Source organism: Scylla paramamosain, chromosome 4 (assembly GCF_035594125.1).
Source record: "Scylla paramamosain isolate STU-SP2022 chromosome 4, ASM3559412v1, whole genome shotgun sequence".
In the NCBI taxonomy this organism is placed as follows: Eukaryota; Metazoa; Arthropoda; class Malacostraca; order Decapoda; family Portunidae; genus Scylla; species Scylla paramamosain.
In genome coordinates, this window is record NC_087154.1 from 3237501 (window position 1) to 3297500 (window position 60000).

Sequence of the window (60000 nt, forward strand, 5' to 3'; positions counted from 1 at the left end):
GAGAGAGAGAGAGAGAGAGAGAGAGAGAGAGAGAGAGAGAGAGAGAGAGAGAGAGAGAGAGAGAGAGAGAGTTGATGATTGTTACTGTATTAATGAGTTTGTCTTTATGAAGAAGACAAATAAATATTGTTTAATGTAGATCAGATTTATTTTGTTTTATTTTTTCAATATAAAACTGAAACTCATGGGTTTTTAAAGGCAATGTAAATCATAGGTGTAGTCTCCCCTTCAGTCCAGTAACTTCGTTTTCTGTTTTTCCTTTCATCCGCCAGTTCTTCTTTCCACGAAGGAAACTAATAAGATCTCTTTTACTTTCCTGCTTCCTCTGCGTATGAACTTGAGTATCAGAACACCAAAATCATTTAGTAGTCTTTTTATGTCCACCAAGTCCATGTTCTCTAGTCAATAGTACACCTTGACACGTCCTCTCTCTCTCTCTCTCTCTCTCTCTCTCTCTCTCTCTCTCTCTCTCTCTCTCTCTCTCTCTCTTCCACCTCACAAACTCCTCATCCCTGTCCTCGCCACCTCGTTCCTCGCGTCACACAATGTTCCCCGATGGCTGTTGTTCTTGAAATGTGGGAGTGCGTTGTGGAGCGTACGTTGCTGGCGGTGGCGGTAGTCGTGGTGGGGAGAGGAGGGATGCTGCCCGAGCGAGGATGGAAGGGAGAGAGAGCTAACGTGTTTATGCGTGTATGCTTGTGTGTACATGTTTGTGGGTGCGATGTGCGATGTGGCAAGTGAGCTGTATGAAGATTGTCGTGATGAAATGCGACTGTACGTGTAGTGGGCTTACTAGGTGAGGTAAGAGAAGGCCAGGAGAAATTCGGCCATGCTGTGAACTCGAGTAGCGGTGATACGGAGCAAATGTACCTCAGGGATTAACGAGTGAACCGTGAAGGAGGAGGAGGACGACGAGGAAGTGTGATGGAGGTGGAGAAAGATGAGGTGCATGAATGTAGGGGAAGAAATGTGATGGAGAACAAGAACAGGTGACGCAGGAGAAGGAAGGATGAGATGTGTGAGTGCATGAATGTAAGAGAAGGAAAGTTTTGTGGGGGGAACAAATGTGATGGAGGTGAAGGATGACATGTGTGAATGACTGTGTAGGGGTAAGGAAGATTTTGTGGGGAATAAATGTGATGGAGAGGAAGGAAGTGTGATGGACTGGTGATTACTGTAGATTGTGTAGCGCAGTGCAGTACCATAAAAGGTGGCGATGGTGGTGATGGCGATGGTGGTGGTGGTGGTGGAGGTGGTGGTGCAAGACAGGGTATTCAAGAAAGCGAATAGCAGTTAGTCTGTCAGGTGTTTCTCCCTCCCTTCCATGCCATGTTCATTCCTTATATCTCGTATAACCTATTGTTTTATGAGGGGCTATGTATCCTTCATTCTTTTTCAGATAGATAGATAGATAGATAGATAGATAGATAGATAGATTTAATATACTACAAACTTGTTTAATGAAACATGTTGTGCAAATGACTGTTCGTCGATAATAGAAATATTAATGGCACTTATTCTAATGTTACAGAAAGATAATCTTAATCCTCGAATTTTGATGAGCCTGGCTGCTTGTTCGTTCCAAAACACTGTATGAGGAAAAATTTTAGAAGTGGTCGTTTGGTAGGCTCGTCCCTTCAACTCTTTATATAACAATGATCATCAGTGAGGGTTTAGGGTTTGGCTTGGCGGGCAAGCTATGTTATGATGGAACTCAAGTCTATAGCCAACGAAAAATTTAGCTTACTCTGAATGTGAAGACTAAATGGCACCGAACAACCTTCTCTCCTAATGACAGATGTCCGTTGATGTCTTTAGTAATACGATCCTTTATAGAACTGTGGGATGCTACCAAAATAAGCGTTTCAAACCAGCTATTGCTTATTTTGAGAAAGTCAAAATCTGTCACCCTTCTAGTTTCGAAGGCCTACTTATTTCCATGGTATCAATCCTGTTTATGACATTATCTTCACTATAAACACCTAAGATATGTATGAAAAGTAAGCTGAAAGTTGACGTAGAACTATTGATCCATGACAAATACCAGAATAACCCAACAAGTAGTGGAGTGCAGACTGACGCGTTACATCCGAATTAGTAGCGCTACTTTTTTTCTATTTTTTTTTTTACAACATACTTATAACTAGTTTTATATATATATATATATATATATATATATATATATATATATATATATATATATATATATATATATATATATATATATATATATATATATATATATATATATATATATATATATATATATATATATATATATATATATATACACAGCTACTCAAAAATCAAACACATACCCCTGAAACATCTTTGTTCTCTTTAGGCGTGCCAAAGCTATTCTATATTATGAGACGGAATCCAGAACAGTCATCCTTTTAGAATTGAAGGCCAGCTTATTTCCTTGACATCGGTTCTGTTTCTCACCATATAAGCATATCGAATATGTAGAAAAACTAATCTGAAGCGTATATAGAACCAGCAATGAATGACAAACATCAAATCAACACCAACAAACATTGGAGCTTACGAGTAGAATGACGTGTTAGAACGATCCAACCTAGCAGTGTTACCCTTTAAAGATCCTTGCTTTCTTTGGGTGCCCGTACTCGTTTTCTCTCCAATTTTAGGAAGGGTAACTTACTCTTATAACATATGTAGTTTGTAGAGCATAAGAGATAATGTTTTCAAGGCAGACATAAACTTGGGTTGAACGCTGCTGAGGACGAGGCGAGAAAAGGATGCAGTTTTGTATCACTAACATAATCTCTTGCTTGTCTGGTTCTTTCGGGAAGTATTTCCTACCCTTTTCCTACCACTTAAGTAATGGTGGTGGTAATAGTAATAGCAGCAGCAGCTGCTGCTACAGCACTAGTAGTAGTAGTAGCAGTACAGTTGCAGTAGTAATAGCAGTAGTAGTAGTATTAGTAGTAGCAGCAGCAGTAGACGGTATGTGTTGGTCTGTATAATCCGTACAAACTTTTTTTTGTATGTATGTGTCTATCCACGCAACGTTGCAAACAATCATTAAATACCTCTTTCTATGACTTAAAAACCGTGGAGAGGAGAGGGAGCGAGGCTCGGGAAAACCAGTTGCTCGTTCGGCACTTATCAGTCGCAGTTGCTTCAAAGGCGCTGAAAAAAAATTAAGTATATCTGTTTTCTGCTGTGATTTGCAATTTTTAAGTTTGATTTTAATAGCACGCTGAACATTGAGAAAATGAGGAGGATAGAGAAAAAGGAGAAGAAATGGATGTTCGTGGGTGAGTCACCATGAGTGGTCGAGCAGCGGGCAGCAAGCAGCAGACAGCAGGCAGGAATGGCGAGCGGTTGGCTGGCTTATCATTGACCGGCGAGTGTTAGAAGAGCTGCCTGGTGCAGGTGCCTGCGTTGTGGCGTGTGCAGGGATGTGTGGTGTCCCCATGAGTTGGTGGTGCCGGCTTGGTGGTGTGTGCGGTGTTCTGAGTCAGCTTTCATGTCCAGGTCAGCTACACGATGGCAAAGCTGCAGGTGTCAGGAAGCAGCATGGCGTTAAGTTATCCACAGCTGTCTTCGTGTTTGGTTGCCAACTCGGACGGTATCTTTTTTATTCAGGATATGATTTTATCATATTTAATTGAGTTTTTCGTTCACAGTTTCAGTATGTGTTTCCTCGTATCCAATGTAAACTGGTGGTGAGAAAATGTGGCCTCGCAAATAGCGTATTCCGCAGGATAGGAGTGTCGCAGGTTCTGACTAGATTATGTAAGATCAGTGTAGTAATTCTGATGTATAGTGTAGTTCATAGTGGACGGACAGTCAGGGTTGAAAAAATTCTCCATTGGTGCTAGTGATGGTGATGGTGTATCCTACCCGAGCAGTGGCGCAGCTAAGTATCTTTCAGTGGGTGCAGCTTGGGAGGCCAAAGATGAGTATGGGTAGGCAAGCGATGGTCTGAAATATTTTGATCCATGGTTACTAAACTGTAGCAGTGTAGGGAATTTGGATGGGAGACTGAATTACAATTTAATGGGTTGGGATGAAGGCGGCGGGGGTGGGTGCCCTTCCGTAGCTACAACACTGACCGGGAGTGTCGTGAATTCAATTCCTAGCTGCTGCTGTGTTGTTTGCCCCAAAGTAGATAATACTGCATAAGTTTAGGCAGTTATAGGTAACTTGTGGCAACTATACCTATCTTTCATCCTGCAGTAAATGCTCCTGCACAATCACCAACGGTAAACCTTCTGCACTCCAGGCCCATATAATTTTTCAGTAGTGGTATACGTCATCTCCAACCTAACCTGATGAAGGTTTTCGTTTTCTTGTGTCCTCCTCCTCCTTGCCCCCTTGCCCACACTGAAAACATGGGTGTGACTGCCCCCACACACCACCCTGCCGCACATTGTTCAAATCTAAACATTTTTAAGATAGTGAACGTGTTTTCTTTTAGAACTTAGAGCGATAAACTGACAATGATAGTAATGTTTGTAAGTGTTGACAAAAGATGATACAGGTGATGGTGATACTGGTGATGGTGGGGAAGTAGGGAGAGCATTCCATTCCATGTTTGCTTAAATTTTTTCACCATTCTCTCTAATTTATTTAAGTTTGCTCTCACATTATATAAAGATTTATTCCCCAGCATCTATACATGAATGAGGAAACTTTAAACTAGTATTAGATGTATCATAAATTTATTTGAAAGCTTGTATTGCTTGATTATGCCCTTTTCTTGTGTATTTGATATACTGTAGTGGGATGTCCATTAATGCATGAAATTTATATTGCAGAGAGGCATTGTACTCATGTTGGCGGGTCAATATGTGAGCTTCGTCCCAGGCTGAACTGAGTGCATCTCCTCTAATGCTGTGTAACTTGAGCAGCTTCCTATGATGGAGAGAACTACATTATCAGGTAATATTTGAAAAAAAAAAGAAAAAAAAAGTTATTTGCACAACAGAGAGAAAAGTTTGTAAAAAGAAATTGTGACTTATTATAGCATCATATAACTAAATACTATCTTCAGATTTTTATTTTTTTATGCAAGGCCAAGGGCAACAAAATAAAAAAAAAAAAAGCCCACTGAGGTGCTGGTCCTCAAACAGAGTTGAAAGTGGTAGTCAAAAAATTACAGGATAAATTATAGCATCATATAACTAAGTACTACCTTCAGATTTTTTTATGCAAGAAGGGCACTGGCCAAGGGCAACAAATTAAAATAAAAAAGCCCAGAGGTGGTAGTAAAAAAATTACAGGTTAAGTGGCTTGAAACCCCCTCTTGAAAGAGTTCAAGTCATAGGAAGGTGGAAATACAGAAGCAGGCAGGGAGTTCCAGAGTTTACCAGAGAATGGGATGAATGACTGAGAATACTGGTTAACTCTTGCATTACAGAGATGGACAGAATAGGGGTGAGAAAAAGAAGAAAGTCTTGTCCATCAAGGTGCAGGAGGAGGGGAGGCATGCAGTTAGCAATATGAGAAGAGCAGTTGGCATGAAAATAGTGGTAGAAGATAGCAAGAGATGCAACATAGTGGTGATGAGAAAGAGGCAGAAGACAGTCAATTAGAGGAGAAGAGTTAAGACGAAAAGCTTTGGATTCCAACCTGTCAGAAAGAGCAGTATGAGTGGAACCTCCCCCATACATGTGAAGCATACTCCATACATGGATGAATAAGACCCTTGTACAGAGTAGGCAGCTTGGGAGGATCAGAAAAAAAAAAACAGGTGGAGATGACTCAGAATGCCTAATTTCGTAGAAGCTGTTTTAGCTAGAGATGAGAAGTGAAGTTTCCAGTTTAGATTATAAATAAAGGATGGACCGAGGATGTGCAGTGAAGAGGGGAACAGTTGAGTGTTATTGAGGAAGAGGGGATATTTGTTTGGAAGGTTGTGTTGAATTCATAGATGGAGGAATTGAGTTTTTAAGGCATTGAACAATACTAAGTTTGCTCTTTCCCCATCAGGAATTTTAGAGAGATCAGAAGTCAGGCATTCTGTGACTTCCCTGCATGATAAGTAAAGGATGGACCGAGGATGTGCAGTGAAGAGGGGAACAGTTGAGTGTTACTGAGGAAGTAGATGAGTTGGAAGCAGTGAAGATCCATATGAAGGAGAGGCTGCCCCTGACCTCTGCAAGAAACACATCTAGGAGAAAATGGAATCTGAGAAGATTATAGAAATAGATGAGATAGCAGTGGTGCCATTAGGTTGAAATAAAGGAGGGGAAGATGAAACTGCAAAGTTATTGAAGATGTTTTTGGCTAGATGCCAGTTTTGGATTGAAAATGAGGATAGAGAAAGTAGGAGGGAACAGAAAAGGGGCTACTGTCAGTTGCACCAGACACCTGTGTTTCAGTGAGGAAAAGCAGTTGAGGTCTAGTAGAGGAGGGATGGTGGTGTACAGAGTGAAAATTAGATCTGAGGCTGTGAATGATGCAGAAGTTGGTGAAGAAAAAGTTGAAGGGGATGTCAAGACATTTAGGGTCAGTACCAGAAGAGCAGTCCTAATAATCCTAGAATTGGATTATTCTTTAAGGACAGTCAACTAATAGCTATTATGCTTGTCACTTGTCCACAGGTATGTACGACAGAACTGTCAAGGCTGACCAAAATTCACTCGTGGTTAGGTGGTCATCTAGACCTGAGTGAATTCTGCTTGACTGTCCTGTCATTGAAAATACACTTGTCCCAGCCTGGAAACACCCTCAAAGGTTTCAGAGTTCTTATGGATGAACATTTACTGTTGATTAGTTGAGCAGGACTCCATCTAGAGTGGTGCTGTTTAACTAAATCTGTGATGAGTATGAAACCCTGTGATGTCACTGATTGAACAACTGGTGCCATTCTGTGCTAAAGCCAGGTTGTGGGGCTTCTATGTTTAGGTCTTTCATTACATGTATTGCATGATTTAAAACTAAGATATAACAACTTTTGTTCTGTATTTCTAAAGATTAGTGTTTCACACTGGAAATGTATTAAGAAATGATGTAGTTGAATATATCTTCCATAGAGGCGGCAGGCCAGGCCTTGGGATAGCAAAAGGAAAAAGAATCTCCTTTTTGTTGAGGATAAGGATTTCAGAAATGAGTTGTAATAGCTATACCAAGATGTTAGTACAGAGGTAGTTAAATACTATAGTTTCGGATTTGGATAGCAATGGAGGGAAATAGAAAGCATTATTTATATATTGAATCTTGGAGGTAAACTAAGTTGTATGTTTTTTAATCATGTCAAAGAAGTCTGTCTAACAGGAAGGCAATGAAACTGACAGTTTTATATCCGAACCCATATTTATTTAACACAAGTTTTATCTTGCAGGACAGTGATGACTTACAACATGTGTAGCTACTGTGGATAACCTCACCCCACCCTCTACTTGAAGGCACTGTGATATCAATCTTGCAGGACAATGGTGACTTACATGTGTGGCTGCTGTGGATGATCTCGCCCCTACTGTGCACTCAAAGGCACAGTGTGGCAATCAAGAGGGGGTTACCAAATCAAATGCTCTTATAATATGGTACCTTATTGTGAATTATTTGCAGTTCGGTTTTTTATTTTTATTGTTCTAACAAGTAACTGCACACCCACTAGGGATCATAACATTAGGGAAGCTATAAAAAGCCAGTAGGTATAAATGTCTCCATTGTCATACTGTTGTTCACCTAATACTACTCAGCTTCACTCCATTTAGATTAATTTATTCCTAGTGTTTGTGTCCTATCAGGAACATGCTTTACTCCCTCTTAATTTCCTCTTCTCAGATTCCATTTTCTCCTAGATGCGTTTCTTGCAGAGGTCAGGGGCAGCCTCTCCTTCATATGGATCTTCACTGCTTCCAACTCCATCAGCATCATGAAAGCATCATGGAAACGGGAAAACTTTTAAGCCAAGACTGGTTAGCTGATTTAACTAGTTCTGTCATGAATGATCAAGTTAACTTTGAGCCAGGCTTGATTGTGTCATATCACTACACAACTAAATTTAGGGATGCAGAAATATATTCTCATTACAGCTTGTCAGTTTCAGATCAAAGTTTACATAGCTTGCAACTTCTGTTTGGCAGTTGTTAGCTACAATGTATTTTTTTAAATTGTCTTCACTAGTAGTAGATAGTCAGACTGAGGTTGTCTTAACCATTTTCATAAATGTCAAAGATTTTTAGGTAGGACTTTTAAAATACTGACAATATATAAGGAAGGATTTGTACACTTTTGAGACTGAGAATTTAGTGGTAGATAGTAAAACTGAGTACAATAGTGTAATTCTTTTGAACTGTGTAGAACCAGGGTTTTGAACTGTGTAGAACCAGGGTTTGAGTGGGAGGTTGGGGAGGAATTTGATGCCTTCCAATATCTTTCTTGTGCAAGTCACTTGCAGCAGACCTACTTGCATTGTGGTTGGTAACATAGGTAGGGTCTGTCCTTGTACGTTCCACATCTTGCATTTTTTATATATAAAGAATATTTAAAAAAAAAATTGTTAGAATCATTCCGAGTGGTGTGTCACTGATTCTACTAGGTTTAGTAATTTAGCTATCTGAGCACTTGTGAATGGTAACACTGCCACAGACTTTACATCCTTTTTTTTTACTAATCAGATTTTTTGGTCAGAACAGTGACTGAACACAAAGCTTTTAAATTACTTGTATCTAAAAAAGAATATAAAATCTGCATCATCCAGTGCTACGTCAGGAAGCTAATCATCAGTTTACCATAATTACAATGAAAAATACCCACAGTCACTTCCTTATCCATTCAAACTTTATCATCACTTCCTTATTATCCATTCAAACTTTATCAGTCTCCTTAATTCTTTCACTCCCTCTCACTAACAACATTCATTCCTTTCAAGTTTTAATTTAAAAGTTTACTTGTTTCATATACAGGACACATCTGGCTGGATCTTGCACTAACCTTGCTTTCCTGAATTCTTTCACTGCCTCTAACCAACATTCATTCCATCAGGTTTTTGGAAGTCTACTGTTTCATACACACATTCTGTATCTTGCACAAACCCAACAATCTTAAATGCACAAGCCCAACAATCTTAAATCTTTTTATCATGTAATGATGTGCATTATATGCTCTACAGATGCGGTTTTTACACAGGTGAACTGGTAATCTGCTACATTGTCCCTGAGATCTGACACCATGGAGAGTGTGTTGTGCCTCTGGAACTCTTGCATAACTTTCCCTCACACTGAGATGTGCACCACCACCTCTGAAAAGACACGACTAACTCAGCTCAACAATACAAAAGATTCTGGAGTAATTTTGTGGACTGATATCAATCAATAAAAGTTGCTTTTATTTTTTACCACTTTCCTTTCTGATCTCCGATATACTAAATGAGGCCTCTTCTTGTCATTTGTGGCATTACAGTGGTTTTGTGACCTGAGGATTTTGCATGCAGTAACAACAAACACAGCTTATTTGATACTACTGTCCCTACTTTTTATGGCACCATAATGCATATGAGAAGTGTTTCTTTAAATCTCAAACTCTTCTGGCAAGGGCCAAGGTGTTTTTGCTTGGCCAAGAACTATGTTCAAAAAGAGTTGACAAATGAAACAACATGCTTGGCAAATGCAACATGGTGCCATAAAAAGTATCAAAACAAGCTGTGCTTTTACTATCTTTGAAATAATTAATTTTAGTATATACAATCCTAGAAATACCGACAAGTTTATCAAGTAAAGATGTGAACAATCAGTAGCATTAACCCTGTAAATTCAGAAGTCATGCAATCCACTGTTCATTATCATTTTAGAGTGAAGCAAAAGTAATATGCTGTAGGAACAGGAGAATTTTAAGATGCAAGAACAGCTAGAGAAATTCATCTGAGAGAGAGAGAAAGGGAAATTAAAGAGTTAAATATACAGAGAGGAGAAAGGACACCAGCCATGAATATATATCATCGCAATACCTTCATGAAATGTTTTAACTGTTGGCAAACATTCCTTAGCTTTAATAATCCAATTCAAACCTTGAAAAGCTTCATCTTGGTTGTTCCATGCATCCTCTTGCAGCTCAGTGTTGAGTGGTGGACACATCTTGCTTCTCTTTTCTGTACACATTAATTTGTCTGTGGTAGATCCGTCAGCTACATGAGAATACATGTTTTAGAATGATATGCAATACAGTATACATAAATATGCAAGAAAAAATGTGACAAGGTATTAGCAATGCTCAATTTCTAAAGGAGGGAAATATTTTTGGAAGGATCATTTCAATGACTACATTTTAATATATGTACTAAATGTTTGGGAGGCAGATTAATTAGTAATGATATTCAGTTTTAGTGATCACTTTGGCCTGCATTCACAAGTCAGGATGACCCTTGTGTGATTAAGAAACAAACAAATGAAGGAAATGAGGTGGAAATTACTTTCATACACTTGTGTTGGAAGAAAGGAAGGATAATATCCTTCCTTTCTTCTGACACCACTGTTACTACGTATCATGTAGTAACAGTGAAGTTGAAAACAGCTATGATAATGTTAAATTAGGTATGCCTGTGACATGGGGTTATGTAAAGTATAAAGGGGGATATTATGAATTGATGGAAATAGCTTGTGAACAGACAGGTAAATATTTGAGAAGTGATTATGAGTGGCATGCATCTTATATACAAATAAGAGAGAAGAGACTTCTCAGTATGGAGAGGTGCCTTTGTGAGAGAATAGATGAAGTAGGAACATGAGATTTCTCAAATAAAATGTTTATATAGAATTTGTTGCATTTTTATCATGGCATTTTTTAAAGGAATTTCAACACATGAATGAGGCACCAATTGGTAATGCAAGGTAGGAAGCAGAACAAAAGCAAAACCATAGTACATATATAAAAAAAAAGATAAATGAACAACTTATATAGAATGGTATAGAGTGGTAGATGCAAAATACTGTTAAAGTGTAGAGGATATTTAAAAGTAATATACCTGAAAGAATTATGGAGCATGTCGGGTCACAAGGAATGAATGTTGTCTTTGTATGATCTTTTTGTGATGAGACCATGTCTCCATATCATGTAGTAGCAAATGCTGAAGATAAATATTTGCTAGAACATTCTGTTCCTATGATACATGAATTACACTGCCTTCATGTCATGTGTGGATGTCACTTGCCCATACTTACGAGTACACACAGGCAAGTTTACTACACCTCAGGCACAAGAAATGGATGATACCATAAAAATAAAAAAAATAATATTAATATTGATGCCTAAAGTGTCAAATACAGAATGAAACCACGAAGTTTGTAATGAACAGGAATATATTAAGCTCAATGTACAGTGCTATAGTAACTTATTCTATTCAAAACCAGGTTAGCAGCCATTATCCATTATCATCAGGTACATCTCTCTCTCTCTCTCTCTCTCTCTCTCTCTCTCTCTCTCTCTCTCTCTCTCTCTCTCTCTCTCTCTCTCTCTCTCAATACCGGCTCCCTCCATCTCTTCTCACATCTACTTTCACTGCCCCAACCATTCGTCACTGGCTTGTCGCTGTTTCACAAAATCATCAAAGACTGTTACACACGAAAACTGTAAAGATTGCTCACAGCTATTTTAGCCGAGAGCTGAAAGTAAATATTATTATTGATACGTACCTTCCACTGCAGTTTGTCGTCGGCCAGATGTCATCCCTCTCCACCAGCCAGCATGCCATAACTCATCCATGATCACCCACTACTGGCCTCCTGGAATCAGTTAATCAATGTAAAATTTTTCAAATAAAGTACCTTAACTTGCTCGAATATAACATCCTCTCAGATCACGCTTTCAACTGAACCGTTCTCTTAAATCAATATCAAAGAATACCGTCTTGCTAAGAGCAAAGCGTTTCATGAAGCAGCTCAATGCGTGTTTCAAGGCTCCAAACCACAGCCATGGCATCATCAGGTCTATATCGGGCTGTGACCACATCCGTATTCTGAAACCTTGTTCTTTCATCAAGATTATATTGCTTTAGAATAAGATGCCGAAATATCGAAGTCACGTTGCGTTTCATCACGATTATCGATGGCCATAGTCGAGTTCACCCAGGTCTTTGTCGTATGGTAATGTAGAATCCCTGCGTAACTATTTCTAAGGATATTTTCATGCTTGCGGTAAATCATGATAACTACTAGTAAAGCTGTTATAATTCGTGACAAGACTGAAAAATCTTAGGAAAATGATCATGGAGAGAGATTTTCAAAGCTTTTACTAGAATATGAATACAAATGACAAGGATAAAGACGAGTCCTCTGTGAATAAAGAACCAAATAAGGGCTAAATTACGGTAAGCCTGGGTGAATAATACTTATATATCAATGGACCTCTCTTCAGGACAATCACCAAGCCACTAATTAACTATTTATGCCTCTCGCCTTCAAGAAATTACTCTAAAATTCGTGTTATTCGGTAATTCTCAGGGCTTAATAATGATAATGAAAGAAAGCATATCAGCAGTCACGCCATTGCTCTGTTAAGCTTTAATAATTGCCGTCATTCACCCCACGCTCTATAACCATCTAAGCCCCCCCTCTCTCTCTCTCTCTCGCTTATCTTTCTTCATTCCCATTTCACTTTCCATCACCTATTTCTGTCTTTTCTTCTATGATCCTCTCTTCACACACATGTCGCTTCCCATTTTCTATTTCCATCGACTTGGTATTCACGTTCACCATCTCTTCGCTCTATTCTCCCCATTTTTCCTACTTGTTTCACTCTCTATGGCCCGAAGACGCAGTAAAACAATGCTGTCATTCAAGGCTACACATGAGTAGGGGAGGAGTTTAAATAAATACCTTCTCTCGTGGCAGGAGCAAAGGAATTGCCGGAGTTGGTAGAGTTGCTGGCCATACGCCCTCCGCTTTCATCGACTAGAAGGCGACTGAGGACCGGCGAGGGCTCGTCAAGGTTTGTCAGTCGGCCTACAGAGGCAGTGGTGAAATTATCAACCACTTTTAATTTTTTTGTGTGATACCTTACCTTGATACCGTGGAAACTCTTCACTTGATACCAGGAGACTCTGAAGAGATCTGAACTATTTATGCAGGTCAACTTGCATTATATACAAGAAGCGTTTTGGTAGAGTTCAGAAAGCGTGTGAAGCATCAAAACACGTAGTTCATGGCTTCGGACTTCAAGGATGAGGTTCATGTTCTCATGAACAATTTTCTAATGAATGATTGCTGTAATGATCATGGTCACCTCCCAGTCCAGCAGGCTCTAGACATCAATACGGTGCTAATATTATAAGCCATCATTATTATCATAGAACATTTTTTTTGTGTTAAAAGCCATCATTATTATCATAGAGATAAACGAGGTTAATCCTTGACTCATTAATCTTAACAACCCAAAAGGAGGATTCCAGTTTCCCTCATTACCATATTAAAATATAATATCAAATAGCGTGTGCAGGCGCCAGGGAAAAAAAAAACCTCGACAGAATGTAGAATGAAATATTATAACGTAAAATGCGAGTAACGGTGCTCAAACATGTTACCAATTTGTTCTCATAAATACTATTCAACTATTGCTTTCCTTATAGCTGCAGTCGGGAGAGCCACCTGTGCTTTCATACGGTATGGCTATTGAAGACTGCACTAAATAGTCTCTACCTGTTAACACAAGCACTGCTCCTCCAGCGGCAGTGATGTCTTGTGTGGTGTGGCGCTGCCTCTATACTAGTTACGCCACAGTGGAATGCTGTAATGAAGACTTGTGTAATCATGAAAGCCTTAGCGATGCGTGGTAGTGTGTTATGTTGTTATGAAAGGTATCAGTCATAGATTATACCGACGGCTTCAAGGAAAAAAAAAAAGAAGTTGTTGGGTCTTGAGGACCACACACAAACACTTGCACACATGTAAATGTATATCTTGCGTGTTATTTCTCGTGGCCGCAACACACACACACACACGAGTCAAAGGCCAGAGCACTGCATGGAGGAAAGGAGGTAGGATTACGTAGCATTAATCAGTCAGATGAAACAGCTTGTAATAATGTATTTGGTAATGACATAAAAGAATAGTACATGAACAGCTCGTAACACTAAACATACAACAAATAATATTGAGTCACGTATTAAACCTAATCAATAGTAATCAAAGACTGCGGCCAACACTTGTGCGTCTGCCTCGTCTCTTCTTCTTGGCTACAAAATATGCAATCATGGATACACGGGAAGAGACAAGCACACCGACTCACATGCAACACTCACCCCACACAGGAGGCTGCACTTTGATCTGAACCTCAGTTTTCAGCCTCAGTCACCATTAGCGAGACCAAACATTTTTATCTGAACCTTCATTAAGAACACACCGTTTCCTTAACTTTCTGCTTAAACAACACTGAAGCGTCTTTGCTTTCTCCTCTTACTCATATTCTTCATCTTTCAGCAAACGTCCACACAAACGTACCAGCGTTGTCTGTCTGCTTGGTTATTTTGGGGTGAATCTCCTTTCATCACTGGTACATTTCTTTATAATAATCTCAAAAACTAATAATTAACAGTGCAGTTTTCACTTATAATCTTTATCTCTCAACAAACGTTCATACAAACTTAGGAATGTTGTCTGCCTACTAAGTTAATTTTGCTTGAATCTCTTTCCCTAACTGATGGCACATTTAATTGTAATAATCTAAAAAAATAATGATAAACAATGAAATTTTCTCTCATACTGTTCATTCCTCAACAGGCGTCCACACACACTTAGGCATAAACGTTGCCTGCCTTCTCGGTTAATTTTACGTAAATCTTTCTTTCACTCTTGGCCCATTTCTTTGTTATGATCTAAAATTTAATGATTAACAGTAACATTCATAGTACATATGTTACGTAAAAAACACAATACCTTATTATAAAAATAACATTCTCATTAACAATTAAAATATATAATCTTAAAAAAAAAAAAAAAAAAAAAACAATCCGTGGAGCCGGTGAATACTAACACATTAAAACAGATACGCACTAACACTTTATCTGAATCACATGCATTAGTACATCCACAAGTGTTATGCTTTGCCATTAGGATAACAAAAATAAAGGATGATCTTAGACTCGTATGATCTGATCGCAAACACTCATGAACACATTATGGTTTTTACTGTCTTATTACCTACATCCTTTGGCCAGCCACTTATCATCTGGAAATATAACCTTGTACTGTATCTCCGTAATAATTGTATCCCTCCAATATACACTTCAGCATCTCCTTATCAGAGAGAGAGAGAGAGAGAGAGAGAGAGAGAGAGAGAGAGAGAGAGAGAGAGAGAGAGAGAGAAAAATTTACACACTAACGCTGTCTGACCAGCCGCTTACCATATAAAATACTTGTTTCTCATTCTCGTAGTAGTAAACTGTAACTGCCCATTACTTCTTACACACTCTATCAATCCACAATTATTTCCCGTCCTTTGCCTCACTAACGTAAACAAACCACCACAACACACACACACACACACACACACACCATCTCATCACATTCAACTCAGGAAGAATCTCTCGTAAGCAAATTTTCGCCGCATATCTTCTAGTCTTTAATTTGTACCTGATGAGACCTTAGTTCGGGTCTCCCTATATATATATTTTTTTTTTGTCTTGAAGCTTTTGTTTATTTATTTATTTTTTTTGCTGTCCTACTCACTGAAACGTCAGAGTGTGATGTATGTACAGTGAAGGGTTGGTTGTTTGTTCTAAGGTAAGATGTGTTGTTACGCGTGGCTTACCCTATACATAGTACACCTGACTTACACTACAGGCACGGTCAAGCTACCACATGAGCAAGGTACCCTGCATTCACACGCAGATACAAAAAACAGTAGTACGTCCCAGCGCGTTTTCTTCGTCAATTGGCTGATTTCCACGATGCAAGTTTCTTTCCATGCACGAATTTTTCTTGGTTATCAACCGAGTGTTTTTGAAATATTTCTGGTTTTAAATTCATGTACGTACATCTTTAAAAATAGTTGTACATTTCAGCGCGTTTTCTTCGTGAATTTACTGATTTCCACTACGTCAAATTCTTCTCAAAGAGAGATTTTTCTTCGTTATCACTTCATTGCCTTTTTTTAATCAATATTTTTTTTCTTGTGATTAATGTACATCGTAGTAGTTTTGTTAGTGAAATTACTCAGTTTCACAATGTTTTTATGTTTTTACTTTGTGTAAATTTCCTCTGAATCAGAGATTTTCGTCAACTGAGTGATTTTCAAATATTTTTAGAATCGTAATTTATGTATAAAGCTTAACAATATATCGTATTGCGTTTTCGTCTTATATACACCGAATTTCACAATGCTACTGTGGTTTTACAAATCTATGTTCATATCTTTTGAACCAAGGAACTGTCTATCGTCAATAGACTGGCTTTCAAATATTCCTAGATGCTCAATTCATTCACAGTTCTTCTGATCTCTCAGTATGGAATTCGTCACCAATCGACTGGTTTCCAAATATTTTTAGATGCTTCATTTAGTCCCAATTCGTCAGATCATATACTCTTTCTAGATGCTTAATTTCTTTACAATTCGTCACATCAAACACTCGTAATGACGAAGACGTGCTCTGCCTCCACCGTCACTTTCTGCCGCTCTCCTTCACTTTCTCGAAGTAGCCGAGGCACCACTTAGGCCAGAATCACTGGTAGTACAAATTATGACGCACACTTAATCTCAGTGTTCATCTTGTTTGTTTTCAGTAACTGTTTCTTGATCGCGAGTGTCCAGAATCTCTACAATCTAGCGAAACAATAAGAAGACGCGATTCCTCAGGGTTTCTATTACAGGGACTAGAGCTGTGAACAGATACGTGCCTTTTAGTGTGTCAGGAATTTCCATCTGACGCTACACATTTATGAAACTTAGAAAACATGTTTTTTTTTTTTTTCATGTATTCTGTCCACGATTTTGAAAGACCTGTCATTATTTACATGCCATCTTGAGTAAATGTTACGTATTGCATTGGTGTATAAAATATATGATTGCCTTTCTTGTTGAGCTTAGAGCCGAGAGCGAGCGATGTGCAAGATGACAGCCTGCGTGTCCGCCTGCTGCTGATCTACGCTGCCCTAGTGTCATACCGATGATATCAGTTGGAAGGGCAGGTCGGGGGACTGCAGGCCTCCCTCAGTCAGCCTGCTGTCAGCTCCGGGGGACGCGGGCGGAGCTGAGCGGCGGGAGACGCGGTCCAGGGACTGGCTGCTGCGGGCGGCGGCCAGGGGCGGCGTGGGAATGTCGTCTGGCTCCTGTTTTTGCGCGGAGCCTCGAGGCGCTGGCTCTTGTGTTGGTGGCTGGGACTGAGAGGCAGGAGGTGGGAGGAAGAATTAATAGCTGAGGCTATGCAAGTATAGAAAACTGGAACAAACTGGAAGTATTTAATATATCCAATGTGTGTGTCTTGTAATTTTACTCCATATGATCACACTTTGTGCTACATTAAAGATCACATATTGATAGAGTAATATGCAGCTTGTAAATGTACTATGAAGCGGATACGTAGTAACTAATATGCAACAAGTTATCACACACAGATTATTCATATGGGCTGCCGGAGATGACGACAACTATTGGGCAAGAAATAGGCGAGTGGCTTGAGGCTAGAATACTGGTGAGTGAGGGGAATACCTGCAGTTGTCAGGAGACGGGGTCCTTAGATGAGAAGGAGTACTGGGAGGTGGTGAAGGTGGACCCGAAGGTGTTGTTCATGGAGAGGTACGAAGGTCCATTCTCGTGCTCAGGCAGCTTCTTCCTCACCGGCTTGGAGGACGCGTCGCAGGAGAGCGCGAACTTGAGTTCCTTACTCATCTCTGTCCAAACGGAAGCCTGGGGATAGTAAATTGGTGAGTGATTGTGGATCATCTGCCTACTGTGGTGGTCCAGCGGGGAGTCAAGAGGGAAAAGAAGGGAGGCATTGCAGAGTGAAGGGAAGGAAGGCATTGAAGGGATAGGCAACCAATGGTGAGTCTCCCATTCCTCTGTTTTTTAATAATTAGGCTGATTTATCCATAAGACATGTACTCTTTTTAAAGTTTGTTGTTAAGCACTGTCACATTGCTTTGCTTTTAGTATGAGCAGTTTAGTGAGGCTTTCTTCAATTATCAGTATTGTTTTTTAGCGTCTGTAAAAAAAGGAATGCTCATGATAATGTTGTATTTCACGGCAAATACAAATATAGAAGACAAGCATAAATTTGAAAAGTTCATCATGATGTACACTTTTCAGGGAATTAAAGGAACTCTAAAGGTTTTGGGTTTTAGTCAAGTACAACGCACGCATGAACCACAATCTTTGAAAACGAAAAAAATCATAACCATCTGCTGCTAATTTCTACATGGGTACTTTTTACTTTAGATATATAATACAAAAGTACAAAGCTACTGACACCAAAGAAAAGGAGGTGAACACACACACTGGGAAGAACTACGGACAGGACAGTAACAGTGAATCCCAAGATCTCAATGACAGACAGAGGGTGAACCGGCTACACAACTGCCCGCCGCACTGCAGTCCACCTAGCAGACACTCACATGCTCCTCCGTGGCCAGCTTTCTTGACTTCCACACGAACTCACACACAGCGACCACCGAAGCGAGACCCATGCCGGCCAGCAGCACCACGAACACGCCGCCAACGTTGTTCAGGCCGAGCTCGTTAGCTTTTGAGGAACTCTTGGACTCGTCAGCCTGTGAGGGGCGCGGCGGCGACGAGAAGAGGCAAGAGTGAGAGGTGACGAGGTGGATCATTGTGTCACTATGTAATGCATCTAATGGTTATATGTGTGGTACATAAATAGTAGTGAGAGAGAGAGAGAGAGAGAGAGAGAGAGAGAGAGAGAGAGAGAGAGAGAGAGAGAGAGAGAGAGAGAGAGAGAGAGAGAGAGAGAGAGAGAGAGAGAGAGAGAGAGAGAGAGTGATGTTTGCTTTTTTGCTTTGTGTGTGTGTGTATATATATATATATATATATATATATATATATATATATATATATATATATATATATATATATATATATATATATATATATATATATATATATATATATATATATATATATATATATATATATATATATATATATATATATATATATATATATATATATATATATATCATATAAATGATTCTCAAGTTATTCATATTCACAAATAATTCTGTCTCACATAGCAATCCATAATGTTTGGGTTAAGACTATTTTTTGTTACTCAAAATATAATTTCAGAAATAATTAGCGGAAATTCTACATGTAGGAAAAAGCGATACAAGCAGGTGCAGCCAACAGCTGCTGCACTAGCCTGGGGCACTGCGGTGCCACAGCAAGGCGATACAGCATGCGAGGGAAGGCAAACACTATGATCTACTACCTCATGCAAACACCGATGTGTGATGGATACACATACACATGTGTCTAAAGCTTTGCTGTGTGTGTTGTGAGTCACCATAACACCAGAGACACCATAACAGAGAGAAAAACACAAACAAAAGCATGCATGTTTTATCTGACCAGGAATGGAATACATTTCCAAAGTTTGAATTGGCAACATCACATAGGCGGGCAGTGTTTGGTGGCACAAGACTACGTGATGCAACACAGCTGCTTCCCGAGGCGTCACGACAGTGGTGAGAGCGATGCGTCTCTCAGCAGTGCGAGGCAAGGTTGTGAAGGGTCACCGCCACTCACCAAGGAGTGCGAGACGCAGGGGCAAGGAAAACATGACACGGAATACTGGCTGTGCATGTTGTGGTTTGTCCTGCTAACCACTTTGTTAGAATTAACAGGTAGTTTCTTATTTGTTGACGTGGTTTGTGTTAGTTATCGACTCGAGTGTGTTCAGTGTTGTTACTTCTGTGAGCCTGTGTATCAGGGCATTGCACTGCAATAAAGTTACTTGTGATAAATTACTGACCTGTATCTAATGCCGTTTGTGACTTCACACTGAACAGTTATTGAATGCATTCCTGGCAATGGCTGGCCGAATGTCACCATATAGAAAATTTTTTTTAATAGTGATTCGCGCTTTCTTCACACTTTTCTTTTTAGCTTCGTTCTCGGAAATGGAATGTATGAAAAGAAAACATCGATATGTTGATTCAGGAACATGGAACCGTGTGATATGCTAAGCAAAAATGTGTTTATATATATATATATATATATATATATATATATATATATATATATATATATATATATATATATATATATATATATATATATATATATATATATATATATGAAAATAGTTTATCTTAATAACAATACTGTAATAAATAAAAGAGCAGAGTGCATAGAGTGAAGAGTGCAACATCAGTACTGAGCTGAACACTAATTTATGGAGAGGCAGTTAGTGGTTAGTGGTTAGTGGGTGGCTAGGGGCACAACTTGATACACTCTTAGGTGTATTAGTTGTCCTGGGGAGATTAGCACGAGGCTAGGCTCTGCTCCTCAGGTATGACTCTTGCGAGACTTTTTGCACCGTAGATTTGATGCATTGTCGCCTTACTGCAGATGAAACACAATGGAATAAGTGTGAGTGAGTGACGGACACAGAGCCTACCCTCGCCAAGAACAGAGGCATTACGGACACTTGTTTTGTTAGTATGGGATCCTTATCGCTGACTATGAGTGGTGACTTTACAGGTGTTGTCAGTGACAGACTAGTAACACGTCAAGGGGGCCACGCTTACTGAACGGACACACTTTCCCCCTCCCTTTTTCTGCTGCCACCACCGCTTCTTTAGTTCCTGCAGGATGCCTTCCTCCTGCAGGTTCAGGATCGCCTCGGAGATGGCGTTCGTGTAGGGCGAGCCTGTGTAAGGAATTGATCTATAGAAGGAGAACCTTGACTGGCTGTCACTGGGCTAAACTGACATAACCTGAAGAAATTCTTCCTACATCTGTCGCAGGTGCGAAGTGTCACGGCAGATATGGATGGACACGTGAAGTCGAAGCAATGTGGCTCATAAACAGCTTCACAGGAAGGCAAAACTAGCGCAATACAAGGGTGCACAGTCCAAGTCTGGAAAGCCTGGGCAGGTCCGTGGGGGTGGATGCTGAGAACTGGTCGAGCGGGATGCCAAACCCTCCGCTGCCAACGAATGACGCTCGTAAAACGTCCACCAGCGCTTAGTACTTCAAGGAATTAAACAGATGGATACCTTGGTGAAAGGCAAAACCCAAAACTTTTAGCGAAACACAAGACTCTTCCGTCAGTTAAACAGGAATATAAGCGAGAGGTGGTCATTTTAGGAGCGCCCCGCTATGGATGAGCGAGGGTGGAGAGTGTCACCAGTCATCATGCAGGCAGGCAGATGGTGTCACGTAAGATGCCATGATGAACACCACACTCTACTATGGATAGCACTGACGACGGAACCTCAGCTCCAGGCAATCCCTGGCAGACAATCATACGCGTCAAACACAATCTATCCGTGGAAAAAAAAATCGCAAACCAAGGAGCAGATGAGTGATGGAAGAAGACGAGTTCGTGTGTGTGTGTGTGTGTGTGTGTGTGTGTGTGTGTGTGTGTGTCTGCATGAGAGGCGAGAACTAGAGGCAGGAGCCGAGCGAGGGAACACCTGTGTGAAGGCTCGTGTTTACCTGGCAGGTGCCCCCGCCCCTCTTCTCTTTCCACCACCTGCGCTTGAGCTCGTGAAGGACTCCTCCCTCCTGCAGCTTGAGCACGGCGGCGTTGATCAGCGTGCGGTAGGGGGAGCCTGGCACGCATTTGGCACAGGGTTCAGAATGTGGACCAATTCTCCCATGAACACAGAAGCTTGACAGTAAGTAACCACCACCTTGTTCATAATCACATCAACTTGTCCAGCATTACTCTGAGCTATGGCATAAGAACAACCTAATCTAACCTGGCCGTGACGAGGCAAAGAAGTGTTAAAAAGTATTTATGTCTTAAGACATTCAACATCCAACCACACGCTCCTCTTTGTTGCTTCACTGCGCGTGGTGGATAATTAAAACATTGGATAGAGAAGACGGGAAGCGAGATAATCTGTGATAACACTATTTCCTGATCCTTCACACTGCTGCCACAGATCATCTCATTCGCCGCGTTCTCTACAGTGCAGTGGTGGCGCTACAGTCAAAAACGGTTAATAGTGGATACCTGAATTAAAGTTGGTTATTAATGAAGGCAAGAATAGATGCATGCTAATATTAATAAATATATTTATCAATGGACAATAGATAAGCGATTGATTTAACGTAATCACTTATGGAATACAATAATTTACATAATGGTGTGCAGATGTTTTGGTGAGGCAATGCGCCACGTTACCTGCCCGCGGCCCTCGATGATCACAAGAATAACTAATGTCTTCTCACTTATGTTTTGGACATTTATAAACATCAAGTAGTCCGTGATTTTGGCATCTGGTGTTGACTGTTCTTTAAAAAAAACACTACCATTAAGTATATCATAATGCAGCACATTCACAAAATTTAGTGGGATCTTGTGTGTGTGGGGGGGGTGGGGGGAGAGTGGGAGCAGAGAAAGTCAACACTGACGACGGCTTGCATCAAGGACCACGAGCGGGTTGTCTTGGTGGCGGAGGCGGAACACCCTCACGTATGGAATGCTGGTTATACCCTGAATTGTTGTGGCTCAACGTTTCAAGCCAGCAGAAGGGAATGCTTTGAAAAATCACACACACACACACACACACACACACACACACACACACACACACACACACACACACACACACACACACACACACACACACACACGCACACACACAGACACACACACACACACACACACACACACACACACACACACACACACACACACACACACACAAGCAGGTGGGGGTGCAAGCATCGTGTCATTGCCCATCAATACTGCACACTTTCTTCCCGCGTGACTCAAGTGACTCAAGAGAAGCAAAACTTATCATTTACGTCAACACATTTAATACAAAACCATCTGAGGATTGAAACAGTGACACGCTTTCCTGAAATTTCACATTGTTATGAAATTAAAGAAGAGAATCTTTCAAGAGACGTTAATATTATATAAAGAGACATAATATTCTAATAAATTATACTCTTCTGTCTATTCCCAGCTTCTCTCTATCTCTTTGTTGATTTCCCTCTGTGCTTTCACCTGCCATTCTATCAATCCTTTCCTAATTTTCGCACATTCTTCTTGTCCCCTGTCCATACCCTTCCTTCTCTCTCCCATTGTCCCTCTCTTGCTTTTCATCCATTCTTGTCCCCTGTTCATTCCCTTCCCTCTCCATCCTACGGTTCCTTTCCTGACTTTCATCCCTTCTCCCTGTCCCAAGTCCCACATTCCTTTCCCACTCTCCGTCTCTCTCCATCCCTTCTTGTCCACTGTCCTCCAGCCACGTTCCGTCTCTCTATCTCATTATTCCTCTTTTTCCCTCTGTCCTGTCTTCCATCCTCACTCCATCCTCTCTACCCACACTCCCCGCCCCTCTCTACGGCGCTCACCTGGCGGAAGGGCGATGCCGTAGCTCTTGGAGTCGAGCGGGCCGCCCACTTGGGTGAGATCACAGTACCGCTCCGTGATGTACTCGATGCTGGACGACTCCATCATGTAGGCGTACTGGCCATCGCCCTTCTGCACTCTCTTCACGCCTTCCTCGTTGGATTTGGTGTACACGGTTGGGTTCTGCGACTCCATGAAGCTGAACATGCGCTGGTACACGGGGAGCTTGGAGGTGCTGAGGGGAGAGAGGGGAAAATGAGGGAAGCATGTTTATATTCCTCCCCAATCTGACTCTATCATTCAATTTGATCCTATGAACATATTTTCTCCTCAAGACGGTGATCAGTCAATTATTCAGTCAATCCATCAAGACATTTTTCCTCTAAACTGACATACGCTCTCTCTCTCTCTCTCTCTCTCTCTCTCTCTTTCTCTATACCAACGAGTTATCTCTATAAGACAGCAAAAACTCCCACTTCTACAGTCTTTTACCCTATCCCTCCACTATACTCCCTCTCTTCCTCCCTCACCACGCACACGTCACTAAACACCCTCCTTCCCTCACCACGCACTCCGCCTCACCTGAAGAAGTTCCAGGTGGAGCCGCCGTAGAGAGAGCCGTACTTGATCTTGGTCTGCATGGCGAGGTCTTCTGCTGACTCGATCGGGGACTCCATGCGCTCCACGGTGAGGAAGGCGGCGAGGTTGGCGGTGTAGGAGGAGATCATGATAAGCGTGAAGAACCACCACATTCCCGCCACGATGCGCGTCGATACGGCCCTTGAGAGAGAGAGAGAGAGAGAGAGAGAGAGAGAGAGAGAGAGAGAGAGAGAGAGAGAGAGAGAGAGAGAGAGAGAGAGGAGAGAGAGAGAGAGAGAGAGAAACGATGGGTAGATGAGATAAGGAAAAAACATGGAAAGAATGTAATTAGTTTCAGTTCAGCGAGGGAAGGAGTGTTTGCTATGATAATGAACAGATGACAAGGTGCTGCCCCGTGTGTGACTTATCTCCATCTTAATGAAGAGCTTGGTGTGGAAATGTAAATTCAAACTGGATTATCTTGTTCTTCTTATCATGTCCATATAAAGTAATAACTGCAATGAATATTAGCATTTCAAACTATTAAAAAAACACACAAAAAAAACAAGGTTCCAATCATAACCGGTAATACTTCAGTAATACATGGTAAAAAAGCTTGTGATATCAACTTCATGAACCTCAGAATGGCAGATTAGGGCACTGTTGTTGTTTAGATTAGCTTTAAAGCTATTTACGTGTATATATATATATATATATATATATATATATATATATATATATATATATATATAATATATATATATATATATATATATTATATATATATATATATATAATTCAATTATTTTTTAATGTACACTGTTCTAATGCAATCTTATCTAATGTGATTTTACTCCATGATTTTTAAAATAATTAGGTGTATATAATAGTTATAATGTTATTCATAATATATTAAGATCTAATGTAATCTAATTCTCATCTACAATCCAATTAAATTTAACCTTATTCTCATCTACAAATTCCACATGCTCAGTGATGGAAAACATGTATAGGGGAAGTCAGTGTGACGTATGAATAACAGCACAGGCAACATAAATCTGAGGCAGAACATGTAGCCTCTCGTTCTGACGGGACAAGCTTCTCACAGTCAACATAATGCACTGAACACCTGATTGTAGCAGTAGCGGACAGTCTAAGTGCAACCATTCCAGTGTTGTGCTTGCTTCTCTGTGTGCTGCAAGATTTCTATACGTAAGGAAAAGGAAAATGAGAGAGAGAGAGAGAGAGAGAGAGAGAGAGAGAGAGAGAGAGAGAGAGAGAGAGAGAGAGAGAGAGAGAGAGAGAGAGAGAGAGAGAGAGAGAGAGAGAGAGAGAGAGAGAGAGAGAGAGAGAGAGAGAGAATGGGGGTGGGGGAGATATGGGATTTTCATCTATGCTGATCGTACTTGTAATACTTGCATGCATAAAAGGATAGCGAGGCTGAGACAAACCCGCCTCCTTACCAACTAGTCTCCTTACAGCATTACATCAAGATGCTGCTGAGTCGGTCCTTAAGAAAAAGGACTGCATGCATACTCGTACTTTGGCTACTAAAGGTTGATTTCCCTACAACATGCAACGAAAAAACCGTGCACTATACTTTTCTCATCAAGCAAGGGGAGACAACAGCTACATTGGCCTCTACGTTGAGATCTTGCAAAAGTTTGACGGCGATTCGCGGAGCGTAACCCGAAACAACGGTTGACACACCTTGGGTCGAGGAAGTGCTGGTGAAGGGAGCGTGGGGGCTGCGTGCCGTCATGACAGATAAACCCTTTGAATGCTTATGACGGTATGGCAATGGTCGCGTTATCTGAGTATCTCTTGATTTTACTGCGCACAAATCAAAGCAAAAACATCAAAGAAAATTGAGCTGTTGGATTACTTGTTTTCCTGCCAGTCGTGTCTTAAGAAGGCTTGTGTTGTTAAACGCTTTGTTCTTTAGGCAATAGTATTTTCAAAGGTCATGCAAATAATCTCTCGTGTTCTTATGAGTGTTTTTCTATTGATGATGCAGAATTCTTATTAGATAGTTACTAGAATCATGAAAACTCCCTATAACCCAAAAATAACTTTCAATATAGTTCGCGAATAGTAAGAGATAGGACAAAGAAATGTTACGATTACTGTCTGAATTATTCTCCTTGCACCACACCGTTGTATTTAACCTGAGAAATCGTAGTAGTCAAAGGCTCATGAATCACAATGGGCGCCTGCCCTTCGACTTTCAAAAGCTATTAAGCCAGCTTTGACTAATCTGCCACACATCTCACAGACATCACGACCGCAGTCTCGCACCTATTATATTGGATATGTAATTCAAAGTAAAAAAAAAAAAATTATATCTTGCGTGGATCTCTACAGAAATAATGACATCGTACAAGTGAAACTATATCTAACCCAAATTATTATTTATGTGAAATAAATAGTGAATTTGTTAAAAAAGGGACTGATATGCTCCATTTCCATCAGTCCTCTTTGTTTTTCTTTACTGCATTTAGTTCAACAGATATTTGCCATACATGACAGATCCCTGATGTCACTCTTACCTCTTTCAACAACGCAAGGTCACGTCATCTAGCAGTAGCCCTCCACCTCTCGCCCTCTCACCAGCATGTTAAGCGTGCCAAAGAAGGTCAAAGCCTTGACTTACAACCGACCCGCAAAGAAGATGCAGATTCTGAGCTTTCGGCCACCACGGGGACGGAGCGCTTTTTGAAGGGAATGCGTTACGAAGAAGTCAGGGAACAGTTCTTGTTGCGGTGAATGTCTTGTCAATAGAAAATTTTCGTTATAAAATCAGTAACAAGTGAGACTGCGTTCCTGTAATCGTAGTTGTCGTTTTGTTCCTTTACTAGCAAAGACAGGACGGGATAAGGAGATGAATCTGAACGCAATCTTACTTATTTTAAGATCGTTGTATTTATGAAACTAGATCTCTGTCAACAAGACAGCTTGAGACAATGTTTCAGTGATGCAAGCGAAACTCTGTCTAAGGTAAAAAGAGCTTGGCTTACTGAGGAGAGATGGATGTGGAAGCAAGCTGTCACTATCCGCTGCTGTACTCCCGCGGGTCTATACTGTACCTCCCTCGCGGAGCTCAAAAGGGCAAGGAGCAGCCGCAAAACGAGCACTTTGAGGCGTAGAAACATTTATGATAATGCACTGGAAGAATTAGATGTCATGCCTGCATATCTCTCGCCTGAAGCCGCCACTGCAGTATTGCCAAAAAAAGGCTTGCCAATCCTATATGAGAGATCTTAAACATAATAATCTTTAAGAATGACTATAGAGAAGCCAAGAGCACTAGACTGCACTACTGTTCTGCTTTGATCATAATGCTCCTTAGAGGGAACGTGAGAATTAGATGATGAGGCTTAGCAGTAGAGAGGAGAGACCATCTTGCTAGTCAAGCCAGAAGCCCAAGGCTGTGTAAGGCTTACTTGGGCTGCTGCTCAGTGCCTTGCTGTAGGATGCTGCCCATTGTAAACCACAGCGAATTGAAGAGACTATACTGATTTTCCAGTGTTTTGGTTCCGTCTTCTCGGCATGGAAAGGATGCGGTCCATTCATAGGGACTTAACCTGCGGAATAAGGCACACAATCGGACAGGAGGAACACCACGCCGAGGAGCGGGAGGAGGCGCAAGTGTCGCTCCTTTGAGGGGGTTCGCTCATCAAGAGTGGCAGGCTTTACCAACTCAAGCTGAAACTCGAAAACTAAACGCGAACCCTCTCCACTTTCCATTGGCATTCCGCGGGTGAAAAGTAAGCAAGGTCGAAGAGCAGCTCGTGTCATGTGAGAGCTGGAGTCTAGGGCTGTGTACTGCTTAGCCCGAAGACAGGGAGGGTCACAGAAGGCTATGACATGTGGAGTGAGACAGATGCGGACAGGATACATTGAAAGCCGGAGATACTGAATGGGTTGCTGTTCTGAATGTTGGACTACAACAGGACTTGACTGATCACACTGTGCTGACTCTCGATGCTGTGACTTGAGACAAACAATCACTTCCCCCCTTCAATTACTCACATTGTTAGATAATGAAAGCAACCGCCTGTGTAGGGAACATCACAAACAGACAACCTCAGATTTCAATAGTGTAGCACGACTATTCAAACACTCAGCACACACACCACACACACACACAGCTCATCTCCAGCACAGAGGAGGAGTAAGGAGGGAGGAACGGTGTGGTTTTGAATATGTACATCATTTTTCAAAATTGCCTTACTTCGGCAGTAGGTCTCCTCCCTGTTGCATCAGGGAACCGATGCAGAACCAGAGGCAGTTGAGGAGGGAAAAGTCATTGTCCAATTTTTCGGGGGAGGTGTCGCAGGGATGAGGGTTCGTCCACTCGTAAGGGGAGAACCTGTTGGGGTGTGGCAGGAAGAGCGTTCCTATCACGAGGCTCACCACTCTCAACTCTAATGAATAAAAAAAGGCTCAAGCAAACCTTCCCATTATTGAAGACTCCTGTCTGTCGAGAGTCACAAAGGACTGATCATTAATCTGACGGCTGGTGCACTGTCGGGTTGACTGTGGTGGCCCTAAGGCTCTGTTGGTTGTGGAACTGAGGTGACTCAAATGCCGAAAGGAATAATGCTCTGCTAAAACAGGAATACGGGAGGAGACTCACAATAAGCTGTCCCTCTGGCCAGCTGATGCTAAAATTCAAAGCTGGGATTTTCCGCATACTAAAACTACCGTCAGCTAGAAACTTTTAACTTCTCATGAGGCGACTTACACACAGCGCAGTCAGACTATACGCGCACCACTTACTGTTGATACTGGTGACATCGGTGACTGGCGGGAAAAGCTCTGAACTTCATTATTAATTGTTCCCTAGGTTATAAAAGAAAATATTTAGCAATATCAGACAAACAGGAACGAGTTTTCAATTTTACGTAGATCCGGTTTATCATGCAGCAGGTATTGATCTGACGTGAAATTTGATCACGTAGACAGACTCATTAAGATTCTCGCCATCCCTTTGTCTTAGTAGTAATGCATCTCATACCATAACATTTAATCTTATTGGAGGCTTCCTCGTCTTTTCTTTAGGCAATGCTGTGGTTCTTCCTTTTATCGACAGAAATGAAGGTTTATTAATTGATCTTATGTTTTGTCAAGTGTCCTTCGGTAAATATATAATAGTTTTTTTTTTGCTCAATTAAGCCGATATTCTAATAGTTGATGATCTAATTTTTCTATTGTAGTCTTTGTTTTATTTTTAGTCTTATGCAATTCCTCTTCTCTCTTTACATTTATTGTTATGCTGTTAGTATATTGCGTTGGTTATTTCAGTAATGTATTAGTATTATCAATTCAGTTAAAAGCGTAGTATTAGTATTGTTAATTGAGTCTGAAGCACAGTGTTTAGTATTATCAATTAACTTTCAGGCGCAGTGATGGCAGTCAGGCAGCAGCAGAGCAGAATACCGGTCGGTGTGAGGCGTGCCATCTGTGCCTACCTCTCCGGCAACTCAACCCGCTCGTCGCTCCCTTCCTCGTTTGCCGTTCCGGAGGATGCAGGGCCGCTTTTCCCCTGTCTCCGAGCCTCCAGCCTCTTGAAACACCTGTGCATGTGTGCTGTACAACTAACCCATTTTATTTAACCTTAACATGACCTCTGTCCGTCCTCCTAAAGCAGTTATATTTCTTACGCCATGTGTAAATGGTTGTTGGTGTGCATTGAGAAAATATTGCAGACACACACACACACACACACACACACACACACACACACACACACACACACACACACACTATATCTTTCCCTCACATACCTGATCTACCCATCTTCTCCCATAACATGAAAGAGAAGCATGTTCACATTCATACCTAATGCTTCTTCGCATCACACACAGAACACTTTTCTTTCTCACACCCACACCAGAGCGAGGCGCCTGACCTGGCCAGCACGAAGAGGAGAAGGGAGACGCCCAGGTAAGCCGTGGCCATGTAGAGCCACACGTCCAGCGAGAGTGGCGACAGGAAGCTGAACAGGTTGGGCGGCTTCTTGGTGGGTTTGCGGTACAGTATGGAGATGCCTGTGGGATATACAAAAACATAAGAACATAAACCATAAAAATGTATAACTTTATTTTGTCCTGGTGTGTATGGTTACGAGGGAAAACTGAACCAGAAGTGTGTATATAAGTTGGTCAACAAATGTAGTAGAAGTATCAGAGGAGACATAGGAGGGAGGGTTTGAGATGGTACGGCCACATACTGAGGAGGAAAGAGAATCACGCTGGAAAGGAGAGAATGGAAATGGAGGTAGGTGGGAGAAAAAAAAGACAAGAAAAATACGTGAAAAAAAAAAAATTGATAATATGATACAAAAAAAGTACAAAATAAAATAAAAATGAAAATAAAATCATAAAATGAACCAGTAAGTGCAAAAAATAACAAATAATAAAAAAAAAAAGAAATCTAAAAAGTTTTGAATCTTTCCTCTTCTCGGTAAACCTTCTCTATTTGACCTCAGCCCATTATGGAACCCTGCACTAACAAACAAAATAGCAAATCCAAAGCATGCATGAACAGAATAACACCACATATTAAAACACCCTGCATGATTGAAGTACACATTTCTGGACCGTTTTCTGTAATACGATTCTGTTAATTAAGCGATAGGTACCCGAGCTATTAATTATAACCTGAATACTTTCGCTGAAACAACAATATCATGTACACAATGACACTTTATTTTCACTTATTCAATGGAAGCGGGATAAATTTGCAGTGACTTTGTTTGAAGAAAAGAACACCTCATTACTGCAGCGGAAAAACAACAACAACAGAAACAATAACAACTGCATACACCAGCGTCGGATTATTTTTAAGCAGGCTCCTGTGCAGTTAAGAAGCAAAAAAAAAAAAAAAAAAAAAAAAAATAAGTCACGTTTTGGAAAATGGAAAAATCTCTTTAATGCGGTGGAAATGAGCCAAGTTGGTTGGTGCTGGGGATGATGATGGTGGGGTGGTGGTCGTGGTAGTGATGGTAGTGGTGATGGTGATTATGAAGATGGTGGTGGTAATGATAATGGTGGCTGTGGCAGTGATGGAGATGAAAACCGTGATGGGGATGAAAGTGACATAACCAATAACGATGATGATAATAGTGTTGGAGATGGATGACAATGATAGTGAAGATGATGAAGACAGTAATAATTGTGACGGTGATACAACAACGATGGTGATGATAGTGATAGTAACAACACCTCACCACACCACGACACAACCTGATTCCCACTCACCAAGGTTCATCCAGGGCATAGTAAAGTCCACCTCCTGCTCCCTCTCGTAGGTGATGGTCAGGTCGCCGATGGCCAGGTCAGCTTTCTGCAGGAGGAGGGACAAGTAACACCTGCTGTCGTGACACACAATGCTGCCCCTGCAATGCTTCTCCTCCTCCCCCCGAGAGAGTGAAGTGTAGGGCGGTGTTCATCTCTGGCCGCAATCAGCCACTACAGGAGGCCATCATGCACTTCACTGGTTTGGAATTATTACTGCTTTTGTGCATATTTTTAGATATACTTAGTGATCTCAATTTTTTTTTTTTTAATGCATACTACGACTACTACTGCTGCTATTATTACTACTGCTGCTGCTACTACTACTACTACTACTACTACTACTACTACTACTACTACTACTGTTGCTACTACTACTACTACTACTACTACTACTACTACTACTACTACTACTACTACTACTACTACTACTACTACTACTACAATTACTACTACGACAACTACCACCACTACTGCTATTGCTACCAAAACCACTACTACTACTACTGTTACTACTACTACTACTACTACTACTACTACTACTACTATTACTACTCCCACCACTACTACCACTACTACTACTACTACTACTACTACTACTACTGCTACTACTACTACTGCTGCTGCTGCTGCTAATACTACTACAACAGGACGTAATCATAAACATCACTGGTATATTAAACTATTCTCTAACTTTATGTATTGTTAAACGCAATTAATAATCTTCTGGTCTAGACACAAATGTTATATATTTTTGCCATAAGGGAGGCATGAAGTGTTTGCACGTGTTTTGAAATGTCTTCACACGCAATGCAAGAGGCTCAAACTCACCCGAAAGTCAAGGGTTTTAGACACAAGCCCAATTAATAGATACGTAGCACTAATTCTGTTATAGCGATGTCTTGTACTAGGTGAATAACTTGAAGCGTGGGTAAAAAGAGACAGAACATTTATATGGAGGTAAAAGAGTACGAACCATTAGACACACCCTGACCTAAACAGCTTTCTCCTCACTTGTTACGAATAGATAACTGAAGGTAAACTAATGTATGAATGAAAGCATGATTGACTATTCTTACATATTTGTGCCTTTAGTGGAGTTTTGAGTAGGTATTGGCCGGTGAAATATTGAAGTTTTAGGATGAATTAATGGGATTCTTATTCATGTAATTTTGTATATTGGTGAATAACATAAGTTATCAATAATATAAAAAGCACAAGAAATATGTAACACTACGAGAATCATTACCAAGTGTCGGCTGAGGGGCGCCAGTGGGTCGATGCAGTCCAGCCCGGGACACCCCAACCTTCTACCTTAGTTTCGCCTCTCTGTCCCTCCCTCCCTCCCTCCCTCGTGCGGCGCCTCACCTGGTCCAGCAGCTCGCCAATCATGCCGTTCCACCTGCCCAGCTTCTTGTCAAACTTGCCGTGCTGCGCGTCGTCCGCGATCTTGATGGTATAGGTTGAACCCCAAGATTTCTGAAATCTCGTGGATGAGGTCGACGCAAAACCCCTCGTAGCGGTCATTGCCGGTCATCTGCTCCGAAGGTCTCGCGTAGCATTGTGTAGGGCGCGGCCTGGCAGGGGATAGGGACCTTAACTCTCTGGCTGCTCGTGGCACAGTTTTGTAGTAACCTAAGATTATTGATAGACATTAAATAAGACATGTACTAAAGGATTTGAATTAATCTGTCTTCCGTAGGATTGTTTAGGGCTCGACCTGGCTGGGAGATGGGGACTTTGACTGCTAATGACGCAATTTTGACTTCATGTGAGTAGCCTTAGACAATTTATAGGCCTAAATTAAAACATAAGGTACTAGAAGATTTGAACTACTCTGTCCAGCGTAGCATTGTGAAGGGCTTGGCCTGGCGGGAGATGAAGACCAACTCTTGAATGCTAATGTCATAATTTTGACTTCATATGAGTAACCTTTGACAGTTTATAGAAATATAATAAAATAGCAGGCGCCAGAAGATTTGAATTGTTCCTTTCATGATTACTTAAACTGTCAGTCGCATATTTTGAAGTGATAAACCTGCAACATAACTTTTGAACATTTGTGAGAGTCCGTCATTCTACTTATATGTATAGTCATAATGATGCTGCTCACTATATGCGTCGGGACTTCCTGGTGAACTGATCGGATTAGTATTTAGAGCAATACTTCTTTCCGACCAGGAGAAAAGTCCTATCTATTGAAGCAAGGAAAAAGTAATGTGTTTTTTTTTTTCAGTGATTCTCTCTCTCTCTCTCTCTCTCTCTCTCTCTCTCTCTCTCTCTCTCTCTCTCTCTCTCTCTCTCTCTCTCTCTCTCTCTCTCTCTCTCTATTATCCATAGCTTCCTTGGTTTCGTACAACACTGAAATATTCCACACACCAAGATACTGGTGATGACAAGTGTCTTGTTCTGCAGACTCTCCACGATGCCTTGTTGCACCTCGCTGTACGTTCGTGTGTAGTTGGGCACCGTTCGCGGGATCCCACCTAAAGACACACAGATGAAGGACAGGATCTTAGCCATCTCATACCGTGGTGTTCTGGATTTAATTAGGCTTTCCTTTAATGCTATCACATTTTGTTATATATTCCTTAATAAATGGAATGTCCCAGCCAAATTTTCTTCCCCAGCCTTTCTGTAATTGGTGTTTCTTATCTGCATTCTTCATCACTCCAGGATCTCTTTAGGAATGTTTCTACATGCCACAGAGATGGTTAGTCGGGTTCTTCCTTGTCATTATTTCAAGATACTACTCGAATTTTGGTTAACCTTTTCTTACTGTACTCTTTTAGGACTGTCACTTTCAATGTACCTTTTTTTTGTACGTTTTGTTTCTCTAGGTCAGCACCAGTCTTACATAACAAAAAAATAGTGTCATTAAAATCATGCAAAAACACTTGAAAACCCCAGTAACTTTCTCTAGAGCCTGATAAGATACAGGAATGTTTGGAAATGCAGTCCAAAATATCAAGGGAAGAGAGAGACCTTAGAAATGCAACAATCTTCAGAGCAGGATGAAGAGAGAATATTAAGGAAATTATTTTAAGCACAGTAAATCTCTAAGAAATAAAACGAAAGGTATATGAATAGTGTAGGAAATGGGGAGAATAAAATAAAGGAATTGGCAAACAAGAATTGCGTGGAAAAGACGAAGGGGAGGAAGAAGACTATTTGAAAAAAAAAAAAACTAAATGAAAAGATAAAAAGGAAGAGAAAAAAAGAAAAAAAGAACAAGAAACTAAGGAACCGATAAAACCTGGATCAAAAGAATGAAGGAAAGGGATAAAAGAAAACAAAATGAAAATTATAAGAATGAATTATGAAAGGACAAAGGGAAGGGAAAAGCAATTAACTGAAACTATATCAACTTGACGAAAAGGAGGAGGAGGAGGAAAGAAAAGAAAGAAGAGACTAAGGAAATGATAAAAAAAAATAATGGAAAAGAGGAAGGTAAAATGAAAAAAAAAGTTAGATAAAAAAATAGATGAAAAGAGGAGGAAGAAGAAAGAGAGAAGGCAGTAAAATAAATCGATGAGTTAAAATTAAACGGAAAAGTGAGTTAAAAAACAGCAACAATAAAGGAACCAGAAAAATATCACTAGAAACACTACACATCCTGGTCTAAAAACAAAGGACCGCAATCCTCAGGCGAGACCGATGACAAAAGAGAGAGAGAGAGAGAGAGGGAGAGAGAGAGAGAGAGAGAGAGAGGAGGAGAGAGAGAGAGAGAGAGAGAGAGAGAGAGAGAGAGAGAGAGGAAGCACAGGGACACGGCGAACACAACAGTACCAGTAGTTGTATTCACGATGATGTGATTATGTTTCCATTCTGGCCAATTCTTCCCGCAGCGGAAAAACAAATGCAGTTTATAGGCGGAGATGTCTTCCTACAATATAAGCTACTCTCTCCTCTCTCTCTCTCCTCTCTCTCTCTCTCTCTCTCTCTCCTCTCCTCTCTCTCTCACCTCTCTCTCTCTCTCTCTCCTCCCTTCTCCTCGTGTGTTTAGTTCAGAATAGCCACTAGACATGAGGCAGGCCAAACACACACACACACACACACACACACACACACACACACACACTACCTTCTCGCTCCATCAATCCACCGCCGATTTCGGAACTCAGAGGGGGAAAACACCCACCCACACCCCACCTACACACACAAACACACGTACTTCCCGACGCGAGTGAGTCCATCCTTGGTCAGCTCCACGATGTCGAGCGTCACGTCCTCTCCTGAAGCCTTCCGTGTCGAACTTGATGAGTCCCGTCAAGCCGTTCACTTGTACCTGAAGGGAGGACGAGGCGGAAGTGTTATGGAAGCGAGCTGGGAGAGACAGAGGAGCAGGGGGGAGTGGGCGGAGCGGGAGTGTTACAGAGGTAAACAGTGAGGAGGACACAGGAGCGTAGAGGAGAAAAACTAGCAAAAGTGCTATAAAGGCGAGTAGGCAGGGAGGGACAGAGAAACGCAAAGGAGAAACAAACAGAAGTGTTATAGAGGCGATTAGAGAGGAAACACAGCAGCACAATAGGAGGAAATTCAGCAGCGGATCTTTACAAAGGTGCTGGTTGAGTACCCTGCCAAATTTTAAGTAACGGAGAAACAAGAAACTGTGGATCCTTTTGGGTCTAACGAAGGGTGTCTGTGAGTACAATATCTAATGTATAAGGGAAATAGGAAGGAAATTAAGAAGGCTAGAGTTATTTCTTATACTTTTGGTATCTATTTTTTATTCCTTTAGTAAACAATGGATTAGCATAAAAGGTAAAATAAACATGGATGCCAGAGAGAGAGAGAGAGAGAGAGAGGAAGAGAGAGAGAGAGAGAGAGAGAGAGAGAGAGAGAGAGAGAGAGAGAAAAGACAAGAGAGACTAGAGACCAAGGAGGAGAGAACAACACGTGTCTTGTGCGTGAGAGAGAGAGAAAAAAAAGTGAGAGAGAGATAAGAGGGAAAAAAATAAAGCTGTGTAAAAGGTGTGAAAGGGAAGGCAGGAGGGAACAGGAATGGAGGAGGAAGGCACGTGCTGTGTGTTAGAGGAAACAGTTGCGAGGGAGGAAACAGGTGCGTGAGGCTCATGAAAAGTTTGTTTGACGCGCATTGCCACGTATATATACAGTCTTTTTTTGTAAATGGACTGCGTATGCTGAGAGAGAGAGAGAGAGAGAGAGAGAGAGAGAGAGAGAGAGAGAGAGAGAGAGAGAGGGAGAGAGAGAGAGAGAGAGAGGAGAGAGAGAGAGAGAGAGAGAGAGAGAGAAAGCAGAAACACATGCATACAAACAAACCAGCCGACCAACAGACTGCCAGCCACACAGACAGACAGACAGACAGACAGACACAGACAAAAAAGCAAAAACCGAGATAGAAATGATTAAAGAAACAGACAGACAGACAGAGAAACAGACAAGGACCATCACAGTGAACCGAATCTCAGTGGACTTTTTTAAATTAGATTTTTGTTACCCTTGCCCGGTGTCCCTCTTACATGAAAAAAAAAAAAAGAGGGAGAGAAAAGAAGAAATATCAAAAGACAATATGAACAAAAAATTACATAGACACAAGCATAACCCAGTAATGAAAGAAATTAACGCGAAATACTATTACTTCATTGGAATATTGCATTATCAACCATCATGAATATTTTGATTGAAAGACTACTGGCAATAGACAGCAACGACCCAATAATTGTTTGTGGATTAATTCAGGATATATTGGTGGAAAATAGGTAGATATGCTTTATACAGGCACTGCCACTTGTAGGCTTGATGTCTTCTTGCATCTTCCCTTACTTCCTTATATTTTTATTATCACACAGACTTTACCACAAATCAATACTGGACTTTTCAATTTTTGGCCTCGAGTCTGCTGGGGGTGACAGGAGCAGCAAGGCAGGCAGGCACACGGAGTACCAGGCAGGGATGAACCAACACACACACACACACACACACACACACACACAGACTGTATTCGTATACTCACCCACTTCATGTAATTAACGAGGGAGTTCCCGTGCACCCAGGCGTTGTCCCCGTCACAATCAAGGGGCGTTACGTCGATGTGCCTGGAGCGGTCGAGGTCGTCCAGGGCCTTGGCGAAGAGGCGAACCGCGTCGTACATGAGCGCCACCTCCGTCTGCGAAGGAGAGAGCAAGGAGAGGAGGAGGCTGAGTCAGCAAGTAAGTCTGAGGAGGCGAGGCGCGAGACGAGACACGACTAATTACACTGCAAGCTGTGTTGTTCATTAGGTGAGGAGCTTGAGAGATTGGTTGGTGAATGAGACTTTCTGCAATGACACACAGATAGATAGATAGATAGATATATAGACAGATATTTTTATTGATCACACACACTCACACACACACACACACACACACACACACACACACACACACACAGATTACTCCGTGTAAATTATCACTGTTACACAAACACTAGCAACTAACACTTAATAAGGATTTTATAATCCTAACGCCATCCCAAGCACAACTCGATGCTTCCGAAATATTCTTCCTAATTACTCACTACCTTCTGGACTGGTTTCATGGACAGCCAAGTCACAACATAGATTACGAAGACCTGAGGCTCAGTTCGCTACTTCTGACATGCCGTGGTAGATGCTATGACAATTTTCAGTGTTTTCATGATTCTAGTGACAGTTTAACAAATATCCAGCACCTTTTCTTCTGCAACCTCTCTCATTTTCATGTGGTGTCAACATTCCTCACTAGTCTTTCCCATAAGCCTCGGTCTTCTGCCTCCCCTTCACTCAACCCTCTCTCTATCAGATCATCTCCTTTGCAGTCCTTCCATTTCTTCTTGCCTGCCTTTTCTTCTTCCATCTACTTTCACGTCTACCATTCTTCGCCAACATAGATACCCCTCACCGTATATAGAAAACGCACTCATGAGAACTCGACTAATCATCTCCGCGGCCTCTGAAAACAGTCCCGAGAAGAGAATAAAGCAGTAAAGCGTACGGTCTTTCCCAGCAAGCCATTAACGGACCAGGGCTGCAACTCTCCCCTAAGCCTTTAAAACAACGAAAAACTAAAGCGTGTATATAATAATTCTCACCCAGGCGCGAGTGAAATGCACTCACTTCATATCCATTAACTTTTTGGCACTATGTACTGCACAATTTCACATTCCTCCTCCGAAACAGTACGCTAGCTGAGGCCAAAGGAGATGAGCGAGCCGGTTTCTTCGTTAACACTTGAAGGGGAAGAGAAAGGGAGGCCCCAGCAAGACTCATGCATGTATTCACAAGGTCTTGGCGGCATAAACACGTCTGGCGGCGCTGGTGAAGAGGAGCAAGGCGGGTTCTCTACGGGAGGCCTCGTCAGCTTTATTATTATGGAAATCAAAGCGACGTTAGGTGCCTTGGGAGCTGTGTGTGTGTGTGTGTGTGTGTGTGTGTGTGTGTGTGTGTGTGTGTTAGTCTGTGTATGTATGTGGATGAGGGACTCCTTCTGTGTGTGTGTGTGTGTGTGTGTGTGTGTGTGTAAGAAAGGTATTGCAAGATTTCTAAATAGGATAAATAAAGTGCAGACAAAATGAAAAGGCTGATATACATATAACTCTAGTGTGCTAAAGGATAAGATTGTTTTGGGAATCTCTCTCTCTCTCTCTCTCTCTCTCTCTCGCTGTGGGTGACGGGAGCACTAGTCTAATAAACGTTACCATGCATGTGTTCATCACTTGGTAATCAAATATAACATAAACGTAAACCCAAAACATTACTTAGGAGTACAACAACACCTATTAGAGTTTGCAATACTATCACTGAAGCATCAGAATACAGCGCTGCTTCCACTTCACTTATGCAATGCTGTCAATAAGGAGTCTTTTTAGTATAGTTCACATAATGTCTTTTCTTTACAACACAATACCAAAACATAATAAACAGGAAGGCTAATAAACTGTATGATAAAATAGAGCTCTTTTAAATGTGACGACACGAATACAAAATAAGCAAGAGAGGTAATGAGAAGTATAAGAAAACGAACCTCTTTTAAGTGTCTCAGTACCAGTACAAAACAAACAGGCAAGACAATGAATAGGAGGACAAAACAAAGCTCTTTTAAGTGTATCAATACCAGTACAAAACAAACACGAGATATAACGAAAAGGAGACAAAACTTAGCTCTCTTAAGTGTATCAATACCAGTACAAAACAAACACGAGAGATAATGAAAAGGAGACAAAACAAAGCTCTTTTAAGTGTCTCGCCACTGCATATCCTGAGAAGCAGGCCGGAGGCCCTGTCATCACCACGCCCTCTGTTTGCCAACACTTCGCGGGGCTTCCCACTCCGAGACTCACAACTTGGAGGCGGAAACTGTCACCGGCAGAAGGGAAGAGTCGTTGCAGCATGGGATTCTTGTTTACCTAGGCGTCTTTACGTGTAGGAAGGTGGGAGGACACACTGAGGTGAGACTTGTCAACCAGAGCGATGGGTTACGACAGCTGCTTGTGAAATTTTGTCTCACTCTGTACAATTAATGCTAATGGTGCGGGGGGTTCTTTCTTTCTTATCCCATTTTTTTTTTGCCTAAAAAAGACTTGTTAAGGGATAAAGAAGCTTAGTTGAATCGCCACTCTTCTAAAAGTGAACTCTTTTAAATAATAATACTTTCTATACATTTACATCTGTAGGAGAGTGATCAAGCGCTGAAAAAAAGGCTCTTTTAATCGACAGCTAAAAATGACACGCATTAATTCTTAAGCCTCTGTACAAGTAATGCATATGTGGCGAGGCGCTCACTCTTCTTTCTACTTCAACGCCTGAAGGGGACTGGTTAAGCGTAAACAGAAGCCTCGTTTAATCACCATTTCTCCAGAAGTGACTCGCATTAATTCTCAGAGCTCTGGTGGATTCGTCTTCATATTCCCGCGATGGCATTGTGCATATCATCTTAACTCACGCATGATAAGGAATAATGAAGACTGTGTTTTTAGGATCCTTTATTAACCAGCAGTTCTGAATCTCACGTTCTCTCCCGTTTTTCTTCAAACGATGCAAAATAAAATAATAAAAAATGTATCTTATTCTGCTTCACACACACATATATATATATATATATATATATATATATATATATATATATATATATATATATATATATATATATATATATATATATATATATATATATATATATATATATATATATATATATGTATTTTTTTTTGTCTCAAGGTTCAGGGAAATGTAAGAAATAATTTTAGTTTATTATTGTATCTGGAGTTTCCTCTTTCACATAATGAGATAACTAATATGGAAAAAAATAAATAACATGGAAACGTAAGAAAAATTAAGAAATAAAAAAATAATAACTAAAATGAGAGAGAGAGAAAAAAAAAGAAGCGTTACATCTACAATGAAATAAGTCCTTTTCACATAGCACGACACAAACACTACTTATGCTATTAATGATCATTAGCAAGTTTTACACACACACACACACACACACACACACACACACACATGCACTGTACACTACTGATACTTTGTTCAGATTTTTATTTATTCATTCATTTACTTGTCTATTAATTTATTTACTTATTTAACGGAATTATTATTATTATTTTTTTAAGAAAGGAATATATCTTCATGGATTTATTAGGGACTGCATCTATTTTCTAGGTGATGACATCAAATTCTAAGTGTTTTGAGATAATCTTGAGCAATTTCAGGGACACTTTGGTCTCTGACTGATCTGCAAAACAAACGTTCACTTTCTTACCTTCAAGAATGTCAAGTTACTCTTCTGCAATAAAAGAAACAAAATCCTATTTAGCATTCAGTCATATCAAATTTTGGTTACTTGTCAAAAAATATGATTATATATTAATTCATGCATTTATATTCACTAAGATTTCTTTTTCTTTTTCACAAGTAAGATTTATTTCCAGGTACTTTAGCATATACTAAAATTAAGCATTTCTTGTAAAGACTAAATGAAAAAAAGATGTACAAGCAACGTAAATTTATAATAGGAGTAAAGAAAGAGACATCCATCAGAGAAAAATAAATATAGAAAAGAGAAAGTGGAAACAAAATAAAAATTATCAATTTCTATTCAATATAATCTAATTTGCTGTATATGAAGTTATCTTAGTTTTCTTCGTCCATCATTATGACTCTTACACAGTCTATCTTTTACTCAAACACACACACACACACACACACACACACACACACACAAACAAGAATTCAATAGTAGTAGTAGTAGTAGTAGTAGTAGTAGTAGTAGTAGTAGTAGTAGTAGTAGTAGTAGTAGTAATAATAATAATAATGATAATAATAATAATAATAATAATAATAATAATAATAATAATAATAACATCTATGCATAACTCGTCCAGCTTCTCATAAACTAAAGCAAACTGTTGGTACAAACTTGACAAACTTTCCTGTCCCAGCGCAGCGCCTCGTGGTGAGGGAGGCAACAAGTGGTCACCAGCGAAGTCAAGACAACACACACACACTCTGTTCCACATCAGTCCACACGCCTGCCACGTCTCGCCTCGCAGTCAACAGTGATAAAAAGCAGCCAAGTATTGAATGGAGTTCGTTGCCACCAGAATTAACAAGTCATTCACACACATCTCATCGATTCTCCAGAGATCCTCGTCCTTCGTCACGTCTCGCTACTTTTTTGTAAGGTTACTAAAATCATTCTTTTCATCCTCGCCTCGCTCTTGATATTATCAAACTTTTCGCCTCGAACCGTCGCATTAATCTACTACTACATCAATTACCGAAATTACTTGTTCGTTTTCAAAGGGGATAAGTTTAAATAAATATAAACATTTTTCTCCCTTCCATTGTCTCTTCCTGGTTCGCTCTCTCTTCCCAGGAGCAGGTGCGTTTGTTGACATGAGAAAAATGAGTGTGCCACCATTACCCTAAATGTTTACGATGTCGCTAACACAGGAAATTGAGACTCGCTCCTACGTGACGCGGTGGAGTGGCCCGGCTCTGAGGAAGGCGTGGAGGAGGGAGAGAGGAGGAGAGGGATAGAGGGCGGAAAGCTCAAGGAAGGGAATGAAGTGCGTGAGGAAATTAAATTTTTGTGCAGTAATGTGCAAGGCGTTCCAGAAATACTCTTCATAAATCAGAGAGTAAATCCCTGAGGCATTAACAAAGATAAGCTGCAGAGTGATCCAGTTCTTTAATAGCACGACGTAATGTTAGAGCTGCAATTATGTTAAAGCCCTTGCACCTCAGACATTATTCTGATATACTCCACGGAAAGCACATGAACAATGCACAATTACTGAAGTACAGTTATCGTCAGTAGTCGAGTAACAAACACACTTAGTTTCACTGTATTAGCGTTATCCCTCGATCTGAAGTTTTATTTTGTTCTGGTAAGAGTCTATCTAGTGTAAGGAGAATGTCAGCAGATCAAAGGAGCTAAGATTAAGAATGAGGGACGATGCAAAACAAATCACGATGAAAGTGATTAAAGAAAGTTATTTTTACTTCTGAGCTCGATTATAGGTTTTATGAAAATTTCAAAACATTTATTGTACACAAAATTGTGGCAAAAAGAAACCATAATGTATTGTGTTAATGTTCATTTGAATTAACACAACCAATAAAGACCGTTTGATTCTAAACTCATATTACGTTTATCAGAAATCTATCGAAAAATCTGGGAATTAACTCCATAAACACTCAACGTATACTGCTAAGAAATATAATAATGTATCACGTTTATGCACATTCAGATTAACACAACTCGTAAGCATCATTAGATTCTGAACTCATATTAAAGACAGGCTATTAAAAATGCACCGATAATTTGGGATTCAACTCAACAAACACCCCACATATAATGGTAAGAAAATATCTTGCATATATTCCTGATTCAGGATGTGAGGAACAATTGTTTGGAGAGTTTTTGACTTTATGAAAGTTAGTTTATTGTTATTCATAATGGAGGAATATAAATAACATAAAAAAAAACAGACTAAAAGAAAAGCACTTAAGTAGGGAAGGAACTGTTTAGAATTCAGTGGTTCCCAAACTTTTCTGATCTTTATCCACTTTTCACATATAATCTTCATTCATGGCCCCCTCTCTCCCTCAATCCACATCTCGTGACTACAGTGACTGTCTGCAGTCCTGCATTTATTTAGGTCCATTGTGAAAAAAAATCCTCCGGCAATATCTGTAATTTCCTTCATTCCATCTCATATTTTTCCGACTAGCTGTTCTAGTTTGGCGGGCCTTGGGATTTTTATGTGTACATAGCCTCAGCTTATAGCCCCCGAGTGGGCCATGACCCCAGTTTGGGAACCACTGGTTTAGATCATGGTGTGTGTGTGTGTGTGTGTGTGTGTGTGTGTGTGTGTGTGTGTGTGTGTGTGTGTGTGTGTGTGTGTGTGTGTGTGTGTGCACTTGCTGTTCCCTAACTCTCTCTCTCTCTCTCTCTCTCTCTCTCTCTCTCTCTCTCTCTCTCTCTCTCTCTCTCTCTCTCTCTCTCATATCCATATCAATAAACACGTACATAATCATATTCTGCCAGTGAATCCTGCACAAAATACGAGACCAGTGACCAGCACCACCCACACCACAAGGCGACACACTCCTGCATCCAGTGTAAGAGAGACACTGATCCAGGACAACAACATATATATAAAGAAAAGATCCACTGGTATAAGATAAAAGGCACACTGATATAAAGAAAAGGCACACTTGAACCTCGACGCTGCGATGACACCCACAACACTTACACACTAGGGGTCACACGCCGGGAACTCACCACAACATCAAGGTAAGTGTTCTGTGTATCAAACGATTATCTTTCGAGGTCATAGAAATTTTACCAAACCTTACTTAGAACTGTTTCTTTGACATTACAATTATTATCCTTGTTTTATGATTTAGTTATAGTAATGAGGCAAATTTCTAGCTAGGAAAATACTGAAACAAGGATTATGGCGTCATTTTTTAATCTATGAAACTTCCATCAGTGAGTGCAAAAGGAAGGCGTTGGCAACAAGGATTATAGAGATCTTTTTAACCAGTGATACCTCCTAGATAGATCAGTGGAGTGTAACGGGAAGGGCACGGCTGTGAGCTGAAGACTTCCTTTTTAACTTGTAATATTTCGTAGTGTGGGTCAGTGGCGTGCAACAGTGAGGACGCGGCTGTGAACTGAAGGCAGACAAGAACACTTAATTGTGGATGTATTCTGGGAGCGACTGCCGGCGAGCTGCAGGGAAACGGCCTCGCCAAACAGCCGCTCAACAAAGAGTGAGCGTCAATCTTGTAATTACCCAAGATAATTGGAATCAAGTGGCGCGGTAATTAGCAGGCATTAGCTTGTCGATGAGCAGCTAATTATGATCAGTGTATTCCTGGCCTCGTTTGCGAAAGATTACTGACATTTGCGACACAACACAACACCGATACACAGATAAGTAACAATACTACTACTTTTACTACTACTACTACTACTACTACTACTACTACTACTACTACTACTACTACTCTTGCTTCTAATATCACTATCGTTAACCCTTATAACTTCTATCAAAACAAAACAGTAACAGCAATAAACAATACCACCAAAGCCATAAAAAATACATCATTAAGGCAGCTATTCTTTCGCCAACACGCAACACACTGCCAGTATTCGTAATCACAGGTAATGCTACTCTTGCTGAGCCGCTTCCCTCAACACACCCATGCTGGACTACCGACGGACGAGGCACTTCAGCTTCACACACCGACACAATAGAACCCTTCATCTTCATTAGCCTAAATGCATCGCTTCAAATTCAATCGTGTAGTCAAAGCCGAGTGAATACTTATGTAGAGGTTTGCTATGATTTGTTCCTTGTTTGTGTTCACTGTGACTGTATATCATCCTAACTCTTTAACTTCTAATCAGACAATGTAGTTTATCATAATCTCATAAAGGCTAAAATGTCTGCTATAGCTTGTTCTTCCTTCGTGTTCATTTGACCTTCATACGATCCTGACCTATCTAGTTTTCTTTTATTCTTACTTTAAATTAGATAGTGTAGTTTGTCACAGTTTTATAAGGATCAACATGTCTACTGCTCTTTCGTTTTACCTTCGTATTCATTAATTTTGATCAGGGGAGTACTATCCTCCTTTCGGCTGCTCCCATTAGGGGATTAACCTTCTCCAGCTCACTCGGTCTTGTACATTTCACATTCACACCCATTTCAAACATGTCTCCTTTCACTAGATCCATGAAACCTTCTTTTCGGTTTTCTTCTCTTTCTCCTGCCAGACAGACTCATCTCCAGCTTTCTCCTACCCGATGTACTATCCTACTTTTTTTTTTAATGAAGATTAGACACATTAATTCATCACAATAGTATCCAACAGATCTATTCTTCATTAATCTTTCGTATTCCCTTGACTAACATGCTCCCTGTTTTAGTCTTTCTCTTGTATTTGATAAGACAAATTAATTTATTGCAGCCTTGTATCAACATCTATATTGTTTAATCTTTCCTTTGACCAACATAACTCCTTGTCTCAGCAACACACCACACAAAGAAGCAAGCGTGTCTCCCTGACCCACACCCAACCAGTCCTCGCCCTCAGTCTTACCTCTAGAGAAGTGGTGGGGGCGTCGACGGTGCGGCCGTAACGCAGCTCCCCAAAGACCCAGTCCTGGATGACGCGCTGCACCAAGGGGTTGTCTGGGTCCACGAGTCTCAGGCAGGTGATGTTGGTGCCCCCGTGGCGGAAGTCCTCCAGCTCTACCGTATGTAAGTCCTGCCAGGGAGGGATGTGAGGGAGGGAGGGAGGGAGGGAGAGGAGGAAAGAAGGAAGGGATAAAGGAAAAGATGAAGGAAAGGAAGGAGGTAAGGAGGCATTAATGGAGGGTAAAAAGGGGTAGCAAAGAGAGAGGTAGGGAGGGAGGGAGGGAGGAAAGAAGAGAAATAGATAAGGAAGGAAGAAGGTAGGTAGGTAAGGATAGAGGGAGGAAGGGAGGGAGGGTGGGAGGTAGGGAAGGGAGAAAGAAGCCGTCAGTACACGAGTTAATTAAGGTTTCAGTGATGGGGCGCGTCAGGCAAAGGTGTAATTTAGGATATTCAGGTGCCAGGTGGCGAGTAATGGAAGTCTTCATGGTAAGGCTGAAAGGCGCATGTTGATTAGAACGAAGCTTTGAAAATGAAACTGAATGCAGGTTTCTGATGCTGCTTTTAGTCTTCATCATGTTTAACGCATGAATACACTTATCTTTAAAGTATAATATTGTGCTAACTTGTACGGTACAGTGTTTTCTAACTTGCCATTTTAAGAACTTAAGTATTTCTGGGTAATATAAATTGCTTAATTGAGTGACTGATTTAAAGCACCACAACAACGTGATCATACTTTCTTTTATTGATGAAGACAAACCCGTTGAGATTTCACATGCTAAAAGTTCTAAGTAACGCCAAGGACAAAGTTACGAGCGCAGTTAGAGGCAGCAGGACTGACCAGGGAGGTGATGAAGTAATTGTGGTAGGAGGTCATCATGCCGATCTGCTGCGCCTGCTTGAGCACCGTGAAGATCTTGTCCCGCTCCACGTCCAACACCACGTAGGTCACGCCGGCTTTCTTGGCGTCCTTCAGCATAGGCCTGCCCGGAGGGAAGGCACAGGGTGTAACTTCTACTCCCAAGTACAAGGCATGAAAACAAAATTAATCATCATTATTCTTCAAGTGCGTGGGAAATAATTACTGTAATTACTGTATCGGTGTTGCCTGGCGCACCTCACCTGCCTGTATCGTTCCGGTGACGCAAGCCTTGGGTACTTGGATAATTTATACTGACTCTTCTAATACTTAGCGGAGGGAGTTTAAATTTTACACTTAAAAAAAAAAAAGTAATTTATTCATGGCTCTGCCGCTCCTCGCCTGTGTGTATAAGGTGGGTGGAAATAACGGTATTAGTCTTCTTGCCAACTTTCCCGCCCACACTGCCTTCCCGCCCACACCACATTTCCGCCGCCCACGCAGGGAAGGAAGGAAGGCAGGAAACTTGCATCAACAAAGTCAATAAATGCAAGTTCAGTGTGGCAAAGGACTCGCCCAACAAGGAAACACTTCGTCCTGCAGCAATAAGGGGAACATTATTTTGCACATTTATTATCGAGGGTAAATTTTCCGAGCAATGCAATTAACGCAGGCGGGAATCAGAGCGTGCAGGCGGCGTGCTGCCGCCACGCGAGTGTTTGCTGAACATGTTGACCGCACGTGCCGCCTCATAACAACCACACTCATTTTCCCTCGGTCTACTTTTCCTTGGCCTCAATGCGCCTCTTAAACACTTGGGCTCCGCTGCATGCTTTCCCCTTAAGGCAAAAACAACAACGCCAGGTAGGACTTGAACTTTCCTGTGGTGAGGCAGGTGAGCGGGAGGGGGAGGCCAGGTGCGAGCCTCACCTGTAGTCGTCGGTGACCGGTAGTTGTCTGAGGGTGATGTGCCATGTCTCGTTCTTGAGCAGCTCCTGCACGCGCACCAGGCCGTCGTTGTTCTCGTAGATCACGTAAAACTTGCGCCACCGGAGAGTCATCAGCACGTCCATGTACGCCTGGGGGAGGATGCTGGGCTGTATAGACACACACACACTACAATATATATATATATATATATATATATATATATATATATATATATATATATATATATATATATATATATATATATATATATATATATATATATATATATATATATATATATATATAATTAATTTAGTTTTTCAATTTGGATTCTTTCCTAGCGGCAGGAAAAACGTGTCCCGTCAGGTGTGCGAGGCCCCGCCCGGATGTTGCACCATAATTAAATACCCAGGTGAGCCGTGGCTCGGAAATAAGCACTAGCGGAGAGCAGCCGGATACACCGAACCTGGAGTAACGGTGCCGGGCTGGGAAAAATAGACCGTGTGGTATTGTGAAGTTTGTTTAATATTCTGAGCTTGAGTAGACTGGTGAAGCAATTATCGTGCGGACTGTGTTCATTCACGCGAAGAAGTGAGTGCGCCTCATGAATTGTTTTCTTGATATCAGATGTTAATGGAAGCACTGGCTTTGTAAACACAAAGTTGAACAAAGAACTGTGTATTGGAAAATATAAATTCAAGACAGAAATGGAGCCATCGCCCTGAGCAGAGCCGGTACATCCCGCGCCAGGCAGCGCAGTGGCATTCACTGTTAGGCAATTACCATTATATTATGATCTGATCACCGCCTCTTAAATTATGAACATTATTCCAGACGGTAAGTGTCTCACAGTGTTACAGTGCATCATATTTCACAACTATCTTGAGGATCATGTGTTGGGCTCATGATCGATAGCCTTTACATTCTCAATGACAGCTTAAGAGCTCATGTCAAAGTCCAATCTTTGTGTTGGTCTGAGATCTTTCACACACCATGACACATCCTCATCAAGAGTCTCTGTTCTCTCATTAGTGTAAAATCTTTAAGGTCGTGAGCGTGGCGCGGATCTTTGCCTGCTAAGTGATGGTCGAGCACGAAAATCACTCAGATAGCAAGCAGTGGGACATTACTGTGGTGTAGAAAACAACAACAACACGTTTTAAACGCTTAATCGGAAAAAAAAGTAACTGTTTACACCCGAAAGAAAGGAGAGGGAATGATAAGTATGGTGATTCAAATCTGCTGAATGATGAAGGACACAGCGGGTTCCTAGGAATAACTTGGCTTAATATTCACACACACATACATAAACACACACACACACACACACACACACACACACACACACACACACACACACACACACACACACACAAAGAAAAAAAGGAAACCAAATTTTCTAGTAACATTTTCCAGAAATAAGTGATAGTCTGACGCAACATGAACAGTGTTAAACCCAAAGAACACAGATGATGCGGCCCACACCTTGCCCACACAACACACTTGCGGCACGCGTCACCCTTGCACCGTGGAGCCTCACCTTGGACAGTGTGGAGGGATGCGGGTACAGGTTGACAGAGTAGGCGTCACGGGTCAGTCTGAAGTCCCACCTGTTCTCTATGTGCGGCACCTCGAGAGCGTCACAGATGGACTGCACATGGGCCGAGGTCTGGCCAGACTGGGGCCCGAAGATTGCCGCCACGCCAGACTTGAGCAGGGAGCAAACTGCAGCGAGGGGCGGCCCAGGTTAGTGATTTTGAAAATAGACATAAAGCCAAAAGTTATTGGTAATTATCTTCTGAAGCATTTGCGTGATGATGCTTGTGACTCTTGGGGACATGGCTGTCTCATGTTCAAAAAGGAAAGGAGTGAAAATTATATAAGTTGACAGATAAAGGTGGGCGAGCTGACCTTTCCTGGAGCCCCTGAAGGAGTCGTTGGGAGGAATCACTTCGATCTGGGCGGAGAGGCGCGCGTGGGCCAGCAGCGTGCGGTCACTGTTGATGGCGTCCACGGCGTACCTGAAGGCCACCTCTTGCCGTTCGTCCTGAGGGTCGAATAGCCCACCTGCAAGGAGAGACAGAGCGTGGCGTGAGATGTTGCGTGAACCTTCAAGCGCACATGTGATTAAGTAATATACACAGCGTCACTAGCCTTATTCATATCAACTAAATGTGAACTAAGTATTCCCTGTCTCAATGCAACGGAAAGGAATGGATGACCTGTTCCAAAAGACATTCGTTCCTTGCTCTACAACTCAAGTCAAACTTTATTGACTCTATTAAATGCTCAAAGCAAACGTTCAGTAAGCTATGGATAGTGCTGTGGATTCCTACGATTTATGTTTAGTATATATTCTGCACACTTGACGGGAGAGCGCCACTGAGTCCCCATAACTGGCGCTCGGCTCAGGCTCTTATTCTCCAACGTTTCCGCGTCTTATCTCGACAACGCTTACCAGTTTCTAGTGGAAGTTATTGCTGTTACAAGGGTATTGCCAGGATCATTACAGTAAAAACAAGAATCCTGCATTATCGGTGGAGAAAACACCGATATGAATCCTACTGATAATTTGTGTGTCCTCTGAAAATAGTCGTGATAAAAAAACCCAGAGCATTAAAGAATACGATCATTCATCTAACATCCAATAACTATTCAGCGACAAGACGTAGCCTGAACTACAGCTCCACTTAACCCTTTCATAAACCTTTAAAAACAAATACAAACCAGCACATAAAAGCGAAAACGTAATGTCTTCCTTGTATTTCCAAATATAATTGTATATATTATGTTTACTCGTGTTATGTACCAGATAAGAGAAGAGAACACAAGCGAGGAGAGAATATGTGCATCCTTTCCCTCTCCAACACACAGTCAGAAAGCCTCACATGTACGTATTCCTGTGCTTAATATACGTGCCTGGCTGCTGCGTGCATATAAACGAGAGAGCGATGCAAGGCGCGGTATTGGGTGTTTCCTAATGCCACGCTACTTGCATATACTATACACAGCAGCCTTTATCATAATGCAAAAGGCTTGGTATTGGTATCTTATCTATATGTTATTATGTTCCTATTCCAAAGGCTGTAATTTTCTTTTTATTGTTTTGTCTGTTGCTGCATTCTCTTAACATCACGTCACTTTACTATATACAGTAGCCTCTATCATAATGCGGAAGGCTACGATTAGTCTCATATCATCCTGTTACGTAGCCAATAACGTCTCCTTTATTGGGCATCTTCTATTCTTTTGTCTTTCCTGTCTGTCACCCTGTTTTTATATTCTGATCCTTATTTAATTTTCCTTCCTTTTATCTGTTTTAATCAGATTTTCCTCTTCGGTCACCAAAGTGATCTATTTTTTTCTTATTTTCTCCACTCGCTAAATGAATTTCTTCACAATCCTACAGTAAAGATCTCCAACCTGCTCTTATTTTGTCTCCTTCTCATACTAGTTCGCCACGTTCTCCTGGTACTTGTCAAGTTAATGGATACTCATTATTTCCACAGTCACAACATTTCCGCAGCGACTCCTAATTAAAAACAACCTTGCTCTTCCCGGAAAGCAAAGGTATATTTATAGAATGTTCCTAGTCGAGAACTGATGGATTTACCATTTATGTGGGAACTGCTGATACTGGCTGTTGTCACCTGCCCGCCGACACCAGACAGAACGTTGCGTCACTATGAAGGACATACACTTTTTCTTTTTCACAGCAATGTCCAGCTGGAGTATTACGAGGCCGCGGCATCTCCACAGTGCATTCTAAATGTCTCCACGTCTTATTTTGACTAATTTTAACATGCAATAGAGGAAGTTGCTTTGGAATTTTCAAGTGTCTTCATTGATGGCTTAAAAAAGTATTCTATTATCGACTGGAAATAACATCCATGAGAACTCGACTAACAGTATGTGAAAATTTATGTGATGTGAGACTAAAGCGTTTCAGAATACGAGCCGTGATATTGAGTTTAACGTGGGGGCTGATGATGTGCCTAAATCAATAATGCCTCCTCAATTTTTCTGCTCTTTCGTGATTACAAAACCGGCAACGGACTACAAAAACTACAGTATATCAAATGAACTCTTAATTGATGCGTAATTCAATGATACACCCTCATAATAAGCAGACTGCCAAGGGTACCAAAAATGTTTATTGAAAGGGCGTGTAATGGATGTTTTATTAATAATAAAGCAGTTTTAAAAGGGAATGTTTTGATCTTAAGGTGTTTTGATACTTTCCTTTAATAAGAATCATGCAAAGTATAAAGTGTGAAAACAGCAAACTATATTATAATAATCTTGTTCCTTATAAATTTTTCTAAGTATGATAAACACTATTAATGTCATTATATAGTAATAGAATACTACTGAGGCTCCTTCACCAATTCTGCCACACGCTTTATTTGTATTATTTTATTTCAGATATCCTCGCAGAGAAGTGTCAGTACCACCGCCTCGTCTCAGTTCCAGGCAAGATGAAACATTATTAACATTACGCCAACTGCATTACCCTGGCTGTCTTTGATCTTTATTTTATTTTCATAGTTAGCATTTTCAGTTTTCAAGTTGTGTTACATTTTTCCTCCGCCGCTGCTGCTGATGTCAGAGGTAGATGAATGGAATAGATTCAGCTAAATAGGAAACTTTGAGAGTTTTAAAAAGTTTGGCAAATTTATGAATGGGGATGATACATGAAAACTATTAGGCATGTTTTACAAAGTGACTGCCTCGTATAATCCTGGTGGCTTCTTGTAGCTTCCCTTATTTTCTTATTTTTATTTATTTTTATTTTTTTTCATGTTCCAGCTACGCGTGTTCTTACTCGTATTTTCCAACTATATTCCCACCACCCACGTACTGTACATTAATATCTCCCAAGTAAAGCTAATTTCAATCTCCTACGCACGTTCCTATATTCTAACTATATTCCAAACTCTTACATACACCTTTATCACCCACGGACATACATTCCTCTCTCCACTGCTGCTGCAAGTGTCCTATCTTCCTATCACCCAAGGGAGGGTTGCCTCAGCTCACAACTGCCCTCCGTGACGCATGAGGCCTGTCACTGGTGCCCCATTACTGCTCCCACAATATACTGTACCCATTATCCTCCCCCAGTATAACGTATTGCAACTATTAACGCCGCTATCAATCTCACCTTCGCGGAAACGTTGATCTTGGCACGTCTTCCTCACGCCACACTTATGCCTCGTCGCTCTTACTTAACTTACAGCACGTGCGATTGAGCGATATTACGGTGGCCACAAGGGAACACAAAGGAAGGGCGAGTGGTAGCGGGTGGTTGGTTATTATGACGGTGCTCGTGATTAAAAGTGTTAAGAATGTATTATAATAGTGGTGGTGGTGGTGGTAGTAGTAGTAGTAGTAGTAGTAGATGTATATTGTTGGGTCTTATAAGGTTGTTTATGATGAGGATCGTATGTAGAGTGTCTAAAGTAAGGTAAGGAGTGTAGGATTGTCTAAAACCGATGGAAAGTCAAGGTTAGATGTTATTAGTCACGCGCACACACACACACACACAAACACACACACATAAGTATATCCGTTAAATATTTGTAATCATTTTATACATTACAGTAAACCCAAACGTATTAATTAAACACCATGATGAAAGAGAAAAAACAAATATAAGAAAACACAACCTAACACTGCCACCTACCTATCCACCCACACGCATTCATGCACACACACACACACCCACCCACCCATATCGATCAACCCATCTACACACACACATCCATATACATATATACTCGTAAAACCCTCTCATACACCAACCCACCCATCCACACAGACACCCACCGACACACACACACACACATACACACACACACACACACACACACACACACACACACTTGCAGGTTCCTCCTAATTTGCTTTCCTAGTCACGCCGCCGCCTCGGTATCTCGCAGCCACAACCTGCTTCACCTTCCGAATGTAAGGAATGGCGGTTCTTAGAGAATACTTGCTTCCCCCACACACACACACTCTCTCTCTCTCTCTCTCTCTCTCTCTCTCTCTCTCTCTCTCTCTTTCTCTCTCTCTCTCTCTCTTTCACTCTCTCTCTCTTTCTTCGTAGTTTTTGATTTTTTACTTATTTTTTGACGTTTTTTTATTAATTTATCTGTGTGTTTGCCTGTCTGTCTATCTATCTGTCTATATTTATGTCCTTCTATCTGTCTGTCTATCTACTCTCTGATTTCATTATAATTTATTTTGGTGACAATTATATAATTTAATTTGTTATATAAATATTTTTTTTTCTTCCTGGCAAGGAAATAACAATATATATTCGGATAAATAAATCTGAATCATAATTGTTACTCTCTCTCTCTCTCTCTCTCTCTCTCTCTCTGAAAGGTAATTGCACACAACACAACTTCCAAGCAAACTTCCAACGCGGCCTTAAGTCTTGAAACGATTTTTTCTTCACCTTTCCTTTCCTTGTTTGTGGAAGACTAGGGCGTAAACAAGAATGGAAAGAAGAGGCGCTGGGATGGAATGGGAGGGGAGGAGGAGAGTATCGAAAGGAAAAACGGGTAACTAGAGGGAGGAAAATAACAGAAGGGAAAAGAAGAGTGGAAAGATCCTATTAAAGTGTTTGTGGAAGACTAGAAGTAAATAAACAAGAGGGAAAAGAAGAATGTGCAGATGGAGGAAAAGAAGAGGACAGTAAAGAGATAAGTGGGTAACTGGAAGGAGGGTAGCAATAGAAAGAAAAGAAAGGAAAAGGAGAAAAGAACTGAATAAACTGCTTTCACTTTTTATTTGTCATTCAGTCCAGCACGATTTTGTGGTCTTTGATATTTCGTTCTGTTCTGCGGGCCCAAGAGATGCTGTGGTAAGTGTTTTGTTTCGTAATTTTGCGCAGTTTTCTCTTTGTGTTTGTTTCCTTGGCTTCTTTCTTCGTTATTTTTGTTTTTTATCTTGGCCGTGTCCAGATGCATTTGTCGCTTTCTTATTTTTTTTAATCATCGTTTACTGTTTGTTTTCTATTTTTTCTGCATGACCGGCTCTCTCTCTCTCTCTCTCTCTCTCTCTCTCTCTCTCTCTCTCTCTCTCTTTCTCTCTCTCTCTCTCTCTCTCTCTCTCTCTCTCTCTCTCTCTCTCTTTCCTATTTCTTCTTCCCACATCTCCTTTCTCTTATTATTTTTATTTTGACGTTCTTATTGTTATTGTTCTCCTTTGTCAATCAATCTTTTTTTCTTGTTCTCTCTCCGGGTCTTCTTGATTTTCTTCCTTGACTTTCACGTTTGTCTCAAATTACACATTTTTCTAGTCGCTTATATCACGCTACAATTTTCCACTTTCATTCTCTTCCTCAAAGTTCTTGACATGTCAGTCCTTCTTCTTCCTTTTTCTTCTCGTCCTCCTCCTCCTCCTCCTCCTCCACAACCACCACCACCACCACCTCCTTCTCCTCCTCCTCATCCTCCTCCCTGCTTCTCTCCTTTCTACACTAATGTCACTGGTGTCTCAATATCTTTTCTCCTTATGCCATTGACAGAAGCAAAGAAAGAATGAGAGAGAGAGAGAGAGAGAGAGAGAGAGAGAGAGAGAGAGAGAGAGAGAGAGAGAGAGAGAGAGAGAGAGAGAGAGAGAGAGCCTGAGCCTGCGAGCCCCCTTGACTCACTGGAACACCGCAGGGACGTTGCGACACTAGTGGCGTTCCATAAGGTTCAGGTACAGAAGGTGCCACAGCTGGCTGGATTACGTCAGCCTCCAAGGCTGACGAAAACGGTCCACACAAGTGGTGACACAGTGAGGTGCCGCGTTAGCATGCCAGCCAACAACACCAAAGAACATTTGTGGGGCGAGTGTCGGGAATGTGGAACTGTTTTACCGCAGTCGTCCCTCACGTCTGGGAAATGAACACACCGTGTTAAACTGGCAGCCCACAAGTGGAGAGGCTCGCAGACCACCCCACTGACGCTAGTCATGCAGTACAGAGCAAACAGTTTATCAGTATGTCGTTGTGCAGTGGACACTGAAACGTGTAAAGTACAACGGTATGTGTATATACATATATAAGCTGTAGTCAAGTTAACTAAGTTTTCAAGTATAACTGTAAATATGTTCATTATAGAATGACTAGTGTTTTACCTCTTAAGATAGGTAGCACACGATAGTGTACCTTTGGGCTTTTTCTACAAATGTAAACTTGTTCAAATAAAAAAAAAGGAGAATTGGATGGTAAGGATAGGAAAAATAGAGGTGATATGAAACTAATAAGAAGAAACAGGTAGACAGATAAACAAAAGAGGCAAATGGACAAAACAAACACCAACAAATAAAAAAAACAAAAAATGCAAGAAAACAAAGACAAGACCATTACAAAAAAGTAAACTATAGTATACGTAAAACATAAAAAAAAAAAAAAAAATGGGAAAAATAAGGGAAGGAGCAAGAAAGAAGCTGTTAGAAGGCCTATTCGTGGCAGTCCCTGTATGAAACTTACCTACTTATTTCAACCTATCATCCTCATCCATAAATTCATCTAATCTTTTCTTTCTGAGCTCCCTCTTGACTCAGCAATACACAAACATGGAAGCAATCACTCTTACGTAGCCATAGACAAACGAACGAATAGGACTGACAGACAAACAGACAGACAGACAGACAGACGTGATGGATAAGCCCAGGCGGGAGGAAAACAAGGAATGAAGACGCTATATTGAGAAACGGAGCGAAAAAACAGAGACAAACAAGGCAATTATCCACCACCCAACAACAATCAGACATTATTGAAGAGAGAGAGAGAGAGAGAGAGAGAGAGAGAGAGAGAGAGAGAGAGAGAGAGAGAGAGAGAGAGAGAGAGAGAGAGAGAGGTAAATACAGGTAACTACGAGTATACATCGAAAGAAAATTATACAAAGAAAGATGGACAGAGTCATAAATGATAAAAAAAGAACATTGAATTATAAAGAAAAACGCAAAGATAATGGCAGACAATAACAAAACATTATTAAAGGCATAATAAGAGAGAGAGAGAGAGAGAGAGAGAGAGAGAGAGAGAGAGAGAGAGAGAGAGAGAGAGAGAGAGAGAGAGAGAGAGAGAGAGAGAGAGATAAAAAAGCGAAAAAAATAAAAAGAGAAAACAAGAAAGCAAACACTTAAAAAAAAAAAAAAAAACAGAACAAGGATGAGAAACATAAACGTAACTAACATGAAGAAGAAGAAGAAAAAAAAACAATAATAAACCAAACATTATAAAAAAAACAATAAAAAGAAAGACAACTACCATGAAAAAAAAAAAAAAATAATAAGACAGAGAGAAACAGACAGGCAAACACAGACAGAGACAGACAGAGGACGGACAGACAGAGGAAGGGGCGGCACAGAGGACGAGCGGCGCTGAAAACACTTGACAACTGCAAAATAAAGTGACTGGGGAAAGCTGGGAAATTTCCTTTGGGTACAATAATGGAGTTTTCCCAATCATATTTCCTCCTATTACCCGAACAGAAAACAGGAACGAGGCTGGTCCACTTTTCGCCAGATTTTGTCATGGAAAGAACGGAGGTGAAGGAGAGAGAGAGAGAGAGAGAGAGAGAGAGAGAGAGAGAGAGAGGAGAGGAGAGAGAGAGAGAGAGAGAGAGAGAGGAGAGAGTCTATCTGTCTCACATCCCTTACCACCTCCTTTGTTTCCTCCGTCCATTTATTCTGTTTTCACCCATTTCTCTTCTTTTTATCCACCCTTCCGTCTAGTCTCTCTCTCTCTCTCTCTCTCCTCTCTCTCTCTCTCTCTCTCTCTCTCTCTCTCTCTCTCTCATCTCTCTCTCTCATCTTTAACGTGTTTTCATTTGGACCAGGTTCATAATTCTCTCTCTCTCTCTCTCTCTCTCTCTCTCTCTCTCTCTCTCTCTCTCTCTCTCTCTCTCTCTCTCTCTCTCTCTCTCTCATCTTTAACGTGTTTTCATTTGGACCAGGTTCATAATTCTCTCTCTCTCTCTCTCTCTTTCTCTCTCTCTCTCTCTCTCTCTCTCTCTCTCTCTCTCTCTCTCTCTCTCTCTCTCTCTCTCTCTCTCTCTCTTACTCCATTCCCTCTTTTCTCATCACACTGCTTTTCCAATTGCTCCTGTTGTTGCCTATAACCTTCCTTCTCTTCCTTCCTTCCTCCTCCTCCTCCTCCTATTTCTCCTCCTCCTCTTCCATCAGCCATCCCTTGCTTTCCTGAATCTTCCACTGAAACTGACGACTACCGAATATTAGTTTGGATCATTTTATCATTATTTTGTCTGAAGGGGAAGGGAATGGGAAGGAAAGGAACAGGGTACAGACACATCTATTAAATCTATTATGAAACAGTTCGCTTTGTAGTAGTACGAGTAGTAGTAGTAGTAGTAGTAGTAGATGTTGTTCTTGTTCTTAAAGTTGTAGTAATAATAGTAATAATAGTAATAATAATAATAATAAGCAACAACAACAGAGTCAAACAGTGGTAAGGCGAAGAGAAAAGGATAGATATGGGGAAAAATGAACAAACAAAAGTGAAAATAAAAAAAAAGTGAAAATAAAGGAAAGGCGATAAGGAAGGAGAAGAGGGTGGATGGTGAATTAATTAATTGTTCATATTTTTCTTCTTCTTCTCTATCTCTCTCTCTCTCTCTCTCTCTCTCTCTCTTGTTTTCTACTAAATTACACTCATGCTATCGATTTTTTTTTTTTTTTTTAGTGTTGATTCTTCTATACCATTTGAAATCATATCAATACAGCTTATGATGATAATAATGACTACAGCAGGGATGATGATGGTGACGATGATGATGACGATGATGATGACGATGATGATGACCGGGACTGTCAGACATTCCCTCAATTTGAATATATACAACTTCCTTTGAATTTGTAAAGGAACACACTTACACACTTACACACTTGTTCAAAAAGTATCACTGAACAAAAATAGGGATTGTTGTTTTGGAATATTTTTTGTTGCCGTCGTTTCAGAAGTTTCCAGGTGCCGAGAAAAATTCATAGTCTAGATTCAGAAATTGCAATCGTACGTGAAATGGAGGAAAAAATGTATAAATTTAGCATCACTTTAACAGAAACGTCATAATTCTTTCAGCATTTTACGTATATGAGAAAAATGCTCATCATTTTTACAGAAGAAAATGTATATTTTCCCCCCTTTGAAATACAACAATAGAGAAACAAAATCTCATCGCCATTTCAACTGGGAAAAGACACAACTGTACCGTTTTAAGGGAGAAACAACCATAATTTTTACCATTTTAACAAAATCGTAATTCTCTCACCCATTTCATCTTTTGATAGAGACAAGTTAATTAAGATAAGTGAGACAGGCAGACAACGGTGATGACTAACTGTCTGCACTTTTGACTGACTGACTGACTGACTGACTAAATGAATGAATGATCATCTACATGACAGAATGGTGGAGTGACTGACAGACTAACTGACTGACAGATGGGATGATTATCTGACTTACTGACTGACTGACTGACTGACTACCTAGCTAATTGGTTAAGTGAGTGAGTTAGTGAGTGAGAGGCTGATTTACTCACAACCTAGTTAACTGGGTGAGTGAGAGAATGAGAAGCTGGTTAACTGACTGATTGGTTGGTTAATTGACTGACTGGCTAACTATCTAGCTAACAGACCGAGTGTGAGTGAACAAGTGTATGAGTGAGCATGAGAATGAGTGAGTGAGTAAGTGGCTGACTGACTGATCGGTTAGTTAATAGAGTGACAGGCTGATTGGCTAACTGACCGACTAACTAGCCGATTGAGTGATTCAATGAGTAAGAGAATGAGTGACTGTCACCCATCAGCTGCCTCAGATTCACGACACCGACGCACCCAAACTCTCCGCCTCACAGACACAGGCACTACTCTCGCTGGTCCTTGCCTTCTGAGACTCTCCCTGTGTGAGGTTGAAGCATCATAAAATACTCTTCCTCCTCTCCCTTACATTTTCTCTGCATAAAATATCAGATAACTTAGAGTGTAAGAAAAAGGAGAAAAAAATGGAGTTGCCTCATAAATAAATAATGATCAAGCGCTTCATACGGTGAATAAAAACTGCAGCATTTAATACTCGCATCATAATAGTTCACTATGATAATTACACAAATAAATATATTGCTGGTCATCGCATTAAAAGTATTGCTCACCCACTACAAGAGGAAAATTAAAAAAATTACAGAAAAAAGTTGTAAGCCCTTGTTAATCCGCGCTGT

General features: G+C 40.8%; 1 long non-coding RNA gene and 1 pseudogene across 6 annotated transcripts; one reads left to right on the forward strand and one right to left on the reverse strand.

The window, feature by feature from the left end:
* The first annotated feature begins 3141 nt into the window (after positions 1–3141).
* LOC135098489 (uncharacterized) lies at positions 3142–9311 on the forward strand. 6 transcript variants are annotated; one of them, XR_010267086.1, is made up of 4 exons: positions 3142–3281; positions 4788–4911; positions 7316–7517; positions 7794–9311. It is a non-coding gene; the product is annotated as an uncharacterized LOC135098489 (long non-coding RNA). The 6 variants fall into 6 exon arrangements; XR_010267051.1 differs by having other exon boundaries at positions 3241–3399; XR_010267063.1 differs by lacking the exon at positions 3142–3281 and adding an exon at positions 3288–3370.
* A 4668-nt stretch (positions 9312–13979) lies between these two features.
* LOC135098500 (glutamate receptor ionotropic, kainate 2-like) lies at positions 13980–49437 on the reverse strand (annotated as a pseudogene).
* Between the last annotated feature and the right edge of the window lie 10563 nt (positions 49438–60000).